The sequence below is a fragment of the Saccostrea echinata genome, unplaced genomic scaffold (assembly GCF_033153115.1).
Source record: "Saccostrea echinata isolate AGI-Se365-2 ecotype Australia unplaced genomic scaffold, CSIRO_AGI_Sech_v1 ptg000001l, whole genome shotgun sequence".
Taxonomy (NCBI): domain Eukaryota; kingdom Metazoa; phylum Mollusca; class Bivalvia; order Ostreida; family Ostreidae; genus Saccostrea; species Saccostrea echinata.
In genome coordinates this window covers 27318463-27390551 of record NW_026889750.1, presented here as the reverse complement: position 1 = coordinate 27390551, position 72089 = coordinate 27318463, and the positions used below count along the sequence as shown (strand labels likewise).

At 32.9% G+C, this 72089-nt stretch overlaps 3 protein-coding genes across 10 annotated transcripts in view; 2 read left to right on the top strand and 1 right to left on the bottom strand.

Annotated features, from left to right (window-relative positions):
• LOC133188432 (heterogeneous nuclear ribonucleoproteins A2/B1-like) overlaps positions 1–3497 on the top strand; it is an 8424-nt gene extending 4927 nt beyond the window's left edge. The window contains exons 6-12 of one of the 4 annotated variants that reach the window (XM_061323871.1): positions 85–135; positions 246–287; positions 440–487; positions 715–837; positions 1063–1158; positions 2478–2581; positions 2865–3497. In XM_061323871.1, coding sequence (XP_061179855.1) covers positions 85–135; positions 246–287; positions 440–487; positions 715–837; positions 1063–1158; positions 2478–2554 — 437 coding nt within the window. In that variant the 3' untranslated portion in view covers positions 2555–2581; positions 2865–3497. Of the gene's footprint in view, positions 1–84; positions 136–245; positions 288–439; positions 488–714; positions 838–1062; positions 1180–2477; positions 2582–2864 lie in introns of all 4 variants that reach the window. The other 3 variants (XM_061323864.1, XM_061323879.1, XM_061323887.1) reach the window with 3 other exon arrangements.
• A 14853-nt stretch (positions 3498–18350) lies between these two features.
• On the top strand, positions 18351–30070 carry LOC133188409 (uncharacterized). Of its 4 annotated transcripts, XM_061323826.1 has the most exons (12): positions 18351–18458; positions 19732–19766; positions 19962–20185; positions 20907–21018; positions 21164–21283; positions 21827–21859; positions 23756–23779; positions 24765–24873; positions 25517–25638; positions 26157–26306; positions 26996–27121; positions 27288–30070. In XM_061323826.1, exons 2-12 carry the CDS (start codon positions 19751–19753, stop codon positions 28028–28030), a joined length of 1779 nt encoding a protein of 592 aa, XP_061179810.1. In that variant the 5' UTR covers positions 18351–18458; positions 19732–19750; the 3' UTR covers positions 28031–30070. The 4 variants fall into 4 exon arrangements, with proteins under 4 accessions (XP_061179810.1, XP_061179826.1, XP_061179819.1 ...); XM_061323842.1 differs by lacking the exon at positions 21827–21859; XM_061323835.1 differs by lacking the exon at positions 23756–23779.
• Positions 30071–32408: 2338 nt separating this feature from the next.
• Positions 32409–49620, bottom strand: LOC133188400 (N-chimaerin-like). 2 transcript variants are annotated; one of them, XM_061323813.1, is made up of 14 exons: positions 49500–49620; positions 47309–47471; positions 44506–44547; positions 42301–42356; positions 41930–41961; positions 41560–41676; positions 37659–37971; positions 37200–37265; positions 36624–36708; positions 35696–35869; positions 35246–35323; positions 34989–35126; positions 34721–34832; positions 32409–34183 (listed from the first exon to the last, which is right to left on the bottom strand). In XM_061323813.1, exons 2-14 carry the CDS (start codon positions 47370–47372, stop codon positions 33916–33918), a joined length of 1545 nt encoding a protein of 514 aa, XP_061179797.1. In that variant the 5' UTR covers positions 47373–47471; positions 49500–49620; the 3' UTR covers positions 32409–33915. The 2 variants fall into 2 exon arrangements, with proteins under 2 accessions (XP_061179797.1, XP_061179787.1); XM_061323803.1 differs by lacking the exons at positions 47309–47471; positions 49500–49620 and having other exon boundaries at positions 44506–44781.
• Positions 49621–72089: the final 22469 nt, after the last annotated feature.

Genomic DNA, 72089 nt, shown 5'->3' with positions numbered 1-72089 from the left:
TGGAAAAGTTTTATTGGACCCAAATTGGACAGAATGTTTCCTCTTTTGAAGCATATTGAATATGCAATATGTCTTTTCTTGTAGGTCGTGGTGGTGGTGGCGGTCGTGGTGGACGTGGCGGAGGCCATGGTGGTGGTAAGCTTGTGAAAATATTTTTTATCAAGATTAAAGAGTGAAGATTTCATTGATCATTGATATTCATTAAGTGATAGAAGAAAGAATGCTAACATTATAATATCTTACAGGATGGAATCAAGGAGGATTTAACCAGGGATTCAATCAAGGAGGTAATGGAATAATTTTGTTTTGACTTTCAAGGATCTAAGATTTTATACACAGCATGCATAAAATGGCCATTATCATTAATTTGTATGTAAGAATAAAAAGGTTAATATTTTGATAGTAGAAGTAGAGTTAATCAAGAAATCTTTCTCTACAGGTTGGGGTCCCGGTCCAGGAAATATGGGTGGCGATGGCGGCTATCAGGGTAAAGTTTTTTCTTGTTCTGTAGGTGAAGTGATTATACCTGGCAGTGGAAACAGAAAATGTGTAAACACTGCTGATAGAGCAACAGTCATGGCTTCATTGTGGTCATTTAACCTTCCATTAGCATTTCATATGCATTGGAAGGTAAAAGAAGGCATGGTAGATCTGAAATGACTTTCATTTCTGTAAAAATCTAGTGTTATTAAGCAATCCTATTTGTTTCTATAGGTGGCTATGGTGGAGGTGGTGGTGGCTATGGAGGCGGCTATGGCAACAACCAGGGCGGTAACTGGGGTGGTAACCAGGGAGGATACAATGAGGGGTATGGAGGAGGATACGGAGGTGGACAAGGTTCGTTATCTTTCATTAATTTTCTCTAGATAACCAGTTGTTTTGATTGCTTTTCTCTAGATAACCAGTTGTTTTAATTGATTTTCTCGAGATAACCATTGTTTTGATACTAGCAAGTGCAATCAAGAATAAATGCAATGCTGCTTTATGTGGAGTACATCCCAACTCTTCACTATAATCTTGAGTAGAATTTCATCTCTTCTAATGGCTGATGTTTGTTTCCAGGTGGTGATTGGTCTGGTAATCAGCAGTTTGGGACCGGCTACCAGAACAACTTTGGAGGTGGTGTGATGAAGGGAGGTGGTTACGGTGGACAGAGAGGTCAGGGCCCGTATGGAGGAGGCAAGTGACATCCTTGTACCATACTGTTCACAGCGTTACACTAACATCTCGATCATGCTAGCTAGGATCCATTCTCATCCCTCTCACATTCTGTATCTTACTTTCAGACCTTCAAATAATCAGAAGATAATTACATGGAATTAGAAAGTATCTGAAATTGGAAAGGGGGGATATTTTAGGGATTAAGTTGAGAATGTACTAGCATAATCGATGTTCATTTTATTCTGAGCCTTTCAATTCAGTGTTAAAAATGTTGCTGATTTGATTTATTTATTTATTTTATCTTTTATCACAAGACCAATTAATCATAACTGAATTTTAAAATTAAATTCTTGTGATGAGAGATTGGAAGTGATAAATTCTGAAGATTCAAATTCTAGTGTTTGACGCTGTAACTTACTGTGGTCCAGGTGATTAACTGACAGCCTTGGGTTTGAATGTAGTCAATGCTGTAGTGATCAGTTGTAGAGATGTACTTTTGTTGTCAAACCAGTAGCAATATGAAACAAAACCTAACACTGGAATGAATCAAAGACACTGTAAGATGTATGAACAAAGATTATACCTGATTCAGTTGTATGTGTTACAGTGGGTTTAAATGTTGGGATAAAGTAAAGAATGTGCATGCTTTCTGATTCCCTTTTCTAAGGTTAATTGATAAAGACATGTACCTACCCAAAAATGTTTAAAAATCATTGGTAAAAAAGGTATATGTTTGCAAAATTATCAAGTTCCTCTCTTCTTAATCCTTTGTTTCGATGTTAAATTCCTCATCACAATTTGTTACTAAAACTGCATTTATCATATTGTGTTGTTTTCACTGTGTACGAAATTCTTGTCAGCCTACTTGCCCTAGAGTAGTAACCATGATGATAAGCTGGTTTAAGTATAGTTAAAATTTTGCTTCTGGGCAGTGCCTGAAAGAGCGTCGTACACATTCTTCTATTGTTCAACTGCTTGATTCTTTAGTTCTTAAAAAAATAATTGAAAAAGTCATCATTAAGATTATTAAAATTCAGTATAAATATGATGTCAATTGAAAAAAAAAATATTTTGCATTCTTTTCATTTTATGGGCTGCATAACTACAAATGAGAAAATCTGTGTTGTTGGGAGATAAATCAAGAGTTCAATGCTAATTTTGAAAAAAAAGAAGAAAAAACCTCTTAATTGAAGATATCTCGCTTATTTTTCCAAACCAGGATGATTTGTAAAACTGTCAAAGTGTTGACTTTGATCTTTCTACTATTGGCCTACTGCAGTTTGTTGGACAGGTTTTCTGAGGTTGAATATTTACAGGTCCTGGTGGCTATGGCGGTGGTGGCGGATACGCTGGGGGTGGCGGTGGTGGATACGGAGGTGGAAACCGACGTTGATCATATTTCATCATATTGTGTATCACTGTAAGTAGGCCTGCACTGTCCCAGTGTTGGCACCTCAGCCATGCTGATTATCATTTTAAAAAAAGAAATGTTGAAAATGGACAAATTTTATCAGATTTCCTCTGCTTATGGGAAAATGATAGCACCATTTAAAAAAAAGTTAGCTATTAATTTAGTTTAATTTTGAGAATTTTAGTCTTATTATAAATGATTACCTATCTTCTATTGAACTTAATTGAGTGTAGAATGTTACTTTAACTAGAATATGTTAACTTTTCTCTATTTTCTTACATATTATATATAGGCAGGGTATTAGTGTGATAGATCCAGAGGAAATATTAGGAAGCAAATGGAATAAAATTGTAGCCATCGGGAATTTATTCTGACCTAGACCAGTGTTTCCAGCTAATTAAGTGAATTGATTAACATGGGATTAAAAGAAGCTTAAGCTCATGCAGGATATTAATTCTCAACGCAAATGGAAGAAAGTCCTTACCATCAGATGTGTTTAGATAGATAGAAAAAAGCTATACACCCATAGCTTAGTATAGTGATTAAATTCTCATCCTGGAGATATGAAGGAAAATTAACATGCAGCTTTTAGAAACAGTCTTAGAAAGGAAATTTCTCTTCTAAGTAGTGAAGATTTTTAAACTACCAAGTCCAATTTTTCATTAATTAGGCAGCACACAAACTAAAGTTTGCATAGCTTTTGACACCTTTCATCAACAGAGCTCACAAGCTAGAGGGAAATTTCTAAGGGGGTATACCCTCAGTGATACACATTTTATGTCTTTTTTTTTTAAACATCAATGACTTGTCGCCGTTCATTTCTTCTGAAGAAATGATCCATGTTGTCTTCATTTTGTCATTTTATTGTCCTATCATGAAGTTGATTTTGTGAGAAAAATAAATAAGAAATTTTATATATATTGAATCTAGTAGTGTTCCATTTCTCTTTAAAATGATGAGCCATTCAATAAGAGCATTAACTGAAGTTAGGCAAGAGAACTGCCTTGTTGAAAATTCAGAACTTTAAGTAGGCTAAGTAAGGCCAGCAGCAATATGAGGATACCCCCATGGATAGGTTCCTAGGGGCAGAAATTCTATGAAGGCATAGTTATTGAATAGCTCAGTCAAAATTTTGTATAAGGGTTCAGTGCCTGTTAGATTTTAACTATGAAAATTATTAGAGTATGTTTTTTTTTTTTTTAAAAAAAAAGCAGGTGGGAAAGATATTTGTTTTGAAATACATCAAGGAAAAACCTAACATAGTGTGATTTGGAGTAAAATTAATGTATTCGTCCTATTAAGTGCCTATTTTGCTCAGAAAAGGCAACAAACAAGATTTGTTATAATAGTTACTTGAGTTATAAGAAGTGCTTTTATAAAAGCACATATATGCATTGTGAAAGTAGCATATGCCCCAAAATTCTAAAGTTGTTAAGGAAGGATAATGTAAACACTATACATGTAGAAATTTACATAAATCAATCCAGGAATGACAGATAGCGGTCTTTAAGAAGCATCTTTGGTAGAAAAAAAAAAGGGCATTTGTTGGGCAGGACACTCGATAGGGCGAATACAATATTCTAGGTCATTACAAAGTAGCAGCTTGGGGGAAGTCCTTCAAAATATTGTAAGATTTTATAGTAAGTGTTGAAATTGGAAGGTGATGTTTTTGTTTCTTTTGAAAGGGGTTGGAAGAGGGGATATAATGTGAAAAGATTGGGATATTTGCATGTTACCAGACTTAATTTTGAGAATAATGCAGAGAAATATGTGAATAAAACAACATCCCAAGTGTAAGGGAAAAAAGTGCATGTACATGTACCCAAATAAATTTGACTTGTGTATAAAATATTGACTATCGTTTATGTGATTGTATGTATTATGTTATTGATAAGAATAAATTAAACGGTGGACAGGATTGGCACTGACCCTTGACCTCTAGATAAATGTTTGTGTCTATATATAAAATTCTCCAGCTTTGATAATAGACCGGAAGTGATGATAGGAAGCAGACGTTCCAGCAATAGGTGATAGGTCGGTAGGCCTAGTAAGTTAAGTAAGGTAGGCTGTTTGTATTTTCGCTCACGGGGAGGGAAATTAAATGGGGGAAAAGATCGGTGAGGGTTCTTTTGGGAATATGTAAGCTACATGTAAGGTTACGTCCACTGAGGAATCTGTTTTAAGTTGATATTTATACATTACTGAAAAAAGTATGCTATTCATTAATGCAACATTGCGATGCAGTAGCTCAAATTTTATCACGCATGAAGTGTCTGTTGTGGCATAGTATTTTGTGTCGATCACATCTAACTCGGTAAGTGATCCCAGCATTCTATTTAAATGTTTTCCTGAAAAAAGTTCTAAATCTTCTACATCTTTCCTTTAGAATATCTGTATTGTTTTTCTTTGTTCTTTTTTTCTCTGATAAACTTGATGAATTGCCATCTTGTTAAGAAAACGTGAATATGAATGTTTTACATGCTGATGAAGCATGGTCGTACGAACGGGGGGGAGGGGGGGGGGTATTTTGCCGATGTATAATATACTATAGAAATTATAGCTACTAAATGCTTGTGCCCCCTCAGTAATAACGTCTGATGACTTTTTTCTTTCTTTCGCTTATCAAGGAATCCTCCCCCCCCCCCCCTCCAAAAAAAAATTTGGTTGTACCCTTCCCTCCCCCAATTGAAATTGCTTCGTACGGGTCTGCGGAGACCTTTTATTTCAAAATGGAAACCATGTTGGAAAACGTTTGACATTTTACTCGTGTCACATGATATCGTAAATTGTGAACTTGCTGGTTGGCAGTAAATTAAAGTTACAATTTTGTATTTACTGCAACCCGGTAAATTCAAAATTAACTCAATTATTGTTCCAAGATACAAAATCAAAATAAATTTGACTTGTGTCAACCCTCATTTAAATTTCAAACAAATGAATTCTTTATTAGTTGTTTAGTAGAAGAAAAATTGTAGAACATTTGTAAAGGTGTGATGAAAATTGAGCTGCTCCGTTGTTGCATGATGAATAAAGTGGAACCTGCAAGACGGTTCAAGTTCACGAATCTGTGTGCTTTTTTAGGAGCCTAGTCGGTGTATGGGATCTTAGAAGTAGTGGGTCATGTGAAAACGGAACCAAACGAAGGCGAGGCGGAGAAAAAGGTACAGTGTATAGGTAAATCTTGAGATCTTGAGATTAAAATCGATCGCTTGTCGAAATACGTGTTAGGGTTTTGATGATATTAATTACTTAGTGATTAAAATTCTCACTTCAGGATTCAAAGTTCGATTGTTCCGCGAGAGGACATAACCTTTGTATTGCTGAGACGATTTGCACTTGTACATTGTTAAAATGAAAATGACTGGATATTGAAGAACAGGGACAGAAACTGGAAATGGCGATATATTGGTTTCACACGCGCACACATAACAAGAAGTTCAAAAATATGAAATAATCCTTTTGTTATGAAATTGAATATTAAAAAAGGGTTTCTTTTTCTGTCTTTTCTCTCGGTATGTTAATTAGGGCCCAACATGAAATGTGGAATCCCAGTAAGAATCTGAGTCCATCAACACCTTAAATTTGTTATGATGAGATAACTTGGAAGGTTTATTTTGTACAGGTAGACGATGGGCTATAATTGTTGGTATCCAAAGAAAGGTCTTGTCACAGAGAATACACATGTGAAGTATGAAAGCCATAGTACCAACTGTTCAAATGTTATGGCCAAGGTTAATGTTTTCCAAAAGTAGGTCAAACTCCAAGGTCAAAGTTGGTGGTATCCAAAGGAAGGTTTTGTCACAAGGATTACACATTAAGTATGAAAGCCCTAGCATCAACCGTTCAAAATAAAGTTATGGCCAAGGTTAAAATTTTCCAAAAGTAGGTCAAACTTCAAGGTCAAAGTTGTTGGTATCCAAAGGAAGGTTTTGTCAATTACACATGAGAAGTATAAAATCCCCAGCACCAACCATTCAAAAGTTATGGCCAAGGTTAAAGTTGGGTCAAACTCCAAGGTCAAATATGATGGTGACCAAAGAAAGTTCTCGTCACAAGGAATACACATGTAAAATATGAAGCCAAAGCTCCAACCAATCAAAAGTTATGGGCAATGTTCGTTTTTGCGGACAAACAGACGGACGGACAGGGCAAAAATTATATGCCCCCGAAACTTCGATTACGGGGGCTTAAAAATAATACGTATGTAGCAAATTAAATTATAGTTGCATACCTTGTTCAGACACGTACTTGGCGTCGTTTTTTTTTTTTTTTCAAAGAAAAGGGAGGGGGTAATTGAAAGAAAAGACGAAATAAAGAAGAAACAAAGAGGTTTTTTTTTTTAATCTGATTTGTTAACAAGTACATGTATTCAAATCATGGCTTCATCAAAGATATAGGAAATTATTATTATTTTTTTAAATCTGAGTAGCAGTACCACGCTTAATCGTTCTTTATGTAAATATTGTCGAGTTGTATGGAATCAAGTTTCTTCAATGAATGACTCTGATGTTAGGATGTAGGTAAAACAGAGGACCAAATCAAGGGAGAAAATCTCTGTAAATTCTTCACATGTAAAAGCAAGATGTTGCAAGTCATATGACGATACAAGTTTTGTACGGGAATCCCCTTCCGAAAAGTTAGTAAATGGCATTTTCACTACTAAATGTTTGACTTTAATGGCGCATGAAATTTTTGTCCAGATTTGTTCTACAACAATATATAGTGACCGTACAACGGTTTGATTTCGATGTATCGGGTTATTTGAAATTTGTGAAAAGTGGGAAAGGACCTGAACAAATAAATTGCAATTACACTCGCTAACCTTATTTATGCGTAAATACTAGTAATTTCAAAATTTAGAAATTTTAATGAATTGGACCCAAACAAGAGAAAATCAAAATCCCGACATGCAAACTTTTTTTGATATTGAAGTTTCCATGTAATATATAGAGAATATTACGTACTAAAATCCATATCATATGTCGATCATATCAGTCTGAGTGGCCCCATATCAGCACGAGGGCCAAAGGTCCAAGGGCTGATATGGGGCCCGAGTTGAATGTTTCGTGCATATATTTATAACCTAAAATCTAATAGAGCCAATTTTAGGTCTTTGAAAACAAATGAAGTCCACCAATTCTATAGTAGAGAATTATATGTTACATGTTTATTCAAATAAATTCAAGTTTAATTATTAACTTACTTTATAAAAACGTTACTTCCGGTTTGTGGGGATTTTTGCACGCCGGTCCGATACCTGATATGGATTTTTGGACCGATCCTTGATATGGGATATTGTGACTTCACTAGTATCGCACAGTGCGCAATCGGTGTATATACTACTAAGTATATGATAAATGTGTATGTTATGACCCCTTGGGGATAGATAAACCTGTATAATACAATACATATATATATGGGGTGAAAATTATTCATTTGAATAAAAAGGACAAAAACCCTTTTAAAAGAACAGCAAGATCAAGCTAGTGATCTCGGTGAGCGCTGCGCCCCAGGGACCTATTGATATAAACTGTATGTTATCAGGATAGCAGGCGACTATGAAAAGGGCGAAGACAGATACAAGTCTTAAAATTTTGCTTCACATGGTATATATAGAAAGGGAATGAATATCTCTAAAGATTGAGTCTCAAGATATATGAGTTATCATGTGTCTGTTAAGATATTGAGTTATCTTTATCTGTCACATTAAAAGATTAATTTAAATCTCTGTCTGCAACTTATATTTTTTCTAGAGAATTGCGTTTGCGAAAGGCATACTTCATTTTAGTTGAAATATATACATACAAGCATACACATGCATCCGGGTGACCTACTGCTATATATATCTGTTTTTGTCTGTAACGTTTATCGATCGTCGTGCGATTATATTTGAACATTAATTTTCAGCTTCTTCTCTGGAACCGCTGTTCAAGAACCAATTTCAACCAATTTTGGCACATAGGCTCGATCTATGGGTAAAGAGGAACAAATATTTTGAATTTCATGGTCCCTGCCCCCCCCCCCCCAACCCCTTGGGGCCTGGGGGATAGAGCTATAATCATCATAGTTAAAGTAATACAATATTTAGATATCTTTCTCTTTACTCCTTTACATTAAGCAGTTGAACTGTTGGCATGACTGTAATGCCCTCTTACAAAATTGTAAAATTCAAGACCATAGGGTCAGGGGTTCTGGAGGGGGGGGGGGGGGCTCTATTGATTATATAGCGAAAGTGCATTATTTCTATGAAAATCTTCTCTGCTTCTGGATATTAAGTAAATAAACTAGATACATAGTTATGAAAAGTAAGGATGCCTCTTTCAAAATAGTGAATTTCATGGCTCCTAGATCAGGGGCTCTGGTGTAAGGGCGGGTTCTTTGATGATAAGTGAAAGTGTATTATTTCTTTGAACATTTTCATCTTAGTTTTTGGGTATTTAGCAGACAAACTAAGTGCTTGGTTATTAGGAACAATGGTGCCTTTCAAAATTGTGAATTACATGGCCCTGGGTCAGAGTTCTTGTAATAAGGTATGCAGGACTCTATTGATTATTTAGAAAAAAATGCATTATATAATTCTTTGAATATCTTCTCTGCTCCTGGATATTAAGCAGATTGAATAAGTGCATGGTTATGATGATGAGCAAGGGTGCCTCTTCCAAATTTGTGAGATTCGTGGCCCCGGGGATTCGGGGTTCATATGTGTGTGGGTGGGATGGGGGTCTATTGATTATATAGTGAAGATGCATTATTTCTTTGAAAATATTCTTCTCTGTTCCTGGGTATTTAACAAACAAATGCTATAGGGGAAGCTCTGTTGATTGTATCGTGAAATTGCATTAATTCTTTCAAAAACTCTGCCCCTGGGTATTAAGCAGATAAACTAAGTACATGGTAATGATTAGCAGGGTTTCCTCTTCCAAATTTTGGCCCTTGGGTCAGAGATTCTAGTGTTAGTGCTGGGCTCTATTGATTACTAGTATCGCCAAACCCCCTAACTCCGTCACTTTCGGGAAACTCCGCGCTTTTGTAAACGAATACGATTATGACGTCATTTTTACATCCTGAAAATCTACAATCAATTGCTGAGAAATTATGACAGTCAAGTTCAAGAATGCGTCAAAAATAAATAACAATTACACGTGATCTAGTTGTATCTATCATATTTTATTTGAAATCAGTAAGCACTTTTTCCTTTTTGCGCTATTCCATCGCTACCTTTGACATGTGCGTCAACATGCTCATTTTTACGTGTCAGTCGTATTATGAAAGTCTTTGCCAAAGGATTAATATGACATACCATATTAAATATGTCTATTCATTCATATTTTATTTAATTTGCCCTAATACGCTACACGTTGGAGATAACGTAGCATGACGTTATTACATATAAAATACGTTATATTAAGGTACTCCATCCCAATTAGCCCCAGATTCAATGAATTTGAAAATATAACAGAATACTCAGTATATTTAGACATAATTCCCATTTATTATTATTAGCATGTAAGAATGGGCCGGTTCCTAATTTATGACCTTGACCTTTGTTGAAGACTTATCTCCCTCTTTTTTTAATAAATAAAAATCAATTTTAAAAAATCTATGCGTAAAAAAAATATTAAAATTAAAGTTTATTATCACTTTAAACCCACTTTATATATTATGTAGTCTATTATTTATATCATTAAGTCCACATTATATATTATGTAGTCTATTCTTGATATCATTAAGCTCACTTTATATTTTATGAAGCACTAAGAAATTCATCAAAGGACCGAGAGTACTTAGAGGCAATAATGTTTTTATACTTTATTTTAGACAATTAATAATTAATACTTACACAATTAATGGAATACTTAATTACTTAATAAGAACAATTCTCTAAGGCAGTTAAGATCACCTGCATTAGGAAAATTATACGGATTTGAAATAGAAAATTAAAAAAAATATCACCAAAGTCAATTATTAAAAGCATTTTTGGAAAGTGCATATGCATCATTAGAAGGGCATTAGTAGGTGGCGCATCGTTTACCGATCTTAGATTAGGACTTTAGGGGTAGATCAAGTCGTGCTTTGTTTGAGACCGTTTTTAAGTAGTTATTTCTTTGCAAACAACAGAACAAACCAACACAAGGTAATGATAAGGAATCATAAGGAGTATTCCTTTTAAGTTTTTGGAGGGTCTTTAAAACCAGACGGGGCCAATATTTTGATAGAAACTCTATTCTTTTTCTTGTTCATTTTCCCAGAAAATTTAAATTTCGCTTATAACCCCTTTTCCTTGAAGTGCGCATGAAAACACAATTATTGTGGCAGAGGGAGGGGGAGCTATAGGGTTATCAATTCCCGCTCTTCAGTTGGAACTGTAGGGTTTCCACCAATTGTTGTTCCAAGCACCCTTTTCTCCACCGTTTTTTATTAATGTAACAAACCAACACAGGGTAAGGGATCATAGGAAGTATTCTTTGTCACGTTTTAAAAGAGTCTTTGAGGCTGCATGACGGGGACAACTGAACATTGTCACATTTTAACATTGCATAGGGAGATGAGGTTGCTCATTTACTCAGGTGACCTATTGCTATCTGTTGTCGTCGTGTTTAGACACATTAAACTTCTTCTCTGTATCAAGTTTAATCAATTTTGGCGTATATTATCTATGGGTAAAAGGAGAAGAAAAGTTGTGAATGTCATGTTCCTAGCTGTTTGGACCCTAAGGACTGGGGTTCAAACCATCAAAATTAATGCAACTTTTAAAAGTCATCTTTATTCCTGGATATCAAGCAGTCAGACTTTTTGCATTTAGAAAAAAAGATAAAGAACAGTTATCACCCTCAAAGTCAAAGCAAACAAAGCAAAGCCAACATGGATATCTGAAAACAGTGGTGGGATCAGGTGTCATGGATGAGTGGACATCCCAAGTCGACCGGTCACACCCGCCGTGTGCTCTTTGTCATGGTCGGGTAACCGGAGAAATCAGTAGGCAATACAGTGTGAAAATAATGGACTTAACGAGAGATTGTAGATGCAAGCAAAACCATTGTTTCAACCTTAGAATTTGCGAAATATTGTCTATTAACGAGATTCTTTATATCCTTGAATCATCAACTTATTTGTCAACAGCTTGTCTCTTTTATGAATTTCAATACGCACTGATACCTCAAAAACAAATTGTGAAATTTGCAGTCCTTAGATTAGGAGTTTTAGTTTTTTTTCTCACAGTTGTATATTTAAGAGACACGAAGTGCACAGAAATGATAAGCAAGTGTGTCTCTTCCAAAAGTGTGAATTAAGGCCTCTTGTTCATGGGATATTGTGTTAGGGTGGGACTTTATTGGTCATACATGTATAGTGAAATTGCTTCAATTCTTTGAAAGTCTTCTTCTCTGTTCCTGGATATTAAGCAGACAAACTAAGTGCTTGGTTATGAAAAGGAATAAGGAAGGGTGACTTTTCCAGAATTTTGAAATTGGACAAATGGATCAAGTGTTCTGATATGAGCACCGTTGATCTTGTAACGGGAAGTTAGTTTCTTTTGTTATTCACTTATGATAATTAATCCCTGTAAATACTGTAACTGATAGATCAATTTAAATTAATAAAAAAAATATAAAAGAATTTTAAATTTATACTAAACAAGAGTCCCAAGGGCCTTAACGGTCACCTGAGTATAATACAACAATTTCGAAGTTAAATACACTGATAGATGAAGCTTTGTTGCCCTAAAGCAAGAGAAGTAGGAAGATCAGGATCAACAAAATAATTAGTCTAGTATTCAGTATCAACTCAAAAATTAAGTTCTAATCTGCCCCCCACTTAACACTATCACCATCAAACTATTAGTGCTTCTGTACAATTTTTAAACCCATATTAAGACCTCTAGCATTGACCTCTCTTATGGTCTTTGAAGATAAGTTATTTTTGTTTCATTTTTATTTATCTATTACTTACAGGTCTACCTGATTATTAAAACTAAGAAAATGCTTTTTGAATTATACGATAAACATTCTTGCATAATTATCATATTTTATTAACCTTTCAAATACATTATTTACAGTGATTAATTATCAAAGGTGAATGGAAAAGGGGAATAACTTCTCTCAGTAGAATACAAATTAATAGAACCCTGCCCAGGACCAGAATGCTTAGACAAATGGTGCAGATGTTCAAAAATCAGGTAGAAATACGCTTACTTATATCATTTTAACTTTTATTTAGTTTGCTTCCGATATGCCCAGAAGCAGAGAAGAATTTCACAGGTACAATGCATTTTCACTACAGATTCAACAAAGCCTTACCCTAACATCAGAACCCAAGACCAAAGGTCAAGAAATTTACAAATTTGGAAGAGTTACCCTCATCATCATAACTATGGACTTCAAAGAATTAACACTTTTCCACTATATTATCAAAATTAAGCCCCCCCCCCCCTCGATATGCCAGAACCCCTGACCCTATGACCACAAGATTTAAAAATTCTGTTCGAAGCTCCCATTTTCATCATAGCTAAGCAATTTATTTATCAGCTCAAGACTAAGGAGCAGACAGGATTAATTAATGATTAATTAATAGAATTAATGCTTTTTCACTATATAATCAATAGAGCCCCCCCCCTCCTCAAGAACCCCAAAAACTGAGGCCATATATTTAAAAATTTTGGAAGAGGCATCCTTGCCTATCATAATCATGCACTTAGTTTGTTTAAATAATCTCCAGTAGCAGAGAAGAAGATTTTCAAAGAATCAATGCATTTTCAGTATATAATCAATAGAGCCCCGCCCTAACACCAGAGCCCCTGACCCTGGGGCCATGAATTTCACAATTTTGGAAGAGGCACTCTTGCTCATCATAACTATGTACTTAGTTACTTTATTTAATACCCAGGAGCAGAGAAGAAGATTTTCAAAGAATTAATGCATTTTCACTATATAATCAATAGAGCCCGGTCCTAGCACCAGAACCCCTGACCCTGGGGCCATGAAATTCACAATTTTGGAAGAGGTACTCTTGCTCATCATAACTATGTACTTACTTACTCTATTAAATATCCAGGAGCAGGGAGAAGAAGATTTTCAAAGAATTAATGCATTTTTCACTATATAATCAATAGAGCCCCGCCCTAACACAAGAGCCCCTGACCCTGGGGCCATGAATTTCACAATTTTGGAAGAGGCACTCTTGCTCATCATAAATATGTACTTAGTTACTTAATTTAATACCCAGGAGCAGGGAGAAGAAGATTTTCAAGAAATTAATGCATTTTTCACTATATAATCAATAGAGCCCCGCCCTAACACCAGAACCCCTGACCCTGGGGCCATGAAATTCACAATTTTGGAAGAGGCACTCTTGCTCATCATAAATATGTACTTAGTTACTTTATTTAATACCCAGGAGCAGAGAAGAAGATTTTCAAAGAATTAATGCATTTTCACTATATAATCAATAGAGTCCCGCCCTAACACCAGAACCCCTGACCCTGGGGCCATGAAATTCACAATTTTGGAAGAAGCATTCTTGCTCATCGTAACTATGTACTTGGTTACTTTATTTAATACACAGGAGCAGAGAAGATTTTCAAAGAATTAATGCATTTTCACTATATAATCAATAGAGCCCCGCCCTTACACCAGAACCCCTGACCCTGGGGCCATGAATTTCACAATTTTGGAAGAAGCACTCTTGCTCATCATAACTATGTACTTAGTTACTTTATTTAATACCCAGGAGCAGAGAAGAAGATTTTCAAAGAAATAATGCATTTTCAATATATAATCAATAGAGCCCCGCCCTAGCACCAGAACCCCTGACCCTGGGGCCATGAATTTCACAATTTTGGAAGAGGCACCCTTGCTCTTTATAACTGTGTACTTAGTTACTTAATTTAATACCCAGGAGCAGAGAAGAAGATTTTCAAAGAAATAATGCACTTTCACTATATGATCTATATAGCCCCACCCTGGGGCCAGAACCTTTGATCCTGGGGCCATGAATTTCACAATTTTGGTAGAGGACTCAATGCTTATTACAATGATGCAAACAGTTTGACTGCTTTATGTCCAGGAGTAAAGAAGAAGATTTTTAAAGATTGCATTATTTTTGGTTGTTTTAGCCCCACCCCTCAGGCCCCAGAGGGGCAGGGACCATGAAATTCACAATTTTTGTTCCCTTTCACCCATAGATGCTATATGCCAAATTTGGTTGAAATTGGTTGAGCGGTTTCAGAAAAGAAGCTAAAAATGTTCAAATGTTAACACACAACGCATGACGCACGCCGACGGACGAGAACGGATAGCAACAGGTCACCTGAGTGACTTAGGTGACCTAAAAAAGTGAAGGGTCATGGAATTAAGTCCTTATTTATTTTTTTAATACAGGAGTTTTAAGAATTACTTGTATGTGGCTGACGTACATTTTGTTTTTTTATCTGCATAACTCTGATTACCGATTGACCAAATCCATGTGCATATTTACAATATCCCCTTCTCAAAATGAGAACAACTGTCAAAGTTCAATGTTATAAAATTTTGTGTAAGACTTTAATTTTTAAACAAAAAATACCACGGGACTTTACAGAGGGGGACATCGTAGTGGCAGACCAAAATGTACGACAGCTCGTCAGGCATGTCAGGAGCATGAAATTTACTCTTGGCAAAACGCAATCGGCCATGTCTGCCGAAGTCTTGCATAGGCCTAGGAAATATAGGAATGATCATGGGTTGTAAATATCCACTCAGACTTTAAGAAATAGGATTCATGCAGCTGTAAGACATTGCAATGCTCGTTATTCAAAACTCTGAGAGGCCAATGTTAGAGGGAATGTTGTGTTTAACTACATTGATCAAGCACGATTGTGTGATGTATTTTGCATAAAGTGACAAATACAATTTCAGATTAGGCACTGGCAAGTACCAAAAATTAAAGACATCTACTTTACAATTCGTAACTGAATACTATTCTTACTATTTTGTTGATCAATGATCATTCTTTTTCTCTTGCTTTTGTGCATCGTTGCAAACCACTGCCAAAATGTACGATCCTCTCCCATTCTGGCCGTGGTTGAATGAGAAGAGAATATTTCGTACCTCATTTAAAAAATTGACCAATGCGAGTAAAACATAGTCGGAAAATGAACTTTAACGCGGCCTTTCAACACTCAATCATTTACTGTTGATGTCAATTGTTGACTTCAACTGCGATGGTACTGTCATTGGCTGAACATGACGTCATAACAAAGAGGCGTAAATATTCAAGATTACGACACTTTTTGTGATCAAGCAGCCACGGGTAGGAGAGAGCTGTGTGTGGACTCTGGACCGTGGCTTGAGACGATGGCTTTTGGGCAACATACCTTCATTTTTTCAGTTTATCTTGATTTATTTTACACTTCTATAGATGCTTCAAATTGTTGAATAATACTCAAGCGACCTCTCGTCTTTGTAGTATGCACAAAGCATAATATGACTGAAGTAGAGTTCAAGACCTATATGACTATCACTTCAGGATTTCAGATTGGGCCTTCAGGAAGTGTAGCTTTAGGTTACAGGCATATTTCATACTCCCTAATGTCCTTAACTCTTGTTCATATGGCCAATGAGGAATGAAAAATGCATGCTGGAAAAATGTCTTCCACTCTTGGCATCACTTGGTAGTACCATTACAGCCCCATTCTGATAGCGGGAAATGATAGCACAAGGGACCATCTACCTTGTCCCAGTAATGGTTAAAAACACACTTCAAAGATAATGGGTGTAACAGCTGCTTGAAGTATGTACCCTGCCCTGGGCACCACTTGGTGGTACCACTACAGCCTAATACTACCATATATAATAGCCGTTTGGCCCCTTTACTTTGTACCAGTAATTTTTTGAAACACACTTCAACGAGAAGCTGGGTAATATTTTACCTTCAAACTCTATATCAGTCTTCAGTACTAAGAGTAAACAAATTTCAGGTTAACTAATTGGCCCTGTCCTGTTCCTGAGACCCGTCAAAGAGCTTAAAAGGGATTCTCCTTGAAGTACTTAACCTACATTGTATTTACAACTGTCTGTTTGTTCTCAAGTGGTCAAAGATGATGAAAATTCTTTTTTATTTTTCTGTTTTAAAACCACATGATTTTTCGAATGCAGGTGATCTTAACTGCCTTCGAGTATTTGTCTTATCAAAAGTAATCAAGTGTTGCATTAATTGTCTAAGTATAAATTATTAATTGTCTAAAATAAGTATAAAAACAATATTGCTTCAGAGTACTCTAAGTCCTTTCAGCATAGTATTTTTGACTGCATGTAAATGAATCTGACTTTGTAGTACATTGATTTGTCAGCATAGTAAAGCTTCTGTACTACATAAAATATAAAGTAGACTTAATGATATAAAGAATAGAATACATAATATAATAAAGTGGACTTAATGTTATAAAGAATAGACTACATAACATATAATGTGGACTTAATGATATAAAGAATAGACTTCATAATATATAAAGTGGACTTTATGATATAAAGAATGGACTACATATTATATAAAGTGGACTTAATGATATAAAGAATATACTACATAACATATAAAGTGGACTTAATGATATAAAGAATAGACTTCATAATATATAAAGTGGACTTTATGATATAAAGAATGGACTACATATTATATAAAGTGGACTTAGTGATATAAAGGATATACTATAAATGTTATGTAAAATTGACACTGTGATGCATATTTTTTACCCTTAAGACAGCTGTGGCGTTCCATATTAAATCTTCAAAACTAATTTTCTGTGTTTACAAGTTTAAGAATACTAAACTGGAAAAAATTCTAATTTAAAATACGTACGTTGACATATTGTAGAGGGCCCTGGTGACGGAGTTAGGGTTCATTGGACGTAATGTACACGAATATGACACGCGTTCTATTTATAGTAGTTTTGTATAAGCCCAATAACTGATTTTTTTTTCAAAGAATTCTGAAAATAATGTTTAAGTTCATTACTAAGTGTAGCAAACAAGAAACAAAAAAATAATTCAGAGAGTAACCTCCATGGCGTGTTTTCCGCTTATGGTGACAGCTTATTTACAGACTGTAAATAATGTAATTGAAACTGAGGTCTATTGAAGAAGAGAATTATATAGGAATTTTTATGGTGTAAGATACAAAAAATTCTTTCATAGTTTTTAGTAATTAAACAAAAATACCTTATCTTTGTACATTAAATATTCTTCATAGACCGAGAGAGGCTAATTTATTAACGCAATGTTGAGGGAATGGGAAGAGTTAACTAAATAGTGCTCATGCTCTATTGTTTGTTTAGTTTGCGTGTGATAATGACAGATGGGGGCAAGTACAGGCAAGTAAATAGATCTACTGAAAGATTTTTTACTGAGTATTAGACAAATTAGTTTGTTGATCCCCGATCATCCTGCTTGTCTTGCTTATAAATAATTACCGGTACACCCATCAGATTATTTTGTTTTATTTTATACGAATGATGTGGGAGGTTAAGGCCACAACAGGGAATGAGAGTTTTACACAAGAATATATATATATATATATATATATATATATATATATATATATATATATATATATATATATATATATATATATATATATATATATATATATATATATATATATATATGACAATTTTTTTTAAAAAAGTTATTTAAAACAGTAGCTTGTTCAACTAAATAGTTTACCAAAACTGATCAATTATTAATTTTAAATTTCCCGCCAAAGAATAATGTCGAAAAATTCTCTGGGCATGCTCAATCGTAGTATCAAGTATGGCCGACGCCAGAGGGGCATCTCTGTAAAAAGATAAGCGGGTTGTGTTGTATTAAAAAGTTACGGAGATAGACAGATAAGAACATATGAAACTGGAATAGGAAAGGTAAGATAATGTAGGAGAATGCTTATCAGAAGCATTTTGGGTACAAAAACGTATATTCTTTACAACCACGACAAGGTAGCGCTATCCGAAGACTGCTGTATGAACACTTTCATGACTTGTGTAGAAATATGCAATATGCTCTCCTTTTTGTGTTAGTCTATGTATAAACAAACTCAAGTTTTTATGTTTACGCAATGAAATAAACGTAAGAATATCGTCGATGAGCCTTTATCGGTACAGTAGCCCTAATGGGTGCAGTTGACGTGAGTCACTTCCTCAGACTATTTACCTGTATTTCAGGTGAGCTCGATGGAAATAGCAACAATGTACAGCTCGCATTAGAAAGCTGCATATGTAATTTTAACAAAGAATTTAAGTCATGAATTTTAAAGATTAACCAAACAACACTTTTATTTGCAGTGTGTGTGTGTTTGTGATTTTTTTTTTTTTGGGGGGGGGGGGGGGTTATTAGATGCATTTGGTACATACTTTTAACCCTAGTTGTTTCAAAAACTGTTGAAATATTCACTTTTTCTCAACATTTTTTTTTAAATATAAAGACAATCTCTCAAAAACACTTTTTACAGACCTGCCTTCCAATTTACCCATACTTTTTATTATTTTTAACCATCTGAGTATAATTTCAAGTCTTCTGATTTCTGGATTCTCACCATTTTCAGTTTAAAATTCTTAACTACAGAAAAAAGCAATAAAGACACTTTATTTATTGGTAGAAAATCATCATAAACTTTCCAAGCATTTAAATTACCTGCCCAGGTGGACAAGCAAACTTCTAGACTGCGACTGACAAGCAGGAAAGTTATGGAAATATTTTTGCATGTCTACTTCTTTTTAATTGTACAAAGTGTCATCATTTGCTTTTGGTACAGGGGTAGGGCCCAGTCATTTGAAAAATCAGTGATGTGTTGGGGGAACATTGGGTAAAATCAACATATACACTGTATAAAACACACCACATTTTTGTTTTCTAGTGTTTTTATGTCTTTATCATTACTAATTAGGAAAATAATACTATTGGGAAAAGGGTACCTATTTTTCATTGGGAATGGGCTGTTCAGTAGTCTGATTAAAGACAGTCAAGAGCCCTGAAAGTTGTGCTTTCAATCTGAGTCTGAATGTGACTGCTCTCAAACCAACCATAACAAAAGAAGACAAGATGTCAAAATAAAGATTAATATTGATGGTAGATGATCTGACATTTTCCTATTGTTTCAGCAAATTTATCTTGCTTTTATTATTTGGTGCTTTTTAGGGGTTATAGCAGTTTGAAAATGTCTGATGAAGAAGGTAAGAAATATCTTATTTTCATCGTTAAATTAAATAATGCACAATTTTCTTTTGTTGTGAAGTAAAACAAAACACATTTGGTGTGGTAAAGCGTTAAAAAAAGAAGTTTTTAAAAATGAATTGTGACTCTGATTATGTAGATTTCTTGAAGACTAGTAAATACATTGGATGTAGAATAAAAATTTGTATCTTTAGTTGTAATGACCCCCACCAAGAAGGGGAACACAACACACATTAGGATAGAGAAACGCAAGAAGCTGGAGCTGAATGATGATCAAACAGTCCACGTGGCAGGGGGGCAGCACAAAGGTTTGGTGATTAATAAAGAGATCCCAGATGACACAGATCTAGGTCGACCTCAGCTACAGATTGGATTTAATTGCTTCCTTGTCGACCAGAAAACAGAAAAACGAGTGGTGGTAAGAACTAAAATCTTATCCTAATTATCATATTTTAAGGAAACTTTTTTTTAATTTCATTTTTTGGATGAAATGGATTTTTTAAATGAAATTCAGTCTATGCGAAAGTCTAAAATTTTTACAGGACATAAGGTCTGGTAAAAATATATATTTTACCAGACCAAGCATTTACTTACCAGACCAACCTTTTTTTCTTTAAATTCAATCATACATCATTATGATACAGGGATTGTAAAAAGGAGGGGGATTTTCACTGCTAAATTGAACCTCAAATAGATCCAGTTACTCTTGTTCTATAATGAAAATAATTTCGCTCAACCGAATCTATGTATGAGCTATCTATGGATCTATATTCCATGACAGAGGAAATTCGAGTTAGAAATAAACGATCATGACAGGATTCTTATAGATTAAAATTAAACATGCATTACTGCTAAATGGATTAAATAAAGGATAATAGGACCATATGTACATGTACCATATATGTACCATATGTGGACAATAAGACCATATGTACATCTAAATTCAGATTTTTATAGGCTTTCATTTTTCATCGGACAATCGGTCCTGTATCCTGAATTTTTTTACCAACCCGAACCAAATTTTACTGACTTTCGCATAGACTGGACATTTTCACCACAAAATAGGGTTTTTGTAAATGTTAACACTTTTAAAGGTCTTTACATGAATAAGTCTTAAAAATATCTATATAATTTTGTAGGAAAGTCGAAGACTGAAATTTTGGTACGTAGATGATACAGATTACTTAGATCAAGTAACTACTGCATATGAATTCTTTAAGGAGCTTGTCCAGCCAGCTAACTTCCCAAGAGGTAAATAAAAAGGGCTTTAAAAAACGGTCATAGTTAAAAATTATTACATTAAAAGTCTTTTAAATCAGAAAAATGTCATAGTAACTCTCAATACAAAGACATTGAATTTGATATTTTAAGAGAATTTTATTTGATTACCTTGCAGATTATGTTGGTTTTATTAAAAAATGCATGAAGCAGATGCAGAAGCCTGAGTACAAACTGGCGAAAAAGATTGATCTTGAAATCCGACAACTCACAGAACAGGAGGCCCCATTAACTCCAGGTAAACAGTCATATCATGTCTGTGTGATGTTTTACCAGATCATCACCACATTTACATTGGAGCTAAATAAATAAAACAGTAAACTGAAACACTTACATGTATATATCAATAAAAAAAAATAACATGAAGTAATGCATATCATAATGCATATAAAACAAAATGTGTTTTAAATTTTTAATCATACTTAAAGCGATTTAAAAATTCATGGGTTTTGACAGGTTGTGTAATTCCGTCATATTTTTATTTCTTCAAGTAATCTGTATAAACTTATTTGTTTTCAGAAGGTAAATAACAATCAGAAGGGATGTATTATGTGTAGATTTGTGGAATTTCTTGTCTTGCATGTCAGAGGGTTTTTCTCTCTTTCCTCTGGAGACTTTAGTTACACAGATTTCCTTGCTTTATAATTCACTCTCTCCACCATTTCCAGATTTTTTTTGTATGGATAAGGATCATAAGGAGCACACATAAATTTTGTGATCTTATATAGAATTCCAGTATACACATAATCACTTTCTAATATGTCCACTGTCACTTTTCAAGGTTCAGGCATTTCTCCAGAAATGCTAATGATGGGTAGGTAAGATAATGAATAACCACAGTGAAGACAGGTCTGTAGCTAAAGGATAATTTGTTAATTAACTAAAACTGGAAATGCATTGAAAACCATGGGGGATATTCTGACTTGGAATTCAATGCCACTTACATTTCTGTGTTATTGATCTGTAAATTTCACTGGGGTTCTCTGCATGTTAATGTCACAGCAAATAGTGGCATGACATTGATTTGCAAAACCATAAACTCAGGGGCTACTTTTTTTGGTTATAATGTGGTCTCTGTAGCCAGGTTTCCTGCAGAATAAGGATTTAAGCCCCTGGGTTTGTGTGTTCTTGACTCTTCAGTATTTTATTGCCATTGATTGTCGTCGTAATGCAACAGTTCAGTGTAGCTTTGTCTCACTGCATTGCAGTTATCTGAATATTGATTTAGTAGAAGAAATTACGAAGAAAAACAAAGCTGTATGCTGCATAATAAAAGCATGGAGAATTTTGAGTGAATTCAGATTGGATCCTAATTTGATTAGTTGTCATATATTTTTTTTTATATTATTGTGGTTGTGATGAATCAGCTTTAAATTTTTTTTTTGTTCCAGGTTTGGTCTTTACTTTTCCCTCCTTCTATAACTTTCACTAATTTGACCAGGTTTTTACATTATTGTTATCTTTGATTAATTTGGTCCTCATTTATTCACTTATTAATATGAGTTATTAATGTACTTTGTACAATAAATACGACATAGACAAATAAAAAATGAACATGCTTTGTTATGAAGCACCTGTAAAGTTTATACTGATTGTAGATTTTATATTTTCTAGTGAATTTCAAAGCACACATTTGTATGTAGGCCTAATTAGTTTTGTTTAACTTGCATATCCTTAAAAATATGATTAGAATACTTGCATGTAATTCCTAACAGTTCTTTAATAATAGTACTTAGGATATTGTGTTTTGATTTTTATGGAAAAATTTAATTTCAAAAATTGTTTCATGATTTGTAAAAGCGAATAAGATTGTTAAAGGGATCCTTGCTGCAGATTTGAAGCTCACTGGTTGAAAAAATTAGGATGAATGACCAGAGAGCTACAGTGCCACCCACTGAAAAAAGTGTATATTTATTGCACACACAAAAAAAGCACTGTTTCTCAATTTATTTCTACATATATTTAAACTGCTATATTAATAACCATGTGTTCCTAACAAATTCTTTTACTATTTCCACAACAAAGCATTCGTTATAACCGTTGTTAATAGCCCTCCTGGGCCTAAAATTGAGACCATTGAAAATTTTACCTGTTTATACTGCCATTTGGATGGCAAGACTCTAGGGTCCAACATGCTTCATGCAGACGTCAACTAGGAGAGTAGTTGATAGAGGTCTCAGGAATTTTTTAAAACTGAGCTTTTGTGCAGTTGAGGAAAGAATTTGGAAAAATAAATCCAGAACCGAGCACAACTTTTTGTGTGCAATAAATATACAGATTTTTCTGTGGGTAGCACTATAGCTCTCCTGTCTGTCAATATTTTTTTTCCAAAGAGCTACAGTTCTGCAGGTGGAGGGACCCAGGATTTTTTAAGGAGGGGGGAGGGATTATCAATATTAGGAATAGTAAAAGTCAGACCCACAGTTATATATCTTACTAAACATACAGTAGAAAGTTACTTTTCACATGACCTATAGAAAAACGTCTTGTTGCAGATGATCTATGTAGAAAAGCATTTTCTCCATATATATGTACAGCAGTTATTTTAGTTAGCAGTGAAAAAAAATTGTAGGAAAACTTAAGCATATACTTTCAAGTTTATTTATATTCTAACAAATAATCAGATTTTCTAACTTATAATAAACTTATATGACTTTCTTTCTGACCATGTTAATTGATATGACCTGTATTTATTTACTCTCTGCGCTAGGATCCAATGTGGACGATTACTTTGGTAAGTGATGGTGTGGTGACAGTGTTGTTCAGACCACCTAACTGTGTAACAGAGTTGATTGTTCCTAATTCAGTTTGGAAAAAACAATTAAACCACAAGCAGTTCCTATTGTTCTAAAGCTAGGGATTTGTATAGTAAAACATGCTTATAATAACGAAGTGCCAGAGACGGGTGATTTTGCTTCATTATAAGCATAATTCATTATTATATCTATTAGGTTCATAATATATTTAAAATCATAAGAAATGAAATCACTGTTAAGTGTCAATTCATTATGAGCATGTTATCTATAAGCATGTATTATTGTACATCCTTAGTATATTATATTCATTTATGTTTTTGTTCAATGTCTTCCACTTTTCCTAAATGTAAAGAAGAATTTATGGATTGAATTTCATGTTCAAGATCTGCTTTTGGTTTAATACCTAGCTAAAGTGTAGGTAGATATAATTAAAATTCACTAGTGTTTCTAATAGTTATAGTTTGACTGTTGTTTTGAAATATATAATTGCAAAATTAATTTTGATTGTTAATGAGAAAGACATTAGTATTGCTTGTTTGAGATTCAAAAAAAGACAAAATTCTTGATATATAGATACAGAGATATATTTATTTTGAATTGTGAACAAAATGTGGTGGTCCAGAATGTTCAGTATAGTGCATGAAGGAATGTGATAGGGCTACTGGTAGTCCTAAACCTTTGTGCCTTGTTAAACATCAAAAAGAGGAACTATGAAAGGAATAGAGCTAGTGTTTTCCATGGTGTGAAAATGATGTTCAAACAGTTTAAGCATGTTGATGTACTGGTTAATTGTTAAATTTATACAAGCTGTTCATGTTCTATTCACCATACTTCAATACATTGTACATAAATTACATTTCTGAATTTATCATAAAAAAGAAAATTTTAAGATTATATAATGTACAAGGTATATTGTACCTGATATGTCATGCATGTTTTGATAATGGATGAATATTTTTACAGGACTAGCAAAGGAAGATAAACGACCAATAGAAGAGATTGTCAGAGAAAAAATCCTGCAGGTTTTAGAGTCAGCCTACCCTAATGTCTTAGAGGTGGAAGATCTAGTCAGGTGTGAAGAGATCAAAATACAGCAAATTCTACAGGATCTATATAAAAGTCCACTAAAAAACATTCTGTCTGTTGGTCTAAATTATAAATTACATGTACTGTATGAGCTCTGCTTTAAATTCAGTTAAATGCTGATGGCTATTTCACTTCAAAGGAGAAGACAACTTTCTTTTTTCATTCATTCACTACTACTGTTAGGGTGGTGGTTCTAAGAGTTACATGATCAGCTTGATTTTTCTATGGCTCCATTTAAAAATTTTTTTACCAAGAGATTATTCATTGTTGGGGTTTCTGTAAATGATGTAAATTTGTAAAAACTACTTCATGGTCAGGATTTGCTGTGACTCAGAGTTCTATCTATTATTTCTGGAAAGAGAACTCTTGCATGTTACTTAAAAATAAAAATCAAGTTTCATAGATTTGAAGGTTTTTACAAATTTGCAGGAAATTATTTAACATTTGATGTATTATCAGATAACTCAACATTCATACCAAGAGCTCTGAGATAACTGCACCTACTCCTTAGAAAAATAAATGTCCTACTCAGATGTGAAAAAATGCTGTTCCACCCCTCAGATATTTTTTTTACTGGGATAGTCCTAAGTACTTTTAATAGTAAGATTGTTAATATTCTGTTATTGCAGGATTACAGCTGCAGATGAGGCAATGATTTCTCAACAGCTGGATGAACTGAAATCCAAAAATCTGGTCAGAGAAATGGAGAATGGAAAAGTTGTAAGACATGTTTTGGAGGATGATAAAACAGGTATGTTATTTTCACTCTGAGAGTGCCCTGAATATTTATGAATTGTTCATTTAAACTTACGGGCAGTACAAATTTTATCTGACAGGAAATTGATATTACAAAAATTGTTTAAGGTCATAAACTGGTATGTACATGTGGATATGTATTGAATATCAGAAATATATTTCGATTAGGAATTTATTTACATTATTGTTTTTGAAGATTTAAGAAATACATCTATATGTAATGCAAAAAAAAATGGGGAGGGGGGGGGGGGGGGTAGTGTATATGGTTTTTTCATGGGATTGACCTTAATCAGGGTCATTTTCATAGAGTAAATTGAAGTTAAGTCAAAGTGTGAACCACTGTTTTAAAATAGGCCCACATCAGGAGGCCCAACATATATGACAGTTATTACTCAATTAGTATTAAAAAAATGACTTTGATCAGTATAGTAGCCTGTGGATCTCATGGAACATTCATACATGTATTTATAAAAGTAACTGAAAATTGATAATGAATTTTCAATCTTCATAAAGAATCTGAGGTACAGTTGGTGAAACAGATGCCTACTATTGCTGCCAACCAACAGCCCACCATTGCCATAATTACTGCCAACTACTGTGAAAAACTGGCTGTAGATGCCATGATGGACAACAAAACTACATTTGTCAAGTACAAAACAGAAGGTTTGTATACAAAGAGGTGTAATCAGTATTACTGTATGTGTTATAATGATCTGGAAGTTAAGAAAATTAATGACTTGGCTTTATGCTTTAAAAAAAGGATAAATTTGAACAGTTAGAAATGCTTTGCTAGGGTTTTCATCGGTGGAATTTGATGTATGATTATTTTCATTCATTAGAAATTTGCGATATTGATACATTTTTTTTTTTTTTTTGAAGAGTCAATTTTTGATGAGTTAATTAATAAAGAGTAAAAGTCTTTTCCTGTAATTTAATAAGAACTGATTAAAATCAGGTCAAATTTAAGAAATAGTGTTAGAGTGACTAGACTTAACTAACACTTATAATATAACTTTCTTGGGGATTTAGCTGTTAACTATGAGATCATTTTGTTAAACTACATGTATGTTGGAGATTTTATGTAGCTGTACATGTCTGACTATGAAGGCTGCATTAAGTTTATTGCAGTTAAAAATTTCCATAATTTTTCATATGAACAGAATTCTTAAGTTTACATATTTTTAGGTCTGTTTGTGTGTATGTATTTGAAAGAATTGCAATTATATAAGTATTAAATTATTTCTCGGTGTTTCTACTTTTAAATACTCCTCAATGACAGCCCTATATGTCGTGCCATCTGACATTTTATGCCACAACAGCTAACTTTGACAACAATATGATTACTGTTGTAGGAGAGTCTAATGTGTACACAGTAGGTTTTATTGGGGAGCACAAGTGTGTATCAACCAAACTCCCACGAATTGGACAGTCCAGAGCAGCTCAAATCTCATCTGGCAACACCACCACTAGGTTGCTTGGTAAGTCACTTACAATAAGGAAAATTTATACTTCCATCATTTCAAAGCTTTTAACAAGTTGACAATCATTAGCAAATATCAATGTCCTCTATATGTTCCAGTAAGTCAAAAGTGGCTTGTGAATCTGTAACTTCATGAAAAAATGGATGAATTTATTGTTGTGCAGGTACATTCCAGAATATAGAGCATGTGTTTGTGGTGGGAGTAGCAGGAGGGGTACCACATTACACAAACTTCTACAAGCATGTCAGACTGGGAGACATTGTGTTATCTCGTTGTAATGACAAGGGATACTTCTACTATCATGTGGACCAAATCCTGCAAGACAAAGAGGGCAATATTCAGTACAAAATGAGGACATGGTCTCCTCGAGATATGTCATTGCAGCGTCTGGCTGAAAAACTTGAGGAAAGGTGTACCCGACATCCTGAAAAAGCACCATGGGAACGCTACATCAAGGAAGGGCAAGAACTGCTGGAGAAACAAGAGGCCGATTTCAACAGGCCCCCCAAAGAGTCAGATAGACTCTACATGTCCATAGGGGAGGAGAATGTCATTGAAGTTCAGCATCCAGATCAACCAGAAGAAGCTCAGGGGAGGGAGGATGCACCCACGGTCAGGTTTGGAGTGTTGGGATCAGGCAGACCAATCACAAAATACGACAACACTAGGCTAGAGTTTGCCGTCAACTATGGCATCACCTGCTTTGATTGCGAATATGACCAGGTTATAGAATCCATCGTAGGCAATAGAAAGGACAGCTTCATGTTTATTAGAGGAATATCAGATTATAATGATGGATCTAAAAATAAGGAATGGCAACCCTATGCCTCGCTGGCTGCTGCTGCAATGATGAAAACCATAATCAAGATGATCTCCAACCCCTACCTCAGTGAAGATGACGACTAGTGAAAACCATTTATTAAAAAAGTAAAGTACCAGTAAATAGAGAGTATAAAGAAAAGGAGGACCTGATAAGTGCTGTTTATAAAAGAACAGGACAAGATCTGTTATGCACCTTTTGCATTATATATGTATTTTGGGCGTTGTTAAATTAGGTTGCTATATTCTAAATTTTTAAGATTTGTTGAGGAGGCAGCTTTTGAATGGTTAAGTCAATCCAGTTAGGATCATGTTCTCTGTAATCATGATAATGTATGTGTTATTCTGATACTGTATACACGATAAAAACACAGTGAGGACAAAACACAGTGAGGACAGTTTGTATGCACCAGGTGCTGATTTAAGTAATTAGTGCTATATGCAAGTTAATGAGAAGAAACTGTGGTGCAGTTTAAAAGTCAAAATTGAACAAATTTGTTGTATTATTAGAGTTTCTTCTGTAGATTGATGCAAGAATTTTTTTTATGTTGATCACTGTGCAATTTCAAATAAGTAACATGTACTAAATGAAACCGTATTTGAAATGTCTATTTGATTTCATTACAGGTCTCAAAAAAAAAGAAAGGAAAAATAGAGTATGGGTTTTCTTTCTTTCTAAATTAATTGTTCTAGTGTCATTTCAGTCCAAGCAAATCACCAACAATTTTTTGTAATTTTGATTTTGCACAGTGATATTTTCATAAACATAATGTACATTGTACATTGATCAAGAATATGCATAAATATTTTTTAAAAAAATCATTTATGGATAGAATTTAGCTTACATTTTCATTTCTTATGCACAGGTAGATAGAATTAAAATGAAGGCACTCTTAAAATGACTATTTAGTTTTCTCTCATAATTTCTAATATAATTTTGTATGCAACATATTTGTAGAGAAATTTTTAGTAATAGTAATATGATTTTTTTTAAAAATAAAAATTTATATGTTAATTCATGCTTAATCTGTGCTTGTTAGTTCATCTTGTATAAGCATTTTATTTTTTTTTTTTTTTACATAAAAGGAAACACTGCCTTAGTACAGCTGTAGTAGATAAATAATTCTGAAATAATCCAATTATGTGGAGTAATTTTTAAAATGTATTTTTTTTTCACTTTATGTTCCTTATTTTTAGAAGAGATTATTTTCTTACATTTTTGAGGATAGGTATTATTCTGTTTGGTTGTGAATTTGAGACTTAGATTTATGTAATTTATGATATATAATTTTCTATATAATATTTGTGATTTTCTGTTGCTCTATGAATGAATTCTCTCTTCAGTGATATTTTATCACACATGTAAATGATAGGTTGTCCATTTTCTTTGTTCCATAATATATGACTTTTCATAACATTTCCATTTTAATACTAATACATATATATGATATTGTTAGTGGTGTGTTGAGATAATCTATGAACATGTACCGACTTTTAATGGTAGAATTTTAATTGTAAACTATTAAAAATAAGTGCAATTACAATCTACATGTATTTAAATAACTTTAAGAGCTAGTTAATAGCTATCTACGTGTATTAAAATAACTTGAAAAGCTAGGTTGTCTTTAACAGCATGCTTAATCAAGTTGAATTAGAACATTTCAACTCCAGCCCGTGGATTTGACTATTTAACTGATGAGCGAGTGGTATCCTCAGGCCAGTATGGCATTATCTTGCTCTGTTATTTGTTTTCTTTCTTCTGTACCATTCCATCTTCTCTTGTGATCACTTTGTTAGTTTATTTTTCCCTGTTTTTCAAATGAAGCTCAAAGGAAATTATTGATAGGAATTTTTTGTTTTTATACACAGAAATATTTATAAAATTGTTGTTTAAAAAAATGAAGGATTGTCTATTTGTCAGGAATGATGAATTTATATTGGGTTTACTGTGAATGTGGTTGTTATAAAGTGAAGGGAAATATTTGTCCACTCCTTGCAGTATCGGTTGTGTTGAATCCCAAGGTTGTAGGACTGAAAAATTATACTAATTTATGCTTCGATCAATTTTTAAAACTGTATACTTTGTTAACGCTTAATTTTGCAATAAATTGCTTACATATATATATATTACGAGTTCTGTTCTCTTTAAAGATTGAGCTGTTTTCATTAACTCATTTGATACATTGTTCAAAATTTATGCATGTACATGTAGTTATTTGACCTTGTGACCTCAAAATCAATAGGGGTCATCTCTTCACAGGGTACCAGTGTACCAAGTTTGATGACTGTCAAGCAAAGGGTTCCAAGATTACACTTGGTGTACCCACATACCGACCAATCGACATAGACTTTGCATTCAAACAAGTTTTAATGGACAAATTGCCATTTATATTGAATTAAATGGATGAAAAAATGCAGGCAGGAATCGAGAGCTAGTGTGCATAATTCTTCAAGGTGTTGGGGAAAGAAAGACCATGGTCAGAAAATTATGACACAGTTCATTGCAATTATCAATTTGTATCAGTAGTCAAAGTCTGATGAAAAAATCTTGAACACTCTGTGAAACTTTATAAGGAACTACAAAATGAAGGAATAGTTCAGGTCAAGGTCATTGGAAATGTCAAGGTAAGAAAAAAATGACACAGTTGAATTGCTGTCATACCATATTTATCTTTGTATATATTTGATTAAATAATTCTTCAAAAGTGACTTTCAAGGTCACGAGAAGGTTAAAAAAATATGATGGAGTTTAATTGCTCTAATAAGTAACTATAAAATTTGATTAGTAAAAATATCTTGAAAAGTAAAGTTAAGGTCATAGGGAAGGTCAAGGTCAGAACATTATGACACAGTTGAATAGCTCACACAAATTTGTATTAGTGTTTGAAGTTTGATGAAAACTGGAACAATTTCTCTGAATCTACCGGTATATGCAAAATAAAAAGTGGGGTTGAGGTCAAAGGAAATAACAGTTACTTTGAGCTAAATGCAAAATAGGGAATAATGATGTCAAGGTCACAGGAAAGGTTAAGGTCAGAAAATTATGTCACACCAATACTAGTAATGTATCAGTTTCATGATGGGGCATAACAATCTTATCTTTAATTATAGCTATTTTTAAACAATTTCTTAGAATTATCTATAACAGCACAGGAGAAAATATATTGCTGGAGACCCCTGTATCACTTGTCAGGTGCTCTATAAACCACTGAGCTACCCAGGCCAATATCGACAGCCCAAACAATCACATCCTCCGTCTTTAAATTTTCTTCACTCTCAAAGACACAACCCAAGTTCTTATTGTCACTGGCAAGACTTTTACAAGTCCAGGGGTGGTCAATGGCATCAAGTTATGTAACAAGAAAGGAGAAAATGTATGGTTGTACCAGGAATCGAACCCAGGACCATTTGTCAGATGCCCCAACCCCTGAGCTACCCAGGTCAATATCCATGGCCCAGACCATTACATATCATTCTGAACCAGAAGGAATATACATTTCATGTGCCAGCCTTCATTGAATGCAAACATCTTCCTCAATCAATCTTGGTATCAAATTTATCTTAAGGTAGTCCAATCTTCAGGTTATGAAAATCAGGAGTTGGGTAATTAAAAATGCTCACAAAAATGTTTCTGGATTCTCAAATTAATGTGTATTAACCCATGGTATTTCATTATAGTTAATCATATTATATAGTAAAAATTATAAAATCTTGAATATATTTTCAGGAAACATGAATAAATGCACCCGCTATACATTTTCTAATTAAAAATTGATCAACAAATATGTTTTACGATTAAAAAAATTAAAGGTATCCAGGCATTTTGAGAAAGTTGCACGTTTTTTTTATACTTATATGGTACTTCAGCTCTTCTTTTTACTTCAACTGTTATATTATACATAGTGTAAAACGTTTCTGCTATCATTGTAAAACATCACAGATTTCTTCTTATTTCACATCATACTGATAAACATTGGTATTTAAGGCTAGATTAAAGGAAGCTCGATTTCCCTAAAATTGTATTTTTTATTTTTTACTTTTATGGGGTACAAATGTCAACTTTTTACAAGACTGTTTTTAAGACTTCAAAATAACCTTGAATCATATTAAGATGCATAAAATGAAAAAAATTCAATTTCAAGCTTAATTTTGAGACTTCTTAAATTAAATAATAATTTTAAGAGTTATCCTTCCTGGCCGAGGTGCGGATATCCTTAACCAACTGAAATGACAATCAAATTGGAACATAACTGGACTATCATAAAAGGTATATTGGGGAAAAAAAAAAGAAAATCTGTGACCACAGAGAATGTCTAACATACAGTGATTACTATATAGGGCACTCGTACATCCTTGCAGGGCCCTAATAAAATGGCTTTTGAAGATAAATACTTTACTATTTACTGTACATATACCTACTATTTTCAGTGTGATATACATGTAGAAAAAGCAATTGGAAGCATGCTGAAATTTGATTCACATTTATTGAGTTTAGTTAAAAAAAAATTAAAAAATTATACAAAGGTTTACATTTACACAGTACATTAAAAACTCAAAATGTGAAAGAACAATATTAAGTATTCCCCTATACACTGAAATGAAGTGGTTTTAACTTGCTTTCTTCATAGGGACTATTAACATATAAGTAATGAACATCTACTGATACTAAACAGCACTTTTCCCCCCAAACAATTCTAACAGTATACATTACATAGCACTCCTGGTGCAACAGGAATTGGTAAAAAGTACACTTCCAGGAAAACAATTTAAAAAAAAAAATGCTAAAATAAAAACAGGTGAATTGGTACACAGTAACAATGTGATGAGGCAAAATTTTATGATATGCAGCAGGATTTCTCTCAAATAACAATGTAGCCTAGATTCATCTTTCACAAATTTTTTTTACAGAGGACATTTTAGTGGTACTTGTAAATCCTTAACATAGAACGTCATGAATGAATTTCAATAAAATTTTAAGGAGGCCTAAGGCTGTGGAAAAAATTGATTTTGTTGTTACACATTCAACCATAGCTTTAAAGTGGACTGTGGCATTACTGCAAATATGTGCTTTATCCAGGGACACAAATCTGGCATCAACACTGGATTAAATTAGACGAAATAAGAATGCTGTCAAACCTTTATGACCACTGGGCCATGATCCACTGTATCAAAGTCTATATTCTAGCTTAGAATTGCATCCATATTTAAAAACAAATCTCAAATTCTGACCTTAATCTCTGTGTTTGTATTTCTTTCACAAGTTCATTAATCATTAATATTATTTTTAAACCTGCAATTCAAAAAGAAAATGCTTCAGAATCTTTAAGAAATCGATTAAATGAATAGCATAATATATGTCACACAATGTATATCTTATATAATTATACTGCTATAAGTTCTAAATATTAAGGGAAGTTGTCCCAGTCATTCAATGAATTTTAATATGTGTATTATGCCATGAATTTTACAAACTATGGGCTATAAGTAAATGTATTGGTACACTACAACCTGTAGGGTGGTCAATTAGTGTGACAGCAAGTCAAAACACAGACTAACAACAACAAAAAAAGAAAAAAAAACCCACTAAAATTGAAGTAAATCACTAAGTTTTTAAGCTTGCTATCAAACTCAAATTCAAAATTTACCAGAATGTGGGTTTTGAAATACATTTAAATGAATGTTCCATGAGCATGTATGCAATACTTATAAATATGCATGTATTTTTTGCAACTGTCATACCAACAGTACTACACAATATCTACAAAACAAACCACATTTTAAAATAAAATTTTAAAGATTATACATTAATTCAGCTAAATACAAAATGCAAATTGTACTTTGACACTTAGAGCCTCAAGTACTCATTTTAATATATGAACATGTGAGGTATTAAGCAACACACAGCTGCAAAATCTATATAAATGAGAGGACTGCTAAAACCAAGAAAATTCACTCATACATCATGAGAAAACTCAGACTTTATCAAAATGAGGTTGATCGGATATTCGAAGAGCATCAAAACTAGGTCTTTTGCCACTTGCTTCAAAATTCTGAGTCGTACTCATTCTTGAGAACAGGTCACGGAACTTTACAAGCATTGTCTCTAGAGCTTTTTGTTCAAATTGTGCATTCATTAGACTCATCATTGGATCAGGCTCAGGACATCGCATCAGTGTTGGAGCAAAAACAATGGCCAGGTTGTCTGGTCCCATCATGTTCACAGGTTTCTTCTCAGTTACCCTACAGGGATAAAGTTTCCCTATCATTTCTTTGTTATAAATGTTGCCGTAGCATTCTAATATAACAAGTATCTAATATAACGATCTCCAACCTCACCTTCTTTTTCTCTAAATTTAATTTATTAAACCTCATTGATGTTTTTGTGATCATATTAATTAATATTATACATGTGAACCATATCCCCCCCCCCCCCCCCCCCCAAAAAAAAAAACCCAACCAGTTTTCATATTGCATACTATGAAATAAAACAACCATACACACATAACAAGTTCACTAACATGTATATTCTTGTGAATGCTAAAACCCATTAACCACTTTGTATGCTGAATCACTTTAGATAAAACACCTTCTACACATATTTAATGCAATACATGTATATATGTCACACCAACACATACATAAACATAGCAAATACATGTATGACCCCCCCCCCCCCTTTCCTCCCCCCTTTACAAAAAAATAATAAAAATACATGAATCAATCAAATCTGAAGGAAAAGATATCCTGGTACTGGGGAAATACTGGCAATTCACAAACCTGTTCAGATGAGCTAATAAAAATCTCAGGGTTTGGTAATGTGCTGGGGGTAGTTTAGTCAGTCCCTCCTTTATCCTTATTATTTGGGTCCTTGAGCGAGGCTCATCTTGTTCTGGGGGAAAAAGTGCAGACAATTATAACACAAGATGAACACTTAGTCACAGATTATTTCTTTATCATTATCTTTATTTCTTTTACCATCATACTTTTGGTCTGAACTAAGCACTGTCATTAACAATTCAATAAATCATTGTGTGATGTAACTTACTCATGGTGTCTATGATGATTTTATAGGCTTCAAATGTGATAAGGGGGATAGGGAGAAGCCTGAAGTACAGCTTGAGAACACTAGTAATACTGTTTATATCGTCATATTTTGCCTCACTTATCACTGTATTCTCTCCATCTGAAATGAAATCATAATGGTCAAATAAATTTTAAAATTTTAAATGATGTAAACATTTTAAATCAGACTTTTTTGAACCATGGGCTGCTGCTGCATTGACTCCTTGTGTAGAATATTACCTTTGTCAAATGCCATTCGGATACTCTCTACCTCATCATGGAGACCAGCTATCCTGTATAATCCCTCCGCTTCAACACCTGCTCAAAGAAATAAATCTCTGATGTATTACTGGCTACTGTTACAGATATTCAACATCTAAATAGCTCATCTTCAAAGGTGGTCAAACTTACTTTTTCAACTTTAAAACAGGGATATCATGTGAAGTTAATTGAAATAAGGTTGTTTGCTTTGAACAAACTTTATTGAAAACATTATTTCTCGTTTTGCTATATTTTTGCTTTATTTTAGCAGAATTATATTAAATTGATGTTTTTCTCAACAGATATATTGAACATGTGCCATATAAAATTTAAAATTGTCTTTTCTACAACTCTGTATTTTTTTTTCTTAGATGCATTACCTTTCTAACTTCCATATCACTTTCACATGGATTTTTCACTATAACTCACCTCTGCGTTCAATCTCCTTAATGCATTTTTCCACCACCACAGGCACCGGTGTGTTCCTGGCTTTCACTACAGTTGTCAGATCAGCACCAAATAGGTTCTTGACAAACTTGATATCAGGCATGCAGTCATTTGGCACTTTTTCTGAGCACTTTTTGTGGGCTTCAAAACCACAGTCTGCAGTAAAACGAAGGATCTTCATTATCATATTATCATCAAAAATCACTAACTGTTACATGCATTGCATGTAGTCTAATATTGGTGCAGTTTTATGTTCACTATTTTCATGATAGAGGAATACAACAATCAAAGTACATGTACTGATACAGTACAGAAAGATGGGATCAAATAAATAAAGTTCAGGATTTTACTAACTTCATAACTATTGTAGATATTTATAGGGTTATGATACAAACAAATAAATAAATTAAAATTCTAAAATTAAAAGGAAATTTAAAAAAAAAAAACAAACATTGTAAACAAAATATTAGATTCATTGTGTTTTAGATTTATAATTGAGGAACCTTATTGCATGGTCCAAATTTAACAAGGTCTGAATTAAATCTTGACTGACAGTAAACTAACAGATGTGAATAATCAATCAATAAAAGGGAAAGAAAGCCAAAATTCAAGTTGGAGCAAAAATGGTTTTGATTTGATTGGAAAATGCAAAATTTACCTGGAGCAAAATAACGCAGTACAGACTATTTCCGGATCTTTTAATTTTTCAAGATTTTTCATGAAATATCTCATGTATTGAGAACTGGCATAGTTTTTTTTACAAACCAAAAATGTATCTTTACAACATTTATACAAGTACTAGAACACAATACGTTGTAAAACTGCTTTATAGTTTCATGCCTTACATAAAAATTATTTTCACTGAAAAGCTTAAAATTATTGTTATAATCTTTTAAATTCAATTCCATACCTAAGCATTTTACTCCCTGGGCAATAAGACCCCACATAAAGTTGGCACAGAAGTCACACCAGTGTAAGCCAATGAAATTCTGGGTCTGCAAATCCAAAGTTTTCATATATTTAAAGTTGTCATATAAATATTAATAATTTAATTCTGTTTGTAAAGCACAATTTGATTTGATGAAAAATTTACTTTATATCGAATAAACTCTGTTGTCCATGTCACAATGACTTGTGTCAAAAATGTATTGATCCACCTGACTTTACATTTAAATTTTTGTACAATTTGAAGTCATTTTTAAGAGCAATCATCTTATTTTCCTACACTAAATGAATGAAAATTAAATTATAAGGAATGAATTTAATAGCTACCCAATTTATACGAGTTGGAACAGTTTATGTTTTTTTTTTTAATAAATTGTGAAGTGGTTTATAGAGCATAAACTGCCCCAACCCAGTTTTATACCCTATAAAAAGGGTAGCTATTAAATTCAGTCCTTAATATTAATTAAATTAATTACACACTGAAATCAAAATGATATAATTACAATGCCCTAAAAATACTGAAGTGTACAAGACTACTCACTTTAAAATTGTGAGCTTTTTCATATTTCTCCACATCATCTACACTATCGATCTCATCATCTAAATACTGAAATACAAGAAACATTTTAAAAATCATTATCTTGAATAAAACTTTGGAAATTTTTTTTAAAAATATGATTATTTATTGTCTTAAAGTAAATATAACAATCAGTTTTCAAAATTTAGCAATTAATGACCTTTTCAATGGAAGCACTGATATGCACCAATAACTCTGAGCAACATTCTGAGATGCCTTTCACCCATTACTACATATAAGTATACTGCTGCATCATGCCTCCACATTTGTTACTTTTGAGATGTCCCTACCTAATCCTTGCTATCATATACTTTTTTGAGAATTTCCCTTACTTGTTACATTCTACTTTGACTTGATATTAGACTGCTTTTTAGTCACTCAATTGTTGCTGTACTCTAATTTGTATTGATACTGATCCCTTACCTGTTGGGGTACACTACCATTGGTACTCCCACTGATTCCCTCAGCTGCCTGATCCCCGAATTCCAGCCGCTTACTGTTTGCAGATCTCCTAGAGCGATGAAGGCGTTTACGTTTGTCCGTATATGCCAAGTATGGAGATTCTGCATAATTTGACTCATTTGACAAAGAGGCGATGTAATCTGCAGCTTTGAGTTCTACATAAAAGTGGATAAGTCCATCAGCCACCAAATCATGGACAGTGTCAAACCGTTTATCCCCAACATAATGCTGTCCATCATAGTATAGCTTATAGTTTTTGGTTTGGTTGTCAAATCTGTAATGTAAAATAAAGTATGAGACCATCTTAAACAATTGTCTGTTTGCCCTCTACTGACCAACTAAAAACGACCTGACTCAAACTTTTTTTTTAAAACCTCCAGAAACAATGACTTAATTTTTTTTTTAAAAACTTGTTCAAGAATTTTCTCATCCTGTCAACAACTATTTAAATTTTATTTATACCATCAATTTCAATAAATTTTGAAAATTAAGCTTTGATGTTCAAAATTTCTGGAAAAAAAAATTACTTACCGTATATACTCGCCTATAAGTCGATTTTTTTGGGAGTTAAATTTTGGTCCAAAACTCTATGTCCGACATATAGGCGAGATTGGTATTTTTCTGGAGGGCGAAATATAGTATTTTCTAAAAATTTCTGACAATTATCTGGACATTTTATATCATTTATGTATTCTAAGATTATGCATTAACACATGTTAAAGTACAAGTATTTACATAGTTTCATAACTTTATTGTTATCTCAAGTGTGTATTTCTTATTATTTTAATGATTTAAAATTACATGTGGGGTGTCATTTCTTAAAATGTCAATTGAAACCAGGTTAAAAGATCAGAGCATTGATTTGAATTTGTCAACCGATTCTGGCAAAAAGTTGTACCGACTTATAAGCGGGTCAATGGCAAATTCCTCAAAACTAACCTCAAAAAATACAACCGACTTATAGGCGAGTATATATGGCACCTACCTACCAATCCAATTTTTTTTTTTTTTTAGAATTATACAGGTAGATTGCTCTTCTGTACCTATTTTAAACAATTATGCCTGATTTTTTTCTAAAATTTTCAGAATAGAGGAAACAAGCAGAATATTTCCAAATGTCCTCCTGCCCATTTTCATACAAAATTATATGAGCTTATGTTCTGCTATTTGGGTTACCAGTACCTAACACCATATAGAACACAAACTTTACAGTACAATTTTATGGTTTTATGTGCAAAGTAATCAATACTAAAACAAATTATGATTAAATGTAAAAGACACTAAAGAAAAATATTCATTACATGCAGACATTATGACACAACATCCTAGTGTGTACCCATGCATATTACAGATAGTTATCTTTGTTGTTTTCACTGTTACTAGTGTGAACTAATAAAGCACCTCTAAATCAGGCACTCTCTCTTACATAGCAGAGCAAATCCCCTAATGTTTTGTTAATTTGGAATAAAAATAAACCTCTGGAGGAAACAACTTGTTCCAGATGCTGCTGTGAATATCAGGAAACACTGCCGTTTAGACAGGGAATTAACTAATGTAACAAGTTTACGCCTTTCAAAACAAAAATATCAATTTGCAAGAAATTGCACTTGGTGCATATTAATTAATTAATAAAACTCAATTACCGGTACGTGGAATCAATTCCACTCCTGGTTTTTAAATGTTACTTTCCTGACCTCTGATGCATATGGGCAAGGCATGCAGACTTTGGTACAATATATTACTGAATATCAGGAAGTTATTGAATGGAAACAGTCCTTCAAATTTCAATGCAGAACTTAAGAGCAAAAATTGGAAGTATAACTTTCCAATCAAGTCTTTGTCTCTATGAAATAAAAATCCAGCCCTTAATTTACGGTACATGCATTGAACAATAAATTGTTTAATGAATACATTTACATGAGCAAAAATACTCTGAAAGTGTAAAAACTTTATTTTACATTTACTGTTTTGCACTCTAAGAGGAACCCGTTTAATCTTATTACAGTATATATAAACTCATATACACAAAGTCACAGTGTCTTATATTATGCCCTTTTTCTCAATTTTACACAAGAAATAGACTTAACAGTTGAAAAAGTACACATGTACAGCACAAAGGACACACATGAGTACCTGATATCATAATTCATACATAAACAGCGTACCCATTCATGCAAATTAATACACATAATGCAAAGGATTTACGACCTCATAATTGGAGTAATTCCTTAGTAATAAATGTATGTACCAAAATCCCTACTTAGTACTAAAATGATTTTTTCTTTAGGATACACAGTAATCCATTGCCCTTTACAGAGCCTCCTACTCGACAGATAGTAACTCATTCTCATATTTTTTATTCCTTATAAGGCAAAAAAAAAATCCATAGAGCTTTATAATGATTGGGGGAAATAAAATCAATTCCTCAATTTGATTCTTGAATTAATCAGACCTTAATACATCAATGATACAGAATATGTTACAAGTACATGTACTTCACATATAAAATAGTATCAACTTCCTATCATTAGTACATGATATGTGCCTCTACCAAGATAATGTGATAAAACTAAGGGTCATGTGTGTATAAAACACAATTCAAGTGCCTCTCTCTCTGTGTAAATGTCAAGTGCCTAGAGCAGTGTACACGAACAGGAGAAATCGGAAACTAATATTGCATGTACGTGTATTACATATTCAACTTGAGGTGATCTTTGTTGGGAATTTCCAGAGCAAAATCAAGGGAAAAAATAGAACTTTTAACTACATGTACTACATTTTGTGAGCAGAGTTTAAAGAAATCCATCTTTCATGCCCAAGACAAAACAAGATATATAATATATATCCCGGTATGTATTTAGATATTTAAACAGCTATATTAAATTAAAAAAAAAAATTTAACTTCAGTTTAGAGAATTTTTTTCCTAACATTCACATTGTGACACAAATACATATGTATCTGTAAACTATTAAGATTTGACAATACAGTGCTCTTTTATGAACTACAACACGTGTCTTTACTTAGCCGATTTAATAGTGTATAAAGATGAAAGCATCACTTTCAATCTACCCAATAGATAGAGATCTTTTTTTAAAAATCGTCTTCACATGACAACAAAAATTTAAAATCTATGTTTTATTTATCTGATAGTACAATGAAGGCATAATGTGTTCTTTTTTGCACTTAGCCTAAAAAAGATGACAGCAGGTACTCTTTCACTTCAGTTTAAGTAAGGAGAGAACAGGGGTTCAGAGATTTGTGGAATTAACCTTATAGCTAGGTAAAGGCATCAGCTGCTCTCTTGCTCTTTTGAGAGATTTTTGGAATTTACCTTTATATAGCTAGGGTATAGGCATCAGCTTTTGAGAGATTTTTGGAATTTACCTTTATATAGCTAGGGTATAGGCATCAGCTTTTGAGAGATTTTTGGAATTTACCTTTATATAGCTAGGGTAGAGGCATCAGCTTTTGAGAGATTTTTGGAATTAACCTTTAAATAGCTAGGGTATAGGCATCAGCTTTTAAGAGATTTTTGGAATTTACCTTTATATAGCTAGGGTATAGGCATCAGCTTTTAAGAGATTTTTGGAATTTACCTTTGTATAGCTAGGGTATAGGCATCAGCTTTTGAGAGATTTTTGGAATTTACCTTTATATAGCTAGGGTATAGGCATCAGCTTTTGAGAGATTTTTGGAATTTACCTTTATATAGCTAGGGTATAGGCATCAGCTTTTGAGAGATTTTTGGAATTTACCTTTATATAGCTAGGGTATAGGCATATGCTTTACAGAGATTTTTGGAATTTACCTTTATATAGCTAGGGTACAGGCATCAGCTTTTGAGAGATTTGTGGAATTTACCTTATAGCTAGGGTATAGGCATCTGCTGCTCTCTCACTCTTCCTCACCAGGTAACCCCCGTCCCCCTCCGAGGACAACAGGACATCTGCTTCTTCTCGTGTTATGTTGCCATGGAATCTGATAAAGCAAGAAAAAGACATTGATTAAATCAGAAATGTGAACATCCAATTAACAACTTCAGATTGTTAGTAACTTTCATATTTCATTTTGAGCCCAAAGTGTTGAAATATCCAAGTTCTTTGAAAATTCTTTTTCTGTGGGATAAATGAGACCACCTGTTAATAATTGTTTCTGCATTACTTATCTTTATACATCTTATTTCTCTATGCATGCACAGGACACTTTAACATTAAAAGCATTCAAAACTCACTCTTTTCCATAAAATGAAGGCTTTCCAGGGATCTGAAATGAAAATTTTTCATCAAAATATTATCTTTTTTTTTTTTAAAAAAAAAAAAAACTAGATACATATCATTTAAATTTTAAATTGGATCCTGTTGTGCAATTTCTGAGTCAGTAAATTGATAAATTTTTCATTGACTAAAATTGAAATTCAACATTTCAGGAAGTGTATATTGTAACTATTTATAGATAATTCATCACATTCACTAATAAGTTATCATTATCCATTTCTCTCACATGACAAACTGGTTAATTCTGTTCTGAATGTAATACTTAAGCAATGGTGTAGAAAAAGGACCTATATCTAGAGGTTAGTGTGAAATTTGAAGTCAGACTTGCCTCACGCTGACAAACAATTTTCTTTGGTTTTGGTGCTTGGAGTTGTAAGGTGTATACTGTCAAATGAAGAATAATCTTATCATATCAAGTATCAGATTAAATAGATTACACATGTATTTATAAAATGCATATAAAACATGAAAAAATAACCCTAAACTCAGATGACATAGCCTATATTCAAAGTACAATGAAAGTAAAATACATGTAACCACTTTATGAATCTGTACTTTAGCATCAAGGATGATAGTAATATGACACTAGTGAAAAGAAATTCAGCCTGTACTGGATAGCACCATAAGTGGATAATACATATTTGTTCAAAATAAGACACCAACAATTAGTATAATTCCTTATTTTTTGTGTTATTTCTTCCTTTTTGACAATAATGCAATCCCGGTTTAGTCTTTTCATAAGACACTACAACCTTGGCACTCAAGTCAGCTAGGTGCTCAAAAGAACAGACAAGTGATAGGCGTATGACTGTCCAGGGACCACATAATAGGTTGTAGTGGTCAATTATGACCTAGATACAGATTCACTGACCAAACTTGGGGGTTTTTTCTTTTCTTTTTTTTTTGGAAAATAAGTAAAAAGTCCAGGAAATTTATTTAAAATAATGACAAGTGCTCCATTTATTAGAATGCTTTTACACAGAGATACATTTCCATTGTGGTAGTGCATCCCTTATCCCATCATGAATTTATTACATATCTGGGTGCTTACATGACCTTTGCCAAAAAACTTCTAAAAGATATTACATATTTTGGCGGTACCCTAGGTGACTTTGGTTTGGAGAAATAGATATGTAGAGAAAAAATACATAATATACAAATATACAAACCCTTTCTCATTTTCACCAGTTTTGGTTGAATTAATACATCTGTGGTTGTGGAGAACCAATTGTAGAAAAATAATAATTGTAGAAAAATAATAACTGAAACAGACAATTGTTTATCTGAACATTCAATTCAGGTGAAACAGACCTTGAAATTGAGTCCAGTCCCATTGGGCCAATACATTTTTTTTTTCTTTTCAATGAAATACTCTCCAACAATGAGGAGCTTGACAATGCAAAATGTCTTTTAAAGTTTGTTCTGGTATTGGGTATTTCAGACATTTCCTGTATGCATTATAGATCTATTAACTCTTTTTGGATTTCTAATACGCTTCTACAAGAAAATTACATAATATATTGGAGATGGTGTTGATAAATGCAAATGATGCAAGGGCTAACAGTGACATAACTTTTGACTGTCACAACGGAAATGAAAAATATAACCTTGATCCCTGATTTATACTTCAAGAAACAAAAATAAATTTGAAAAAATGTTCAGAAACTTAGTACAAAGTAATAACAGTAGTTAGTAGTTTCCACTGTCAAAAGACCCACAAAAGCAGTCTGGAAAATCAACTAAGGTGTTGTATCTAAATACAGTTTAGTATCATGACTTTGAAAATCATACTACACATATAATTCAAAACATTTTCAAGGGTGCTACACAATTTCAGAAAGTGGCGGAAATGTAAAATAGCTCAAATACACAATATGGTTCTCACAACCTTCCTGTCAATTTTTGTTTTTTATAAAACAGAGAAAGAAAATTCTGTCATGCTTAGTTAACATTTTTGACGCAGATGCTAGGAGAGAAAAGAGTAAACTGTCTTTCAGAAAATGATACAGTTTGCAAAAATGTACATGTGAATTTATTTGTTTCTGGTCATGGTAAATGTCAGTCCATCTACACTTTATGGATGTCGAACAGAAATTCTTGAAGAAAACATCTGGTTCTGTTGTGTGCTATTAGTCATTTTTTCTCTAAAACCTTCAAGTATTCTATTCCTCTCTGAATGAGTCAGATACCTTGCCAAATAAAATATATCACCCAGCATACAACTATACTCTCACTTCCAAATAGTTACACTTCATTTTATGCACTGGCATGCATTTATTGAGGAAACATTGTAGAGTATGGGTGGTTTTATGTCTTTAGCACTACCTGGAGGTTTTGCAAACTTTTAAAATGCAATTTGAGAAGCAGGTGTTTATTAAAACACTGTTGCATCTTTAGAACACCATAAGTATTCATTCTTCTTTATTTACAAAGTGGTTTATATATACATGTAGTAAATGTCATGTACAAAATGCATGAATCATGCACAATAAAACTTTATATCAACATAATAAGTAATGAATCATATACTTACAGTAGGTTTTCCATGTGGGTAGTGGCTTGCTTTCCCCTCCATCTGCAAGTACAGTGATATAATCATGTCTTTTGTCATCTCCCTCCCCCTCATCATCCCCAGTCACCCTAAACATTGTCTCCCCCCTGTGACCACTCCCTTCACACAACAACAAAAAATTACAAACACTGAGGTCACTGTATCTCCTTAAACACACTCTGTTGTCAACCAAGTGCACAGATAGGAAGAAAAAACCCTTTACAAAATTATCCAATACAGGAAAAAGCTGTAAGACACTTCTCTTAGGTTTAGGAATGTTTTTAGAGGATGGATGATTGATTATTCACTGTTCATCATGTTTTGTGAATTGACACCTTGCTGCATGTTGCCTCTGTTCTTTCATTTGCTGTTTGACTTCAGTAGAGAGCAGGATAAAAAAAATTCTTGGATTCCTCCACTTTCAGATAATTTGAAGACAACTGCTTGAACTCTCTAACAGTCCATGGCCCAAATTGAGGACACTCTTCCTTAATTATGACATGAATATTTTTGTTCTTTGTTTCCTCAGTGGGATGTACTATATCAGCCTGTACTGATCATAATCCAGAAATCACACTGAATACACAGCTATTAAATTTCACAAACAACTACTACTGTAGATTAGTTATTAGGAGTTTTTGTTGATCAGCAGTGATAAAAAAACAACAGCTCAGTCCTGTCCACAGTCTGACTAAATATGACAACTTCCGCCTTACAGCTACGATTGGATGAACTTATACACTTACACCTCAGGTTATTGTTGACCGACACAAACATAAAATCCCTCTCTCCCCTTTTTTTTAAATGTCGCAGTAAGAGTGTTGACACAGGTAAAGACTATGCAGTCATGATAACGATGGTTGGCCTACAAAGCCTGCACAATGCCCCTCTATGCCACCATAAAATAATCTACTTCCTTTCCTATCTACTTCCTTTTATTCTGACCCTATATGGGAACACACTGTCATATTGTTTACATACATGTTGAATAATCTATTTCAATGATTAAACCAGAGCTTCCCCATGTAATTTCCTGTGACTGCCCTCAAAATTTAAATTTATAGAGAGCATTGATTTTATTGGTGTTATGACTGTAAACTTTTTATTCATAGGTTTGATTACTCATTATCGTTTGAAACAGAAAACCTAATTACACTTGGACTTTAGCTTAGAAAGTCATTCCTGTTTTTGAAAGATAGTAAGTAAACTATTAATATCTCACTCATATTATCCTGTGCTTTGTGTTTTTTTTTAAGAATGAGGATGTACTTTATCAAAATTTTCTTGTTGAAGCAAGTGCTCTTCACTGACCTGGAACAGAAATCGTGAGCACAATGGATGGCTGCATTTTTATATAAACACGTATACCTTAGGAAAAAAAATATGTCTCCCTTGCAGGTCTCTACCCTTGAATTTCTCACTTTTGTGCTGTTAATTTAAGCCTGGGCTAAACATGTCAGTCCTCATTCATCATGTAATGTAATCTAATCATATCAAGGAAGGAGAAGTGCTTTATCTTAATAGCTGCTCAAACTCATCATAGCCAACCTCCTTATAGCAAGGCATATTTTTCATAAAATCAACTTTTGTACTGAAGTTACAAGCATTTAAGTATGAATGTGATACTACTGCAAACTTTTCTGTAAGATGATTTGACTTATAAATCCTGTTTGATGTGACATTTCACTTGTTCATCACACTGTTTTCTAAAAAGAACATATCAATATGTTTCAATCATTATAATCTAATTTCAGGACAAACTAAGAAAATGTTGGTGAAAAAGCAGAAAACACCTCATTTATAAACTGTAAACGGATCAATACATTGGTGAATCATACACACAGGGTTTTCTGCTATGCTGTACACTTTATGACATTGAAACCACCATCCTAGAGCTTTCCTATGCTAATAAACTGAACATTTATAGATTCATTATCAATTATCAAAAACACAAATCAGCTTCTTTAGGTCAGACAGGTAGATAAGGATATGTAAGAACATGGTCACACCTACACATAATTCCTCCTGGCTGTATGTAGATAGCTGACCAATGAGTCAGACCAGATGACCATAACATTTACTTGACCATCATCACTGCTCATACCTAGCTGTCAGGGGGGACAGATAGCCACCACACTGACCACTGACTGGGGACCGCTTAATTTCCATCATCAACCAAATCTATATGTATCTCTTACATGTAATATCAACCTTTTCAGACCATCTCAAGCATTAGACCACAAAAGGAAGGTAAAAAAATCTTGAAGCAAAAATATAACTGAGCTACAAAAACCTTTTTCAACATATCTTTCCACTTTTTTGCTAAGTTCTTTGGCAAAAAAGTCCTTTGAAGAACTGACTAAAGACAGCCAATATAAGTATTTCCTTAATCTCCTAAATTTTTCTGATTGATAATTTTCAGTTAAGTTTTGCAGTCAGGTAAATTTTCATAAAAGAATTTTGAGATTATGAATCAAAAACATTCATTCCACACTGAATTTGTACTTTCATTTTTGTATTGCATGCTAAGGCATAATTTTAAAATAGCTTCTTTGTTATCTCAGAACAGCCACCTCAAAAAAAATAAGTGACAGGAAATATGATATAACTAAAACTTATTGAAAGAATTTTTTAATCACGTTCCCATTTTAAAAAAATCAGCTATCCTTCTAATTCAGGCAGACATAAATTGTGACAAGAAGGACTTGATAAAATAAATCTTTTGCTTTAGACAACAAACAATAATCAAATTTTAAATTTTAAAACTAGGTCAAGTTATACTTACAACTACTGCTATATGTCATGTTGTAGTACTGAGGGCGAATGGTCTTGTCTTTTGCCTTGGACATCCTTGCATTGTGGCTGCTCAAGTACCCTCAGAGCAATACATGTAGAACCAATTTCCTTAGAATCCTCTGAACATGAACCAGTATTCTCAAAACATGAATCTATAATAATAGAGGTCCAGTAATAAGTAATCTCTCTCAGTGAAAAAAAACCCAAAAGATGTTAAGTTTTTGATAAAGAACACCTGTCAACTAACATGCAAGTAAACACTAATACTTGAAGCCAATTTATGTACTGAATGTTTAATCAAGAGTTTTGTCTGTGTGAAATCACAAAGAAAATGGTGACAAATAAAATAAATTCCTCCCATACAAATGTATCATCACCTTTTAGTATTCATCATTCAGACAAAATGTATCAGCAGTTAACAGATGATAAGATCAAGGAAAAACACACCTGGATTTTGGAAATTCTTATAATGTGATTAGCAACTTTTCATTGCAGTTTTCAAAAATTTACACATTTGTACATTGATTCATAATGTTCACTAATTTAAAAATTTTAAAAGAAAGTGTTTCAAATTGCAAAATGCTGCTTAAAATGACAGGTAACGGCAAAGTAAGAAATCAAAGGGTAATTTTTTTCACTTGAAATAACAGATGGATCACCTTTAATTCATGCACATGCACACAAAAATAAAGCACTAAACACAATGAAACTGCAAAAAAAAGATATATACACTTACTATACATACAGTTAGTACTTTTAGCCATTTTCCTCAGTTTGTATATCAGAACTTTAAAATTAACAAGGAAATTCACGTTGGGTTATGTGTACATATAAGACATGTACATGCCATAAATTTTTACCCCTTGACATATGAATTGTTTCTTTTTCTGCTTAAGGTAATTTAAATGCAAAGGTGATCAAGTTATAGTTCAATAGCCTCGGCATAAAGAGACTATCAGATAGTAACAAAGTTTATACAGATATATAAAGCTTTGCATTCCAAAAATAACAATGCTAGTTAAAACATTTGAAACATCCATATCACTTCTTTCTATGACCATCACAAGACATAAAATAATAAGCAAGGATTATTAGAACTAAAAAAGGTATAATTTCATAAATTCTACATACATAAAATTCACAAGGAACATCTACACAGGCTTGATGAAATCTTATGTATAGTCTTCACATAATTAATGATTCAAGGGGGAAGGATGTTACGTGTTTCCATTACAATCATAAATTTAAGATTTCTACCGGGTCTTTGATGACTTATGGAAAGTGACAGAAGACATTAGAGGAGTACTGAGAAGTCAGAATTACTAATTGTCAGAAACTGACACTTTGACAGAACAATTGGGATATTTTCATTCTTGATTTAGTTCACTGAAATATGTAATACACATCTAGTGCAAGACTTAAAGAGCCTCTTAGAGTTCCCCATTCAAACTTTACCATCTAATGCAAAGTATGAAGCAATTAGGGCATCCTACATCATCCCATAAAATTTGTACAGCTTCAAACATATATTACTTGTGTTTTGACATTTATTTATTCTTCATATGTATTGATGTTCCTTGTATAATTTATCCAAAATTAATCTTAACATTAAACAAAGAGTATTTAACCTTCCAGTATTATACATACTTATAGTACTCATTATATATATCAGATAAATTTTGATTTAGTCAGATCAAGTAACTGAGTGCATAAATGTCTTCATAAAGGAATTCTCAGAATAGTCGTCTCCACTTCCAAGCATCGTCCATATGTGTCACCATTTCAAAAACATGCCATACATATTTTATTGAGCCGTCTTATGATAAAGGCCCAACAGAGGAAGTTTCAATACTGATGGATCAATGAGGCTACACATACATATTTCATAGAACACCTCTTGCACATTTTTTTTGTATTGAAATTGACCAAAAAATAATATGATATGTAGTAAAACGAAACTCCATGTGATAAAGAAGTCATTTGAAATGAATGACCATTCTTTCAAAAAAAAAAAACCGATACATTTTGATTCAGGGAATAAAACAATGATTCACAAAGCAGCCTAGATCTTTATAATCCTGCCAAATATTTACGTTCTACAAAACCACTGAAGTTAACTGAAGAATTCGGTTATATGCAGGAAGGAATAGGATATTACTTTAAAGGCATGCAAATATTACCTCATTTTATGTTGAGAATGTGAAAACCCCGTTGATCATTAAATTTCCATTTCAGAGACTGAAGTAGCAGACCATCGTTCTATAACTTCAACGCGCACTCTAGCGAGTGTAAACAATAAATTACGGGAGGTAACCGCTGTATGTTTAAAGAAAGATAACTCTTTCGACTGGATAGTTAGAAAATCAGTCAAAATTTTAAAGAAAACAGTATTGAATTTAAAAAAAAGAGAGATAATTAAGTAATAAAAAAATATTCTAGGTTATTTTGTTGGTTACTTCAATGATTATAAAAAAAAAATAAAGGAATGATTTCATAATAAATTTTACAACTCGGCTGGAGATCAAGTAGATCAAGTAAAAGCTTAAGTCATCGTTAACATTTGGTTAAGGTCAAGATCTAGTAAATGAAAGGTGCCTACAGGTTTCTCAAATTTGAGAAATAAATTCCTTTAATGATGCTTTATAACTTTAGCTTGGTCAAATAGGTGTTTCGGGGAATAATTTGTAGATGAACAAGACAAAAAATCATATTTTAAACTGAATATTTTCAATGAAAAATTAAGAAAACCAGTCATGAATACGGGAGTTTTTTCCATATCAGACAAAGGAAATGTATCAAGATTGCCTACAGTCTCTCAGAAAACGATAATTTGTATGTTCTTGACCTCTTCTTTAAAATGATATTAAATTGAATATAGGTATCGGGATTACTTTTCACATGATTTCAAATTGAATTCCACGAAAATACTTTATTTTCTACATAACTCTATTAGAGCCGTAAAGTACGGGAAAAAGAAAGTTATAATTGATTATGACGTCATAATGGATCTAGCACCAAAAAGTTAGTCTAAAGTCATTTACTAGATCTTGACCTTAAGCCAATGTTAAAGCTGATTTTGTTTTATTCAAAAATGAACACATCTTTTTTGTATTGACAAGGACGAATCTAGGAATTTTTCAGGGTTGGGGTGGGGTGGGGGTGTGCTAGGCATAAAAAAATCTAAAATTGTTCGACACAAAAAATGGGTTACTCTACTACAGCTATGAATTTAGTATCTCAGAAAATCCTTTGGGAAACAGAGGTGGGGTCAGGAATCATTAAACCGATTGACCAGTGTTACTGTACACTGTACATGCATTTGTACATCACTAACCACGTGTTTCGCTTCTCCCCTCTTTCAGTCCTCTAAATGCCCTCTTTCAAAAGGAGGAGAGATCGGAACCTTCGGTTATAGGGGAGATTACCAGAAGTGTAAAATCTGACTGCTATGAAGTACACGGGAAAGTATGGTTATTTTATTGAAATAAATATAATTTCATTGACCTAAAACGTACTCTTCTTATGCAAAATTTTGCAAAATTGCCATAATACTGTTACAAATACAATTATTTGGTCTACTACAAATAGTGTCAAAAACTGAAATTCAATGAAATTTTAAAATTCTTGATATGCAAACTACGTCAAGTTGAATAGTTCTCATCCTGAGTATGTATCAGCATATGTTTATCAAACCTTTGCTGGAATACGCTTCAGGTGTTTGATGGCTGTTCTAACCAAGATACCGAAAAAGCTTGAAAAAGTTCAACAATTTACAGCTAAAATTGTGAAAGGACTTCCAATTTCTGTGTTTTAAAAAGATATACTTTACTCTAAACTGACTGGGAAACTTTAAATTTTAGACGCTATGTCGTAAAAATGACTATCTTGTACAAAATTCACAATGATGGAGTACCTGAATACTTGAGTGATATTGTCCCACACACGAGTGAAAAATAATCAACATACAATACCCGTTATAAGGACCAATTCACTGCTCCAAGATGCAGATTAGAATTTTATACCAGATGCTGTGAAACAATGGAATTTATTAAAGATAGAAGCGAGAAAAGTCATCATACTCAATTCATTTCGTAAAAAATTAACTACAGAAGTTAACATTTTTCATTTGGTAAACATTATACAAACATAATTCAGACAAAATTGTATACTCAGCTTTGATCTACACAAACGAAATATTATCAATAGTCCTTTTTGTTCATGTGGCAAATCATTTCTTTTTTGTTTGTAAAAAGTATACTCAAATGCTTAACTGCTTGTTTATGCTTGAGGACTCAGCCAAAGTTGACACAAATTATGGGGAGATGTAAATTTGTTTTTACAGATTAATAACATTATTTTTGCTGCTGTCCACAAATTTATTGATGAAACCTGTAGCTTTGAATTCGCAGTGTTATACAACATAATTCCACTTGTATTTCCTATAAAATTCATATTTCTATGAACTATTTTGCATGACATATTATAATAATAATTTAAGGAGGGGAACCAATAAGTTGAACTTTTCCCGATCCTTTTAATTTATTCAATGATATATGACATATGATTAAAAAAGGCAGAAGATGCCAAAATATTGGAATTTCACAAAATTATTCTGTACGAATAAATAGGAAGCTTCAAAGCAATTTAATTTAATTTGTTTGATAATATGCCGAACTAGGTTTGGAACACTTTACAAATTCAAAATTCAAAGAAAATCATTTAAGAAATAAACAACAATGTTAAAAAGTTCTCTGGGAAATGAACTTGGTTGGTCATGTGATCAAATCCTGTGAAGCCCGAAGGGCTTCTCAGAAGATTTGATCACGTACCAACCAAGTTCATTTCCCAGTGAACTTTTTAACATTGTTGTTTATTACTTTTATTTACATTTGAGACGAATATTCTGAAAAGAACTGCATTTATTACACGAACGGCCCGTCGTATTGCTATGTTGTGACGCGCAATGACCTAGAAGCTGTTTGGTCTTGAGAGTTCACCTCGCTCCAACATTTGAATACTTACATTGATGTTCAGCAGTCCAGTTCAGGAAATATCTGTTCATAATGAAAAAAACAATGATCGCTACTGGGAATAATCTTATTATTATTGTATGAGTTCTTTATATATGGAGTCAAAAGCGGTGCTATCGTCTTCAGTTTACATACCTTCAAAGGAATTTCGGGTTAAAAAGGTAAGCGTGATTTTAGGTTAATTAGAAACATTCTTCACACCGAAGAAAGATTTAATGATCATTTGTTGAACGCAAAAATAAATATGTTTCAAATATTTTATCTTTTTCATCGCTTTAACGGCTTAGAAGTTCCGAAACCAGTGTCACTGTGACAGAAATATGTAGACAAGATATCGTCTCGCTGTGTGATTCGGTCACGCCATGACCTCTGACCCCCTAATAAGTTCATACAGAATTGAACATATTTTCTCTTCAATAGGTTCATCTAAGAAAAATATTTGCAAATGTAAATAATCAATAAAATATTTTTAGGTTATTGCTATTCACCTCAATACTTCTCTAATTTATAACAAAGAGTATAGAGTGTGTCACTATTGTGTGATGCGTCTAATATGCTGGCGTGCTTTATTACTCTCGCTCCCATTCTTCAAAGCTGGCTATAGTATAGCAGTACACGGACACAGAGAGTTAATATATATTTAAGAAATAAACAACAATGTTAAAAAGTTCTCTGGGAAATGAACTTGGTTGGTCACGTGATCAAATCCTGTGAAGCCCGAAGGGCTTCTCAGAAGATTTGATCACGTACCAACCAAGTTCATTTCCCAGTGAACTTTTTAACATTGTTGTTTATTACTTTTATTTACATTTGAGACAAATATTCTGAAAAGAACTGCATTTATTACACGAACGGCCCGCCGTATTGCTACGTTGTGACGCGTAATGACCTAGAAGCTGTTTGGTCTTGAGAGTTCGCCTCGCTCCAACATTTGAATACTTACATTGATGTTCAGCAGTCCAGTTCAGGAAATATCTGTTCCTAATGCAAAACAATGATCGCTACTGACAATAATCTTACTATTATTGTATGAGTTCTTTATATATGAAGTCAAAAGCGGTGCTATCGTCTTCCGTTTACATACCTTCAGAGGGATTTTGGGTTAAAAAGGTAAGCGTGATTTTAGGCTTTCTTCGCATCGAAGAAAGAACAAATGATCATTTGTTGAACGAAGAAAAACATATATGTTCCAATAATTTTATCTTTTTCATCGCTTTAACGGGTTAGAAGTTCCGAAACCAGTGTCACCGTGACAGAAATATGTAGACAGATATCATCGCGCTGTGTGATTCGGTCATGCCATGACCTCTGACCCCCAAATAAGTTCATACAGAATTGAACATATTTTCTCTTCAATAGGTTCATCTAAGAAAAATATTTGCAAATGTAAATAAATATATGTGTGTGTGTGTGTGTGTGTGTGTGTGTGTGGTGTATATATATATATATATATATATATATATATATATATCTAAAGGGGCTTTTACTATACATTTACATTAACCCAATGCCCGTTTAACATTAAAAAAGGAAAGCCAAGTGCATAGGCCTCTCCACAACAAGTCCCAAGTCCCTATGGCGACATATTAATACTAGATTTTGCAAGGTTAAAGGTTGTACTACAAGGTCAAATGTCAAACTGGATTTTGCAAGGATTCAGATTGTGCTACAAGGTCAAAAGTCAAACTGGATACTGCAAGGATCCAGGCTGTACTACAAGGTCAAATGTCAAACTGGATACTGCAAGGATCCAGGCTTTACTACAAGGTCAAATGTCAAACTGGATACTGCAAGGATCCAGGCTGTGCTACAAGGTCAAACTTAGTCCTTGGTCTGTAGCTCGTTCATGAGAAGGAAAACTGAATTCGGTTGAGTGGTTTAACCATCGGTCGCACAAGACGAACCTAATTATCCATCCACTTTGGGGGTTGGGAATAGGGTAAATAGCTCTACCTTGTTAAAAAAAAGATATTGTAATAGAAACCGTTAACACAAGAACAGACGTACTCGAAATTAAGAGACTCGCTGCGGATACCAACATGATGGTGATTGACCAAACCCAGTAAGAAGCCCAGAAGCAAAAAGGATTCCTTCTGCCCCCCCCCCCCCCACCACCACCAACAGCATAATATCGTGAAATCTATAGTTATCATGTTGTAATTTTTGCATTAACCTCCACCTAGTAAATTCAAAATTTACAACATGATAATAACATTACTGGATGTTGTCGCAAGATGACATATTAATCTAAAACTGCACAAGTGTAAGATAAAGAAGACATATAGGGCTGAAATTCTGGGAATTAGTGGGAATAGGATCAAAGAATTAAACAGCACTCTTGAGAGTGGGTTGTATCAAGTAGACTGACATAAACTTCCTGCAAGGAGGGGTGGCGATAATGATAAACGATAGAGCAAAGTAAGCAGTTATAGAGTTGCCACAGTAAGCAAGAGAAATATAAAAGCATGATTCTACTTCAAGCGTAAGAAACTTAAAATTGCCCAAGTATATAATGCACCAGCTAATTATGCATATGATGAGGAGAAAGAGGACTTCTACATCCAAATGTAACAAGCATGACATAATAGTTGTAAAATGAGACACTTCAATGCAAAAGTGAGATATGATGATAATACCGTCAGGGAAGAAGTATTGAGAAAGCATGACGTAGGAAATGTGAATGACAATAATGAACAGCTGTTTGACCTCTGCAGTACAAATTGAATGATTGTGAATATAACTACATTTCCATACAAAAAAGATCCATAAAACAAGGTTTAAATCGCCAGAAATTAAGAGATCATGTGATCGAGAATTGTGGTAGAACATCAGTTATAGACACCAGAATGGTGAGAAGAGCAGGTGTGTACAGTGACCATTAATATTTTGTTGAAACCAAGATCAAATTAAAAATTTAGCAGTGATATGATCTGTAGAAAGTTCATTCCAAAGGTCAACAACAGATTTCAGGTATAATACTTGATTCAGATGATGTAGAAGAGGAGATAACAAAATGTTTAATAAACATAGAACTTGCAAAGAAAGTCATGGGGAAAAACGAAGAAAGAACAGAGAGGAGTCATGGCGAATGTAAAACAAAAAGTAGAGATTAACAGAAAGCTAAAGAGTTCAAAATCAGAGAGACTAAGAAGAGAATATGAAGAAAGAAAGACAAAGAAGTGAAGGAGGCTAACAGAGAAGATATGAGAAACTGTTCGGAAGGAAAGGCTGAAGCTGCAGAAGAAGGTTCTGACTATGGGAGGAGTTACTACTAGTAATTATATACCATCAAGATGTTCACTGGTGAAAAATGGCTATCGAAATGAAGGACAAACAGCCAATGCTGAAAACAGAGAAGGATAGGATCGGGAGATAGTTTGAAAATTACTGAAGTATGCTGAATCTTGAGGACCTGATAGGCCCAATACAGAAAATAATATAGGGGATATACATGTAAAGGGAATCGAGTACAAAGATATGAGAAGGTTGACAGTAGGTGAAGTGAGAGCAGCACTGCAAAGAACGAGAAGTAGGAAAGTGGCAGGAGTAGGTTAAATAGGAACCTGAACTATTGAAAGCAGGTGTGGAAACAACCCATCTAGACTTGTGGGAATCTACAACAAGATCTGGGAGGCAGAAACGTGATAAAAGACATGGGAACGGAGACTTATTGGAAACTATTCAAGATGGGAGACAATTAAGTGGTGTCGAGTAATCCCGTTTTCGGTTATCAGAAACGACTATTGACCGAATTAAGAATGAGGAAGAAAGGAAAGAAAGACACAGGAAGAATTAGGACCAGGAAGGCAACAACAGAACAGAGAGATTCCAAGAAACATTTTAAAGCTAGCAAATAGATGGAGTGCACCAATTCCACACACATTTTGTTAACCTTGAGAAGGCCCTCGACTCAGTGCACAGGGAGTTTATGGATCATAATGCAAATATATAGGATTCCAAACAAGGATTCAATGTGCCGTCATCGAGAGAAATGAAATAGAGTGACAAAAATAAAGACTGGTGTGAAGCAGGCTTGTATAATGTCTGAGTTTGTTTTTCTTCTTGTGGTGCACTGGTTGATGAAAAAAAAGCACCGGAGTGAAAAGAAGAATCAGATGGACTATAAAAAAAATACAGGGGAAGACCTAGATTTTGCAGATGGCATTGTTCCCTAAGCATCAAAGATTTAAGATCTGAATAAAAAAAAAGACAGAAAATTAACATCAAAAGCAGCAAAACTATAAGTAGGCCATAAATTGAATGCAAAGAAATTAAAGCACTGAGAACGAACTACAGAAATTAAAACACTGAGGACGGACTACAACAGGAATAGAGATGTCATCATAGTAAACAAAGAGCCAAATGAGATGTAAGCCAATTTATGTGATATGGAGGACAAAGAAGGTGGTGGATTCAAGAACATTCAGAAAAGGAAATGGAGAGCAATGGTAGCATTTTATAGACTATGGAGAATATGGAACATCAGAGAAATGAGGAGAAACATACGTCTTTTTAAAGTTTGGTAAGACCAGAGGTACTGTATAGATGTATCACCAAAATAGACAAAAACGCCTAAATAATGTTTTAAGAACAATTTCGTGAATCAGAAGGCAACAACAAGTTACAAATAAAAAATGGAGATATCAGGAAAGGAGACAAAAATGGATAACGTCAGCTGTAAACTAAGGAGAATGAAACTGGATAGGTCACTTTCTCAGGAAAGAGGTCAGCCAGAAGGAAAGCGAGCGTTAGAAAGATCCAAGAAACTTGGAGAAGAGCGATAGAGAAAGAGAGATGCAGCCGAATTGTCGAGCTGGAATGCCACCAAAGGAACAGCTAAGGACAGGAAGAAATGAAAGGACACTGACTGTAACATCTTGTGCTTTCTGGCAAGGAGAGAATTGATCGATGATGATCTCTCTCTCTCTCGATCTCTTTCTCTCTCTCAGAGTGTGTGTGTGGGGGGGGGGGGGACTCATTCATATACTCTAAGAAATAATGATAATAGGTTCAGAATCCATCAGATTAGAAGTTCTTTCTATCTTTAACAAACATAGTAATGATTCTTCTATATCTGATCATTGTTATTCTTCTGTTGAAAATGCTTATCGTTACTGTTTTGATTGTCAATCTAGATGTATAAAATGCACAAACTGGCATTCCTTTTTTAATGGTTTTGTTATATAAAAATGCCAAAACAGATAATAACAAACATTTCCTTTTTGAGGCTGTTAATAAATATATTGTATTTACAAGGGCTGTTCAAAATTTACGCGGACTCTGCTATATACTTACTCTCACAGATATCAAATAGTAATGAAATTTCACAGAAACATATTTCTTAAAGATTCCAGTGATTTTGGTAATTGTTTTCAAATGGAAAATAGTTTTCCTTTACTCCTCACTAAAATATTTACAGCAGTGAAGGAGAAACGTCAGAAGTACTGTACGACAGAATATTCGAGAAATGGTGTAAATCAGATGTGGATACTTAAAAACTCCATGGAACTTTTAGAAAATTTGAAATTAACAAAATCAATAACATAAAAACGTACGACTTTTCAACACTTTATACAACCATTCCACACGACAAATTAAAGTCCAGGCTTTTTGACATCAAAGACGGCTGCTTTTTCAATAAAAATGGAACTCGTAAATATACTTACCTTGTCATTGGTCATATGCAAAATTATTTCGTTAAAAACATTCTGATTGTACACACAAGTACTCTGAAGTTGACATTAAAAAGATGATTGAGTTTCTGATTGACAATATCTATGTAGTTTTTGGAGATCGGATCTTCCAACAATCTGCTGGAATTCCCATGGGTACCAATTGCGCCCCTTATTAGCAGACCTATTTTTGTATTCATATGAAGCACAATTTATTCAAAAACTTCTACATGAGAAGAAGAAAACACTTGTTGTGGCCTTCAACTCGACCTTTAGATATATCGACGACTTATTATCAATTAACAATAGTTACTTCCATTTATATGTCGACTCGATATATCTCAGTGAGCTTTAAATAAAAGATACCACAGAGTCTGACATATCTATTTCATACATGTATTTGGATATTTATCTACAAAAAGACCTTAAGGAGGTTGGATCCTGCTATCAAAAGTAATGAGAATTTTTATCAAATATATTTTTAGAATCTACACACATAGCTCAATTAAAAATCAAAACACAAAATGGGAGTTAACGTGCTTCTTTTGGCGCTACGGAGCATTTAATATGGCCTTTTTGCACTGTAATTACGCCTACCACATAAATCAATTTTTCAAATTTTTCCCAAATATTTTTTATTCAAATGAATTATCGGAACAAACAGTCTTATTTCATTTTGAATAGACACATTAAAATTTGTGACAATAAAAGTTTCAAATTACTTCGCATGGTCAATTATTTGACCTTTCTGCTCAGGGCTGTTTTTTCCTGGACTTTTACAATATATTTCCCATATTTGTCAAACATGATGATACAATTCATGACAGTTAATTCAATATGTAATTTAGGACCAGTATAAAACAGTTCACTGCACAAAATAATTCTGTGTGCAGCCTGGATGGAAAAAATAGGAATCCAAACTTAAGGACTAATGACTCTCTGCTCTAAATTTCACAATTTTTTTTAAATTTCCCAACATTGATTTTCATCAAGAGCTATAACATCAGCTTCAAATGGAAAACAGTATGATGCATGAAGCGCTGCTTAATTTTTCAGAAATGATTTTTATGTCGGATCATGATATGAAGAAATTTTAACACAGAGGATAGAAAGAGTAATGATTTATTATCATAGCATAAAATTAAAAATATGAGGTGCATATGAAAATAATATTTAGTATCATACCTGTTGAATTCATATTAGAAAACATAATAAAGCGCTCCTTCCTAAATCAGAATATCAAAATGTTGTATGTAGTTGTAAGAAAAGAACACATCTGTTAGCAAGAGTTATCTCTCTTATAAATATTTTTTTCATTGGAAAAAAATGTAATACTAATAAAAATTCTACATTTGGTACTTGAAACATTAAACTATTTTAAAAATGGTCCTTAAAAAGATAGAACTTATTCAATTTATAAGGATTCTTTCACTGAATTTAAATGTTTTTTGTTATATATAATAAAACAATTTTGAAAAGTATAGGTGAAGGAAATAGAAGATAATGTTTCCATCACATGTGAGGTTTGACCGAATCGAGTATTCCAGGGTCTCGATGTTGAAACTCTGATAATGAAAACTATGAGTAGTATTCATATTTTTTACTTGGAAGGTTATCTCTCTTATCAGAGGATCGGTCCCCTTAACAATATTGTAAATATACATTGATTATTTTCTTCTAAAAAAACCTTCCGCCACAAAATATAGTTCCTCACTTAATGCTTTTGGTATGCAATTTAATTATGGGGCTTTAATTGAATATATTTTCATTTGCATTGTAGAATCTAAATTTATCATAAGAACTAGAACATTATTGCAGATTTTTTTTAAATAGAGGTAAAGACAAAAATCTGCCTAAAAGCTCAGGAACGAACCTCTTTAATGGTAACCTAACAACAAAGCTTTATGATAAACGTGATGGCTTCAATTTTTCAATCGTCAACTTCCCTTACTTATGTACCCTTACCACCTGACATGGGGTTTTTGTCTCCTAGTTGAATCGATACGCAAGAACATGCTCTACTTATGAACAATTTCTTAAACGAGGCAAGCTATTGACAAACAAGTTGATGAAACATGGATATCAAGTCTCGTTTGAAGTCATCATTTCGCAAGTTCTATGGTAAATACAATGACCTTGTCAGTAAATACAACATATCATTGACTCAATGCTGACTGACGTTTTTCATACTAATTGTTAAGTCATTATTTGCACACTGAATTGTGTACGGATTTTCCCGTTATTTCCCGATCATGACAAGGAGAACACGGCGGATGTGATCTGTCGGCAGGGGATGCTCACTCCTCCATGGCACCTGGTCCCACCTCTGATGTTTTTGGAGATCCGCGTTTGCTCTGCTCCCGATTTGTATTGTTTAGATGGACTTTGGGCTTGGGTGTTGTTCGTTGTCTCCATATTTCACTGAAGTATGAAGCGTTGCTAATTTTTTTCAGAGATTAATGTTATGTCTAATCATGATATGAAGAAAATTTGAGACAGTGAATAGAAAGATCAATAATTTACATGTATTATCTCAATATAAAATAAAAAATATGAGGTACATATGAAAATGATATTTAGTGTCATACATATTTAATTCATATTAGAAAACATAATGAAGCATTACTTTTTAAATCAGAATACATGTATATTACAATGTTTCCTGTGCTTGTAAAATTAAAAAAAAATGCATACATCTACAAGAGTTTTGTTCCATCTACAAGAGTTTTCTTTCTTCAAAATATTTTTAAGGGAAAAATTTATTAATTATGGAAATTCTGCAACTGATACATTATAAATTACTACAGAATTTTAAAAATTGTTTATTGAGACATAGACATAGTTTGATACAACTGAGTGCAAATGTTTTAGGTCAGACTAGTAACTATCAAAATATTGGCAAAAATATATAGAATTTAATATTTGTAACAAGATTCAGATTTGATTGAAATTATAATGTAAAATGGTAAATATAAATTTATAATTGATTTAAATATAAATATAAATATATAATTAAATTAATTTAATATATTTTAATTTATATATTTAATTATATATTTATATATTTAATTATATTTTAATATATTATATATTATATATTAATTAAATATATAATTTAAATATAAATATAAATTTATAATTATAAAATGGTCTTCATTATTAAACTGTGGTAACTAAAGACAATTCATTGGACAGCTTGAAAGAAATTCCGTGGAAAAGTATTTCTATTATCAGAGGAACATTTCACCTATAGCAGGATAAGAAATGGTATATGGATATTTATGCTGAGTGAATAAGGTAACCCAAAATTGTACAGTATCAAACACTAAGGGAAATGTTGAGAAAATAAAAGGTCACATTTTTTATAATGCCTGTGACGTCGAAAATTTTATTGCACCGTGACTTTTTTATATAAATAAAACAAAATTGATATCAATTTTGCATGAAATATCGATGACGATAACTTAAGTAAAGATTCTTTTACATTATGTATGTCTTTATGGCTTGATTATGTCGTCGGTTTTTTTTTCTGTGCAACAAGACCGCGTATTTTTTAATCTTTGAAGCAAGGGCCCACTCTACCATAAAAATACAGTTTTATAATAAAAATTTCTTATCTTTCCGAGAGCTGTTTGAAATCCAGTTATTCAAGGGTCGTGTCACGAAGATTTAAATGCCGCTATCTGTTACGAGTTTTGTGGTGAAGCGCTAAGCGTGTCAAAACTGATACTGGGTATTTTTATCGCTTGGGTTCAAATCCCAAGAAATCATGACTTTTTTAAACAAAATGCCTATAGCTTCAAATGTATAAAAATCAAATTCAACTTGTGAACTAAGCATTTAGAGAAAAGTTCTAATTATTGAAAGGTATGAAATAATGACAACTTAAACTTAGGAACATGTTTCTCGTCAAAAGTTTAACTTTAAAATATTCGGTTAAACTAGTTAATGTTTTTTAGAACCTGTCTACATTGATCTCTGGATCGAGAAGTAAAATTACTTGAGATTTGGAATATCAACAGCCTCTAAGCTAATTTAACTCCTATCTTCAATGAGTAACTATAATCTTTTATATTCCTATGTTAAACTTTGATCCTGGTTCTTGAGAAGAAGATTTTTTAAAGATGCCACTAATATTTCATTATTTCTGAATTATCTCCCCTTGAAAGAGGGCGTGGCCGTTCATTTGAATAAACTTGAACACCCTTTACCTAAGGCTGCTTTTGCAAAAAAATTACGATGACAACGACAGACAAAGGACAAATTGTGATCAGAAAAGCTCACTTGAATTTTTGATTTTCCAGTTTATGTAATGGATATATGCCGAATACTGTTCTATATGTAAAATTATCAGACTGTTTGAGGCCCGTTAGGGCCGAAAACAGTCTGATAATTTTACATATAGAATTATATGAGGCATATATCTTACTTAAAACATTGCTATTTAAATGTCCAAAAGTTACCTGGAGGAGTCCGATAATTACACAATAGGAGTTCAGGCATCAATAGTCTTCTACCTGAAACCATCTAATAAGTAGACAAAAGAAAAGAGAAAGTTTTTTTTTTCTTTAGACAGTAAAATCAGTGAGTTAACTCTTTTGTTTCATTCATTCAATGGCAGTCGTTTGGCTTAGCAGGAACTATGGACAGTGGTCAGGTGATGAAGGATTTTTTTATGATTCAGAATTTTTTTTTTTTATTAAGTGCGTTTGACATTGATACAGATACAGTGTTGGATGATATCTTCAAAATGTATTTTGAGTAAAAATGCGGATTTTTATCTAAAATTTTGATTGGATGATATAATGAAAATCTTGGGTTTTAAAATTGTGGTCATTGGCGAACAAACCTCGTTAAATGAAGAGATTCGCAGACTGGTTCTCTATCAGAAATGGATTTAAATTGGTTTATTCACAGTGCTGTATCGAAAACGCTTTGCAAAAAAAAAAAAAAAACAAAAAAAAAAAAAAAACAAAAACAAAACAAAAAAAAAACAATGGGAAGTGTTACTTTTGAAGAAGGTTAAAACTCCAGTTTCTTCTTGGATTTGCTATTTTTAACAACTTAATTTCTCGCGTTCGCTTTCTCTGAATTTTTTCTCCCTAACTTTTTTTTTGGTTTCTGGACAAATTAAACCTTGATTTCACTCTAGTTGTTGTTTTTTAACTACTGGCCGATTTTGTTATCACTGCCGTCCGATAATATATTATTGGACTGCTAATTATTATTATCGGACGGCTACAGGTAAATTTTTAGACTGCAAGAACAAAGGCATGACGTCACAGCAATGTTTTAAATACAATTAACTCTCCCCACACACTCTCTCTGCATTCTATCAAATTTTCCACCATCTTTCTCTTCCCTCTACTCTCCAATCTCTTTTTCACCTCTCTCCCCATCTCTCTATCTCCTTATTTGTCGTCCGTCTTACACTTTGATGCTATGAAATAAATTATATATATGCATAATACATCAATTTTTCGTAGTTTATTTAGAATTAAAAAAATGAACAAATACTTATTCTACAAAAAAGAGGAAATTCTTATCGGTATTTTAAAAGAAATCATATAATGTCTATTCTTGATCTTTTTATTTTAAATTGGATTGACCAGAATTGTTTACTTTTGCAAAAAATGAATGTAATTTATAATTATAAGGGTGATAACTTCACACAACAGAAAATACTGCTTTGCAGTTCACGATTTGATCATTGCGTTATTTGTTTGCGCATTTAATTTTATATGCTTGAAGAACAATATTTTTCTGCTTACTAACATGCAAGGAACATGGTATGTCAGCTTGAAATCCCAGTTGGATATTATTTGTTGTACCGTTATGAAAAGTAGATGTGCGGCTGATGCCCTAAATTTTCCACATGCAGAGAAGTTCTATAAAATATTCATTATTTGACCAGGTATGTTTGGCATTCTTTATCCCTTTCCTAGTATGCATTCAGTTTACTTAAATTCTTTATTTTTTTTTAATTTTTGTCCTGTTCAGACATCGTGTCGTCTTTAGGATAATTGGTCTCAAAATATGTTATTTCTACGATTGCTACCATAAGAAACTAAGACTTACGAGGCCTTCAGACCAATAGCCATTTTCACAAAAAATCTAAGGGTTGAATTTTTATTTTGAAGAAAACTTACAATTTAGTTCAATTTCACATAAATTCTTATGAAATGTTTTCGTGTAAAATACGCTGTTACCTATTAACCCTCTTGTAAGTAACATAGTAAGTTCTAGAACTAATAATGTAAAATATATATATATATATATATATATATATATATATATATATATATATATATATATATATATATATATATATATATATATATATATATTGCATGTTTATGAACTATATCTTCCGCACAGATGTAATTGTGATGTCGGATTTCAAATTAAAATTGCACTCTAGATTTTTATTTTGCTTACCAGTTTTGAAAATTTCATTTTTTTTTTTCCCATTTGCATCCACATTTCAAAGGATAATGAAGCGTATTCAGTAATTTTTTTGGCTTAGGAAGATGTTATCATAAGCGAAGTCTTAATTTCAGAGTGTTACGAATCCGCTTGTGAAAAGCATTGAACGCACCTTTTTGTGTTTCATGTTTTCGAGATTTGTAAGTTAAAATTTCTAGGCAAAAACCCTTCAGAATTTTTTGTGAAAAGTGATATAAACTTAACATTAATTATCTTCACGCATCATGGATTTATATAGTCGGGGATTCATTAACAATCTTCTCTTATAAACTTGGGATTTTTACTCGTCTCTGATTTTGCCTGCCATGAAAATGGCTTAGATGCACATGTATAGTGTTTGTCATGTTTGTCGTTTTTTTAAATCCAACATTCCGTTCTTCTGTCTGTCCGTCACACTTTCCGTTAAATGTAATTAACAGCAGAAGAAAATTGTTTTGTGCATTTATAGATTTCAAACAAGCATTTGATACAGTATGGCGAGATGGTCTTTGGTGTAAACTTTTCAGAAGTGGGGTTAACGGTAAATGTTTTACTTTTATTAGATATATGTATAATGGTATCAAATCTAAAATACAGATGAATGGTGTGTCATCAGAATTTTTTAACTTTAATGTTGGTGTACGACAAGGGGAAAACTTATCGCCCTTCTTATTCTCATTGTATATTAAAGACCTGGAAGATTTTTTGATAGAAAAGAATATTGTCGGTTTGTCTAGCATTAGCAAAGGTATAGAGGATGAGCTGTTTTTGATTATGAAATTGTTTATCTTATTTTATGCCGACGATACTGTAATACTTGCTGACGATCTTCAAAGAGCATTAAATGAATTTTACGTATATTGTGAAAAATGGAAATTGTGTGTGAATATTAAGAAAACAAAGATACTTATTTTCTCAAAGGGTAGACAACCAAAAAATATTTTTACATATAACGGCAGTGTCATAGAAGTAGTCAAAGATTTTAATTATTTGGGGATTGTATTTTCTCGTACAGGCTCATTATGTAAAGCAAGAAAACACCTATGTAAACAAGCACAAAAGGCAATGTATGGTGTGATACGTAAAATTAGACAATTTAATCTACCCTTCGAATGTCAATTGGATCTGTTTGATAAAGTAGTTTTACCAGTATTGTTATATGGCTGTGAAATATGGGGTTATGAAAATATTGATATTATTGAACGAGTACATTTACGTTTTCTGAAACATATATTGAATTAAAAAAGTACCACTCCAAGTAATATGATTTATGGAGAAACTGGACGGTTTCCATCATATATAAATATTTACCCAAGAATGGTAAAATATTGGGCAAAACTTGTGTATGGGAAAGAAAACAAATTGTGCAGAATTGTATATATGTATTTACGTAAACAATATGATAAAGGAGAAATGATAAACTCCTGGATTTCATTTGTACAAAATATTTTTGACAGATGTGGTTTATCAAATATATGGTATGAGCAATATTTCTATAATGTAGAATGGATAACTGCTACAGTCAAACAAAGATTAAAAGATCAATATATTCAAAAGTGGAATAGTGAAGTTCAAGAATCTTCAAAAAGTTTAAATTATAGAATTTTTAAAACCAATTTTGAGTGCGAAAAATATTTAACACTGTTATCATGTAAATTTAGAAAAACTTAAGTTAAATTTAGAACCACAAACCACCACCTTCCAATTGAAACAGGTAGATGGAATGGTACTCAAAGAAGTGGAAGATTCTGTAGCTTATGTGATAGTAATCAGATAGGAGATGAATATCATTATATTTTAGAATGTAGTGCTTTAAACCAAGCAAGGAAAATTTTTTTGAACCCAAAATTTTGTTCTAGGCCAAACACTATGAAGTTTTGTGAAGTTATGTGCCAAAATGATGTTGATTCTTTGAAAAAATTATGTACATTTATTACTAAGATTAATAGTATGGTCTGTTCTCCCTAGCTAGCTTAATTAATCTCACCTTTTGCTTGACCCACTGTATTTTATGTATATATGTTTTATATGTTTATGTACCTCATGTAACCATTTACATGTTTTTGAGTGAATAAATTGAATTGAATTGAATTGAAAAGAAATTCTTCAGTATATTATATAAACAGGCCTATACGCTGAAACTGTTTATCGAGAGCTATTCAACTGAGTCGTAATTTTCAGACCTTTATCTTATGATAACTCATACACTGACATATATTCGCTAGAACTATTCAATTGAGTAATAATTTTTTGTCTTGACTCCCCTATTGCCTTCTCTATTCCGCATTTTGTGTTTTGATAAGGCTTCAATGTGTTCAACATATTTTATCACTCGTACACTGATACATAATGGTGAGAGCTATTCATCTGTCATCTGTCATACTTTTAAGCTCACCTGAGCTGAAGGCCTTAGTGAGCTGGCTTTTCTGATCGAAGGGTGTCCGGCGAGTCCGTCGTCTGTAAACTTTTCACATTATTGACTTCTCCAGAACTACAGAGCAAATTCCAACCAAAATTGCCACGAAACATTCTTGGGTGAAGGGGATAATACTCTCTTTACAGAAAGTGCCAAGCCCTCTTTCGAGGGAGATAATTAGGAATTCGTGAATATTTGGTTGAGTCTTTTAAAAATCTTCTTCTCAAGAACCACTGGGCCAGAAACGATGAAACTTATGTGGAAACATCATCAGGTAGTGTAGATTCAAGTTTGCTCAAATCATGACCCTCGGGGGTAGGGTGGGGCCACAATGGGGGATCAAATTTTTACATAGAAATATATAGGAAAATATCTTTAAAAATCTTCTTCTTAAGAACAGCAAAGCCATGATTGTTTATATTTATATGGAAGCATTCTCAGGTAGTGTAAATTTAAGTATATTCAAATCATGACCCCCTGTGGTAGGGCGGGGCCACAACAAGGGATCAAAGTTTATCCTCGGAATAGGAAAAATCTACAAAATCGTCTTCTCAAGAACAGCAAAGCCATTATTAGTCATATTAATTAAGAAGCATCCTCAGGTAGTGTAGGTTGAAGTTTGTTCAAATCATGACCCCCGGGGTTAGGATGGAGCCATAACAGGAGATCAAAGTTTTACATAGGAATTTATAGGAAACGTCTTTAAAAAATCTTTCCAAGAATAGCAATGCCATAATAAGTCATATTAATATAGAAGCACCCATAGGTAGTCTAGATTCAAGATTGTGAAAATCATGACCCCAAGGCATGATTGGGACCAGAACAGGGGATCAAAAATTCTACAGAGGAATATATAGGGAAAATCTTCTCAAGAACAACAAAGCCATAATTATTCATATTTATACAGAAGCACCCTCAGGTAGTGTTAATTCAAACTTGGGGTAGGTTACGGCCACAGCAGGGGGATCAAAGTTATACATGTACATAGAAATACATAGGAAATATTTTTAAAAATCTTGTGATGAAGAACAGCAAAGTCATGATCAGTCATATTTATATGGAATCATCCAGAAGAAGTGTAGATTGAAGTTTGTTCAATTTATGACCCAGTGTAGGGTTGGGCAGGAATGGTATATCAAAGTTGTACATTGATTCACACAATATATATATATATATATATATATATATATATATATATATATATATATATATATATATATATATATATATATATATATATAATTAGCTGTTTTTCCCTTTATGAACCTCCACTAGCCGGTTGTATTCATATCACTCTGAATAGATCGTCTTTTGATATGATTGTAGTTCGTTTCAAAGATTGAGAATCGTACAGAACATGCTTCTACATCAATAGTATATAATATATATATATATATATATATATATATATATATATATATATATATATATATATATATATATATATATATATATATATATATATATATCCAAATTTGAAACATTCACAGTGTCCGGTTTTTATATGGATAAAATTAAAAAAAGAAAGGCAACACAGGTTTAAACGTTATTGCTTTCATTATTATCAAATACATAATAACGTTTTCTTGACTTTAATGTCTAACAAAACTATTAATACTTTAAAAATCATTATCTACAATTGAATCTGACAGCTAGCTATAAAATGCTTGCAGTATGTTCACACCTCTGAAACCAAATCCAACATACAGTGTTTATATTACTAAATGGAGAACACGGGAAGGTTATACTCTGTGTGAAAGTTTTGTCAGAAATCAAATTAAATCAACTGTTAAGACTGGGTTGAAATTTTTGAATGAAATGTTTTTCTTTTTCTCTTCTTTCAATTATATATTCTCTAAAATGTTTATAAAAAGGAAATACTTTAAATTGTCCGTACGTGTCCGCATATATCTTCATGTTCGCTGAGTTTCATCTTGCGGTACTCGGGGACTTCAATGTGTTGTTTATGCATCCGGATTCTGGCTCTCAATGTGGTCCCCCGTTTCACCGATGTAGAATTGGTTACACCCTCGCAAGTAATGACATATATTAAATTTTTGGACCCACATGTCATGTCCGAATTAATAAAAAAAAATCTTTTCCTCTGAAATTAAATGACGTTCCTTGTCTTAAAAAAGGACATGTGCCACATCGCGGGTTTTTACACTTCGTCACGGATTTTGTAGATTTCCTTATTTTGGAAGGACAGAGCATTCTTCTGAGGTTTTTTGGCTGCCTTTTGCTGTTTATATATTTAAACAAATTTTGATAAAAACCTTGACATTTCTTCATCTGTTTTGAGGATATCATTGAGATTTTGAACGATATGAGTAATATTTTGGTTGTAAGGGTTGTAAGTTGTGACTAGTGGTAACATTTTAATTTCCTGTACATCCTTAGTAGTTGGGTAAATTAATTCTTGCCTGTCTAGTTCCTTTGCTTTCTTGATGCCGTCGTTAATTAAGTTTAAAGGATAATGTTGGTATGTGAGATATATTTTCAATTCCTCCAGACGTTGATTTCTGGTTTCTTCCTCACTGACTATTGTGCATATTCTTCGGGCTAGGTTGTATGGTATTGCTCTTTTAGTGTGTCTTGGGTGGGAAGAACCAAAATGCAAATACTGATGAGTGTCAGTATTTTTATAAAATATATCTGTAGAAATACAGATTAACACATCTAAAAACGGTAGCTGAGTGGAACTTTTTTTTCCATTGTAAATTTAATATCTGGGTCTAATTCATTCAAGATATCATTTATAATAAAACTTTCTCCAAATTAGATCAAAACAGAGCTGATTGATCTGTTATTAATAAATTTGTATATTTTTACGCATATACATGTAGTTGCAGAGAACGATAATTCTTCACGCCCGGGTTTCTGTGAAGTTAAGACAAAGCGAAATTTCTGTATCTATTTCAAGATCTTAAATGATTTTAAAAAAAACATGCTTATAATTTAAAAGCAGTATAAAATCGGAAACTTTTTTCATATTAATATATTAACTGAATCAAAACAAAATATTATGAGAATTGGAAAACTGAGCGGCCTGTAAGCAGATAACGGGGATTTGTAAGCATCTAATGTGTTTATTGTGTGTGATTAATTGGAAATAAGATGAATAAATCGGGTCTGCTGATTCATTTTTTTTTTTCAAAGGAAACAGGCAGTCGTGCACTAATCCAGTCATGATTTCCTCTGATATTCTTGACAACACAAAATGCAAATATAAATAATAAACAACTTTGTTTCACTGAATATCATGTTATGAACAACTTCAGCTCTGCAGACATATTTACCATGACGCCTTAACGTCATTATATATATATATATATATATATATATATATATATATATATATATATATATATATATATATATATATATATATATATACATTGTGTCTGTATGAAGCAATGTGTAATATTTTTAGTCATTTAACGAAATAGGGACTTTTGCTAAAACAAACAATTCAACAGATTCTGGGTTTTTTAAACAAAGTAAGTTTAAATATTCTATTTTTATTATATACTTGCACTTAAACTATAATTCAGTGAGAAGGTCCAAGTCTTCATAATGGATTTTACATGTCCATCTGTCCATCCAACTTGCAGGACATAAAACATGTAATGGGGGGGGGGGGGTTAGAGGAAAAACATTGTTGGTCAAAGACGGACAAAAAACCAACAGCAACATATCTGTGACCTAAATGTTAAAAACCTCCAATCCCATACGGAATGGAAATTAATTCAACCCAATTTCAATCTGGTGTCATTGACAACTGAGTTACATTGTACCTATAGGATTAATGCACTTTCTTGAGCAGAACCAGAACACCGATATAGGAAATATTTTTTGGGAATGAATAGAATTTAAATTAGGTTTCTTACGTTAGCTTCATTTATTCTCTGTTACGTGTACTGAATGTATACATAAGTATATAAATAATTATACAGGAATCTTTGCCTACCAACGTGGTCGTATGTGTCGATAATAATTTTTTCTTTTGAGAAAGTCATTTTCAACATTCAAGTAAATCGAATTTCTTTTTTTAAATGACATATCCATACATTTGTAAAATTGCGATTTTAAGAAATATGCATACATGTAGTTTAATTTGAAGTACAGCTATTTTAACAAACGACAGTATGTTTATAGGAAGAATAGCATTCCACAGATATATGAAAAATATAATTTTTGTGTGAAATAATGTTATGTCGCTTAAGAAATATGTTAAAAACAGTCTTATATCAAATTTCATTTTAGGGGCAGAATATTTATATATTTATATATATATATATATATATATATATATATATATATATATATATATATATATATATATATATATATATATATATATATATATATATATATATATATATCCGAAAATTCTTTAAAAATCTTTTTCCCACGAACAGCAAAGCCATGATTAGTCATGTTTGTTTGAAAGCATCTGCAGGTAGTGTAGAATCAATTTTGTTCAAATCATAACCTCCCGGGAGTAGGGTGGTGCAACAAGGGACAATCAAAGCTTTACATAGGAATAGATAGGAAAAATCTTTTTAAAACTTCTCAAGAACGGCAAATCCATGGTTAGTCATAATTCTATAGAAGCATCTTCAGATAGTGTAAATTGAAGTTTGTTCAAATCATGACTCCCTGAGGTAGAGTGGGGTCAAAATATAATATGTGATCAAAGTTTTACATAATAGTATATAGGAAAAAGAATCTGTTGATGAAGAACATAAGGGCCATAGTAACTCAGGATGCGCCACTTGTTTATCTTGACATCCCCTATGTCCTTTCTTACACTATTCCCTATTTTGCGTTTACCTTACCTTTTTTGACATCATAGACAAAGTTATAGACATTAAAAATGGATCTCGGAAACTCATATCTTGTGATTGGTCATTTCAGACGTATTGTGCCACTTCATATTCAACACATGGTGTATATCAATTATGGATTTTAAAAGAACTTTTGAAAAATTTAAAATCTCAAAACTTTTCAAACACCAAAAGCATGAAAACATGACATCCATTCCTCACGATAAATTAAAGAGCAGCCCATTTGAGGTTATAGACAAATGCTTTCTAAATAAAAATAAAGCTCGCAAATTTTCATTTATTTTGATTCGTCATCTTCAAAGTTACTTCGTTAAAAATCATTTTGATTCTACATATA

What these genes read in the sequence shown, in the direction of transcription:
- LOC133188400 (XM_061323803.1), bottom strand. Translation starts at nt 44,620, where the DNA reads ATGTTTAGGGTGACTGGGGATGATGAGGGGGAGGGAGATGACAAAAGA. An exon ending in ACCCACATGGAAAACCTACT is followed by an intron (nt 42,357 to 44,505) that starts GTAAGTATATGA and finishes TTCATTTGACAG; the next exon opens with TATACACCTTACAACTCCAA. An exon ending in ATGGTAGTGTACCCCAACAG is followed by an intron (nt 37,266 to 37,658) that starts GTAAGGGATCAG and finishes CTTGTATTTCAG; the next exon opens with TATTTAGATGATGAGATCGA.
- LOC133188409 (XM_061323826.1), top strand. An exon ending in GGAGGCCCCATTAACTCCAG is followed by an intron (nt 21,284 to 21,826) that starts GTAAACAGTCAT and finishes TCACTTTTCAAG; the next exon opens with GTTCAGGCATTTCTCCAGAA. An exon ending in TGTCAAGTACAAAACAGAAG is followed by an intron (nt 26,307 to 26,995) that starts GTTTGTATACAA and finishes TTACTGTTGTAG; the next exon opens with GAGAGTCTAATGTGTACACA.